Consider the following 72089-nt stretch of genomic DNA (forward strand, 5'->3'; position numbering starts at 1 on the left):
GAAGGCAACCATGATCCCTTCACGCGAGAGATCATGAAGGAGAAGGTGCCGCGAAACTTCAAACCACCCGACATGGATCTCTACGACGGCACCACCGATCCAAGTCACCACCTCAGCAACTTCAGAAGCAGAATGTACCTAGTCGACGCCTCCGACGCGATTCGGTGCAAAGCCTTCCCCACCACTCTCACCAAGTCAGCCATGAAGTGGTTCGACAACCTGCCACCAAGATCAATCACCAGCTTCGAAGACCTAACCAAAAAATTCCTAACAAGGTTCTCTATTCAAAAGGACAAGACAAAACATGCCCCCAGTTTACTCGGGATCAAGCAAGGAAACCAAGAAACTCTCCGAGAATACATGGAGCGATTCAACAAAGCTTGCCTGGACATACAACACTTGCCCACTGAAGCAGCCATCATGGGACTAGCAAACGGCCTAAAAGAGGGACCGTTTAGCCAATCCCTATCCAAACGCTACCCGACCTCCCTATACGAGGTGCAGGAGCGGGCAGAAAAATATATCAACATGGAGGAAACCTCCCAGCTAAGAGACTCTTCTAGGAAGGAATCAACCTACCCACTCCGAGATCGGGATCGGGAACAGAAGAAAAAAGAAGACCCCAACTCGGACAAGCCACGGAAGTACCACAACTACACCCCCCTCCGAGTCTCCCTGGTAGACGTCTACAGAGAGGTATGCCACACCGAAAAGATCCCACCGCCCCGACCACTAAAACACAAGAGAGCGGGAAGAGATCGGTCCGAATACTGTGAATATCACAAGCTCTACGGTCATTCTACTAACGACTGCTACGACCTAAAAAATGTTATAGAAAAGCTGGCCAGAGAAGGAAAACTCGACAGATACATAGCAGAGAAAGGAGAAGAGACCAGTAAGAGAAGGCGGGGAGATAACGAAGGTCGGGCCGAACAAACCCCGCGAACCCCTGAAAGACACGTTCACATGATAAATGGAGGTTTTGCAGGCGGAGGAACATCCAGATCCTCGCGAAAAAGACACCTCAAAGAAGTCTATCATGTCCGAGAAGACAGCCCCCTGCCCGAGTTACCTACTATCTCATTTACCCGAGAAGATGCTCAAGGGATAATTCCCGGGCACGACGATCCAATGGTAGTCACCATTATCCTAGCAAACGCCAACTTACATCGAACCCTGATTGACCAGGGAAGCTCAGCAGATATCCTGTTCAAAAACGGCATTCGACAAGCTCGGACTTGAAGAAAAAGAACTAAAGGCCTATCCCACCGACCTATTTGGGCTAGGGGATACCCCGATCCATCCCTTAGGATACATCCCGCTACACACTACCTATGGAAGAGGCGAGCAATCTAAAACATTAAGCATCGACTACATTATAGTCGACGTCACTTCGGCATACAATGCCCTCATTGGGCGACCAACCCTAAACAGACTGGCAGCTATAGTCTCGACCCCACACCTCTGTATGAAGTTCCCTACCGCAAAAGGAATCGCTACCCTAAAAGGCGACCAAAAACTAGCGCGGCGATGCTACAACGAAAGCCTGAGCCTAAAAGGGAAGGAGGTCAACACGATAGAACTCGGACGAGTGCAGTCCCGAGAAGATCTTCGACCACAACCAGAGGGAGAGACCGAAAAAGTCCAGATTGGGAACACACCTGAAAAAATAACAAACATAGGAGCGAACCTCAAAACGGGCCTAAAAGAGGAACTCATAACCCTCTTAAAGGAGAATTCCGACCTCTTCGCCTGGAAAGCCTCCGACATGCCAGGCATAAGCCCCGACCTGATGTGCCATAAGCTATCAGTTTACCCGGGATCCCGACCTGTCCAACAAAGACGCCGGAAGCTCGGACCCGAGCGCATGCAAGCGATAGAAGAACAAGTACAAGCACTACTAGATGCAGGGTTCATTAGGGAAGTAAAATACCCCCTATGGCTTGCAAACGTGGTCCTGGTAAAAAAGCCCAACGGAAAATGGAGGATGTGCGTCGATTACACAGACCTCAACAAAGCCTGCCCCAAAGACCCATATCCACTACCAAACATCGACGCCTTAGTAGACGCAGCCTCAGGCTACAGATATCTCTCCTTCATGGACGCATACTCGGGATACAATCAAATCCCGATGTACGGACCCGACCAAGAAAAGACCTCGTTCATAACACCAAGGGCAAACTACTGCTACGTAGTAATGCCCTTCGGGCTGAAGAACGCAGGGGCAACCTACCAGAGGCTAATGAACAAAGTGTTCTCAGAGCACATCGGACTACAGCTAGAGGTGTACGTTGACGACATGCTGGTAAAGACACAAGAAGACAGAAACTTGCTGACCGACCTCACCAGCGTCTTCGACACCCTCAGAAAACACAACATGAGACTTAACCCGACAAAGTGCACCTTCGCCGCAGAAGCCGGAAAGTTCTTAGGCTTCATGCTGACTCAAAGGGGCATCGAAGCGAACCCGGACAAATGCCAAGCAATACTCAATATGAAGAGCCCGACGTGTGTCAAAGAGGTACAACAACTGAATGGAAGGCTAGCCGCCCTATCAAGATTCTTGGCAGGATCAGCGATAAAATCACTACCTCTTTACTCGCTCCTAAAGAAAGGGAAACCCTTCTCATGGACCCCGGAGTGCGAAAAAGCCTTCCAAGAATTCAAGGAATTCCTCGGGCAGCCACCAATCCTAACCCGACCTTTAAAAGGAGAAGAACTCGTACTATACCTCTCGGTCGGAAATCGAGCAATCGCCTCAGCGTTAATACGCGAAAATGACCGAGGACAACACCCCATATACTTTGTAAGCAAGGCACTACAAGGGGCCGAATTAAACTATCAGAAGATAGAAAAATTCGCCTACGCCCTAGTGTTCACAGCTCGGAGGCTCCGTCCCTACTTTCAAGCCCACACCATCAAAGTCCGAACAAACCAACCCATGAGACACATCCTCCAAAAAACAGACCTGGCAGGACGAATACTGCAATGGGCGGTGGAACTGTCCGAGTTCGACCTCCACTATGAAACCCGGACTGCCATAAAATCTCAGTATCTAGCCGACTTCATCGCAGAATATACTGAGACCCCTGGAACCCCACTCTCATGGAACCTGTATGTCGACGGGTCCTCAAACAAAACTGGAAGCGGAGCCGGGGTTATACTCGAAAGCGACCAAGGAACGCAGATAGAACTATCCCTAAAATTCGAGTTCCAGGCCTCGAACAACCAAGCCGAATACGAGGCCCTACTAGCAGGTCTAAAGCTAGCCGAAGAGGTCGGAGCCCAGAAAATCACGATCTTCAGCGACTCCTAGGTCATCACATCACAAGTAAATGGAAGCTACCAGGCCAAAGACCCAACTATGAAAAAATACCTGGACCAAACACAGGCACAATTACGCCACTTTCCAGAGATACAGATCCAGCACATACCACGGGAACAAAACGCCCGGGCAGACGCCCTCTCAAAGCTTGCCAGCACCAAGCCCGGAGGCAACAACAGAAGTCTCCTCCAGGAAACCTTACAATCTCCCTCCGTGATAAGAGAGGAAGAAACGCTAAATATATCCGACCAACAGCAAGGATGGATGACCCCCATACTCAGCTACCTGAAGTCGGGTACTCTCCCCGCCGAAAGAAAAGAAGCTAAAAGACTCACGAAAGACGCCCAGAATTATACACTAATTCACGACGTATTATACAGAAGAGGATTCGCAAACCCCCTCCTCAGGTGCATCCCGACCTCAGAAACAAAGAGCGTCCTCGAAGAAGTTCACGGAGGCATGTGTGGGAACCACCTCGGAGCTCGGGCATTATCCAAGAAAGTAGTCCGAGCCGGGTTCTACTGGCCAACTTTGCAAAGAGACGCAACGGACTTTGTGAAAATATGCCCCCCTGCCAAAAACACGCCAATTTCTACAAAGCACCACCCGAAGACCTTATCAGCATCACCGCGCCATGGCCCTTCGCAAAATAGGGACTTGACCTACTCGGCCCGTTCCCCCAAGGACCAGGGCAAGTCAAATACATCATAGTAGGGGTCGACTACTTCACAAAGTGGATCGAAGCCGAACCCTTAAGCCACCATTACGGCTCAGAAAAGCCGCAAATTCCTATACAAAAACATTGTCACAAGGTTCGGAGTCCCCTACTCCATTACAACAGACAATGGAACACAGTTCACGGACACAAGTTTTCAGAACTTGGTGGCCGAACTAAAAATCAAACAGCAATTCACCTCAGTCGAGCACCCACAAGCCAACGGACAAGCAGAGGCCGCAAATAAAGTCATCTTGGCCGGGTTAAAACGAAGACTCCAAGAGGCCAAAGGAGCATGGGCCGAGGAGCTCCCCCAGGTATTATGGGCATATCGGACAACTCCACACTCTACAACGGGAGAATCGCCATTCCGACTAGCTTACGGGATGGAGGCAATGATTCCTATTGAAATAGATGAAGGGTCACCCAGAGTCATCTTCTACAACGAAGAAGGTAACCCGCAGGCACAAAAGGAAGAACTTGACCTCCTCCCCGAGGTCCGAGAAAGAGCCCGGATCCGAGAAGAAGCCTTAAAACGGCGAACGGCCCTCAGATACAATCAGAAAGTAATAAAACGAAGCTTCTCCACTCACGACCTAATTCTAATCCGAAATGACATCGGAACACAAAAGTCGGGAGAAGGAAAGCTAGCTGCAAATTGGAAAGGACCCTACAAAGTAACAGAAGTCTTAGGAACAGGCTATTACAAGATATCCGACCTAGAAGGCAATGAGCTGCCCAGGGCCTGGCACGCCTGTAATCTAAGACGGTACTACAGCTAGAAAAATTTGACCCGAGGTGTACTCTTTTTCCCTACAAGGGTTTTTTAATGAGACATCCGGTCAAGTAAGGCACTCGACCTAGTCAAGGGTAAACACTCTGTAAATATTCTTTCTTTTTTAATACTAATCAAATTTTTCTATTTTCTTTTGTTCTTCCTCATGATGAAACAAATCCTAGAAAGTACCCCACCAAGGCGCATTAATTTATGCTCGACAAAACGCAAAAAATCATTTGCCAAGAGACCACACAAGGTCGGCAAAGATAAAGCGACGAGGTTCAAATTAATGTGAGAAGTTATAAAGCAACTCTGAAAAGGCTCAAAAAAGGCCAAATAAAAAGAGATTACAAAAATAACTTAAAAGGCCGACCAACGACAAAGTCGGACCAACAAAGAGAGGTACTCGAACGCCCGAGGTCCGAGAAAAAGCCCGGATCCGAGAAAGAAGCCTTAAAACGGCGAAAGCCAAGATTTCGAAAACGTTTACTAAAAAGTTGCTATACAAAAACAACTAAAAAGTACAAGCGAAAAAACGAAATCAAAAGAAGGGATAAAACAAAAGTTCCAAGCGCTAGCTAAAAAGTTGTTATCCAAAAACAACTAAAAAGCATAAAAGCGGAACAAAAAGTCAAACAAGGGTAAAACAAAAGTTTCCAGCGCTAGCTAAAAAGTTGTTATCCAAAAACAACTAAAAAGCATAAAGGCGGGACAAAAAGTCAAAGCAAAACACCGCATAATAAGCTAAAAAGTTACTACAAGTAGCTAATAGCAGAAAGGTGTCCAAAGCGTTCACAGAAACCATCCAAAAACAAAAGAGCCCACAGGCCGGGCAAAAAACCAAAAATAAAAGATTACAGAGGATCAAGGTCCTTTTCGGACTCCACACCAACAGAAGGCTGCGGAGGAAACATAGAAATCGGGACTGCATCGACGGCACCGTCATCCCGGTTTAAAACCTCCACACCAGATCCATCCCCGACCAAAGGCGAAGTCGGGTTCGCAACCGGAACATTGGGGTCGGACACCGGAACCTCATCCTCGTTGGGAGCAGGAACAATCTTTCCCTCCACAACAACGTTATCCGTACTAAATAAGCTCAGATCCAGGTCAGGAGCAAGAACCCGGACCTGATTCTTCAAATTTCCAAACATAGCATCCATACCCTTGGCCACATGACCCTCTAGCTCGTAAAAATCATCCCGAGCAGATTGCAACTTCTCCTTTGTCTCCACAAGCTCGGCGTATATCCGATTATAATTCTCCGTCGCCGCCTTCGCCATCTCCTCAGATGCTTTCGCTGCCGCCACAGCCGCGGTAGCTTTAGCTTTCTCTTTCTCCAAAGAGGCCTCCAGCTCAGTAATCCTAGCAGCCTTCAGCTCACTAATCCTCTCGAACTCAGACTGAGCCTTCTCAAGTCGGGAGCCGGTCGCACCAATGGGGGATTTCTTGAACTCCCGGGCGATAGCAGCATGAAGACTGGCCATCCGGACACAGCTCCGCGCCATATACTGAAAATGATGCTCCATAGACACATCATCAGTAGAAATAAAGGTCTGAGGGAGAATATGCTGTTCAATCCAACCAAGAGCATCAAAATCCTTGTCATTAAAACCCGCGAGCTCTTGAAAGGTCTTCTGTTTCTTGGGAGGAGGACCCGAGGTCGAAGGCGGGGAAGAGTGACCGGGTCCAGAGGTCGGAGGATCCTGATTTATAGCTCGGAACTGGGGAGTCGGAATAGTCTTCGACCGAGTAGTAACACCCACAGTAGCCTTCTTCGGAGAAGATCGGGCAGAAGCCTCAGCCTCAATATTCCGAGCAGCCACGGACTTCTTCGTCCGACGAAGGAACTTCATAGAATCCGCCTGAGAAGACATCTCTGCAAAATAAAAAGAAAAACGATCACCACAACAGAAATTCCACCAAAACAAGCAAAACCAAAATACTAAAAAGATGAATCTCGGAGAGGTCGGGAACTACCTAACTCGGAACGGAGAAGGCTTGGATCTCCCAACATTTTCTTCGTGTCCAAGTGAGGTGCCCGACCCCATAAACTGCTCACCACACCCACAAAAGCCTGCTCCACCTCATCTAGACTCTCAAATGTATACTTAGCAGACACTACATTCTCCTGCCAACAAAGAGGAAAAGAAGGCTCCCCACTCTCATCTAGAAAGAAAGGTCGGACGTCTCCAATAGCCCGGACCTTGAAATAAAAATTCTTAAAATCATGAAAGGACTCATCATACAGGGTACAAAACTTCCTTCCCTGGTTAGCCCTAAAAGAGACCCAAGATACCTTCCCTCCACCCGACCCCGGCTTCGTCAACACAAACAAATAGGAAAAAAGAGAAATAGAGGGAGCGACGCCCAAAAACTGACACAAAAGTTGAAACAGCTTTAGAAACGCCCAAGAATTTGGATGGAGCTGCGTAGGGGCAAGGTTACAAGACCATAACACCTCGGACTCCAGGTCGGTAAAGGGAAGTCGGACACTCAGCTTAGAGAAAAAACAATCATAAGCATAAAAGAAGAGCTTCTCGGAACTATCTAGCGGCGGGAAGCACACTCTCTCCTCGGAATCCGGGGCTACTAGTTCATAATCCCTCTCAGACTCTCTATTTTCACATATGCTACAGTGCCTACGGAACCTAGCTAAATACTCAGAATCTACCACAGAAGGGACTTTTAGAGGAAGAGGGTCTACCCAACCAAGACCACTTGGAATCTTGGTCGACATCGCTTGAAGAACCTTTCGAGACATAAAACTCTTACCTACAAAGAAGAAATACAACAGCAAGCAAAAATCACATAAAGCAGACAGCGAAAACCCGTTCAGCCAAGCAAGAAACAAAAACCCAACGAAGAAAATACGGCAACCCGGAACAAAGTACCAGAAAACAAAAAGAGCCCCCCCCCATATACAAACAACAAGCAATGGCGGCGCCTCTTTTCGGGGCAACCCAGGCATAAAGAAAAAGAAACAAACAAAGGCCACACAAAGAACAGAAGCATATGTGCACAAGAAAAGAGAAGCATAGGAACAAACCTGAAAGGAAAAAACGAAGACGACAAGCTCCGAAAAACGAGACGACGGCACACAGAGAGATTCGGGGAAGCAGAGCAAAGAGAAGGAAGAAGCAATGCTCGAAAAAGATAAAGAAAAACGGTGAAAGCAGAAAAAAGGAGGAAAGGGGCAAATAAATAAAGCCTTCACAGAGCCCGAACGGAAATCGAGGAAAAACGGTAAAACGCAATAAATGCAGGAACGGCCACTTTTTGAAATTTTGAAAAACTACTGTGCCCGAGCTCGACCTCCCAAAAAGGACGAACTCGGGCAGGGGCACTGTTCATACCCTGACCGAACTCCTCCAAACTCGGTCAAATCATAAAAGGTCCGACCTCGTCCTAAGGCTCACGCCTAAAAGGTCGGACCTCGGACGAATAAAGCAAGGGAAGGCCCATCAAAAGGAACCCAGCCCAAACCTAAAGGCCGAAAAAGGCCTAGCAAAGGCGGTTCCACAAAGATAGGGATAACACTCCCGAAAGATAAGATAAGATAAGAATATCTTATCCAGGGAAGATCACGGCCAACTACTATAAATACACTGGAGCACCCAGGTATGATATTCATTCCACATCTACACATATCTGCTTGGATGATGCTCCCATGTGCAGGGTACAACCACCAACCACTCAGCATATCAAGCTCGGGTCCCTGAACCCCCACCTCGGGCCTCTCCAGACGACCGAGCTACACGTTTCAGGTAACCCCCGGAACAGGTGCTATAGGCCGAGGAACAGCTGCTCGGGGTGGACTTCATAGCAGGGGACGTGGAAGGAAAGGTGCATTCAATGGATCAAAAACGGGTGTTTCAAGTAAGAGCAGTAACTCAACTCCACTTTGATAGAAACTCATGGGTTTGGAGACTCAATCAACATAGGAATTTCATGGTTTATTAATTTTATGTTTTTGTTTTGTTATAAAGAGTAACTCAAGACTCTTGTATTGTGTAATTATCATGGTCTGGTTTAGGATACGGTAGTTAAACTTGATTTCAGTGTGTTTTTTGTGCAACTAAACATGGTCTGCTTTGGCTTATGTCATGACTCTTATTATTTTGTGAATCAGAATCCACTATTTACAATGGTTATTTTATCAGTCTTTTGACAGCACCTTTTTTTTTATTTTGGATGAATCCTTGGAATAGAAACCGAAAGCATATTCATGCTATGTTTCTTGTTCTACTAATACTTGCTTCTTTAAGAGGAATAGACAGATTCAGGTCAATTTACAATGGCATTGTGTCAACATAAACTTTATGTCAATTTACATGCCTGCATCAACTGCAACTAAACGTAACACTACCAGAGATCGAAATCTTCGTGCCTATGTTAATGCATCAGAATTAATAAATACCAGATCAAAGTTATACAATCACTTAAGCACCATGTCATACCAAAGTTCCCAACTCATACACATCTTACACTTTCATAACCAAATACAACTCAAAAATTAAACAAAAGGCAACCCCCAACGCAATAGTTGAGAGCAACAGTCTCATTCCCCTAAGTTCCCCCCTAACTTCACCCCTAAATTTTTTCAATTTCCTGGACATCATCGATGATGCTGGCTGATTTTCCAGACCAGTCGTTACAGTCACGCCATCCTCATGCCTTGAATAAGACTTATCGGAATTTCTTTTTGCTAAAGCTCTTGCTAGGCCCTCCCATCCTTCTTCAATTTCATCCACCCACACAAAGTATTTGCAATCCCTTGTCTGGAAAAAATAAACTAACCCAAGTGTCAACTACAATGTCAAAAATAGATTTCTAACCTGAACAAGAACACAGCGTGTACATTACCGCCCACCCAAGACATCTGATGAACCATCTATTAGGGTTTGTCATGGTGCCAGACTCTAGCAACACAACATTCTTCCCACACAAGCATTTTCCGTCGAGCATCTTTGCCTTCATCCTCTTCGAACTCGATGAACTGCTGCGAGTTCCATCACTTGCAGGAGAGTTATATCTTCGCAACGACATGCCAGGGCTCACGAGAAAATTCCTTCTCTCCTTATGTGAACTTGAAACTGGATGAGGTTGAAGTCAATTGCATTTACTGGGGTGTGGTTCGAATTGGGGAAGATGACTCCCTAAGGTTTCCACTTCATAGGTTAATCCTTATAATAACGTTCAAATCCACGTAGGGGTTTTGGGGGGGGGGGGGGGTTGGAGTGCCACGTAGGTTCGTATAAGCACGAAGCTGGTGTCAAACTAAGGTAGGGTATTTCTGTCATACGGACCACATCTTCAATGGGTACAAAGTTAGTTTCGGTCTTCTATGGGTACAATTATCAGCGTTTTCATCTTTCATGGGTACATTTGGTCATTTATTCTTGTTTTGTTAAAATGTAGACGACGTCAATATAGAAGAATATCGTTTTTTTTTTTTAGCGTGATAAGTAATTAATGTATCAAATTTAGTACGATATTAACGAAAATAAACTCACGAGACGAATTGTCGTTGTAAATTTAGAAATTTAATTTAGGTTCATTAAAATTTTTGGGTCAATCCTCAAATTTTAGGGCCATAACTAATGTCCATTACCTTTGATCAATGAAATGGAATTCGATGATGCCTTTGGCATATGTGATATGTGGGATTGACGTTAGTATGTAGTTTGGTTACTGAATTATTCTCCCTTGTATTATCTTGTAATATATAGTTTATTATATAATATATAATTATTCATTGACCTTCGATCACATATAAACCCAAATAATTTATAGAAATATACCTGAACTAAATAATTACTTTCATATATTATATTGAATTCTCGCTCTTCAATGGACGAAAAACAATTAACACGGAGTTCCAGCTACAGTTTTAAATTTCTATCTCAACTAAATTGAGCATTCATAAAGCACATTTTCATAAAGCACATTCATAAAGCTTTATTTATCAAATTCGTAAGAACTATATATAAATTTATATAAGAGGTTAATTTGCCAGTTATAATTTCTTACATTCTCAAAAATTAAGACATTACACTATTATATGATTCATTTATTCAGAAGTTAACTATACAACTTAATCTTTGACTCTCTAATGCTATGTTTGGTTGAAAGAAAAGAAATAGAGAAAAAAAAATAAAAAAAAAAGAAAAAAAAAATTGAATAAATTATTATTTTTTTTAGATGTGTTTAAATAAAAAAAAAATAAAAAAATATTATAAAAAGATAATCTTACTCTTATATTATAAAATATATTAAAAAAATAAAAAAATAATAATAGAAGTATAGAGTAAAAATAATTTTTTTAATATTAAAAAAAATTGACAAATCCCACTAATTTTTTTCTATTTTTTTCTTTAATTATTTTTTAACTAAACAATAAAAAATAATCATTTTATTTTATTTTCTATTTCTTTTCTTTTCTTTTCTTTCCTTCTATTTTCCTTTTAAACAAACATAACATGAAAGTAAGTCCAAGTCAAATCATACATAACTAAAAGCTTTATATGAAGGCGTTGACATGCTAATTACAATTAATTAAGCTTATGGTGTAACGGAAATGCATATAATTAAAGCTGATATATTATATTATGAATTTACACAAATTGAGTAGAATTAGTCAAAAATAATTCCATTGCCAAACATGGAAAATAGTTTTTTTACACTTGATTTATCATCTTATTTTAGGTTAAATTACATTTTTTGTTAATATTTATAATTTTTTTTAAAATATTTTAACATTTAATTTTATTTAACTTTATTACTTACGTTTTTAATTTATTTAATTTTATTTTTAATATTCTTTATTTGTATCAAAATTATTTCTAGACGCTTTTAATTTTGTCTCTAATATATTAAATAGAATTAACATCAAAAAATACTTTTGACATAAATAAAAAATATTAAAAATAAACTAAAAAGTCACAAATAACATGATAAAAAAAATATACTTTACTCTTTATTTTAATATATTTTCATTATTCAATGGTAGGTGATTATTAGGTACTTATTATCCTAAGGCAACTAGCCACAATACATGCATGCAACGATTTAAACTACAGATTAAGATATAGTATATAGAATAATGCTGATCTGGTATTGCATTTCAAAGTTGACATGAGATGCCTATAAAAAGGAGCAACTACATTGTAGTTCAACATTCCATTCTTCAGTTACAAATAATATAGTACTATATTGCACATAGAAGCTAAGGTGAAATAATCAAGAGCATAATCATGAAGACAACGTCTTTCCTCGTAGCTTGTGTGTTACTGTCTTGTTTCCTTGGGGCTTGCCACGCAGGCAACCTTAGGAAAAATTTCTATAGAAATTCCTGTCCTCAAGCTGAAGCTATTGTTAAGACCAAAATCCAACAACACGTTGCTGCAAGGCCTGAATTGCCAGCCAAATTGATTAGGATGCATTTTCATGACTGTTTCGTCAGGGTAATTAAACATCTTATTTCCATTTTATACTAACATTGATCTTGAATTTTAAAAAATTTAATTTAGACATACTGTTACTATAATTGTCACATTCAAAACTATTGTTTCAGGGTTGTGACGGATCGGTTTTGTTAGACTCAACTGCCACAAACAAAGCGGAGAAGGATTCTATTCCTAATTTATCATTGGCTGGCTATGATGTCATTGATGATATAAAAGCAGCAATTGAAGCAAAGTGTTCCGGAATTGTATCTTGTGCTGACATTCTGGCATTGGCAACTAGAGACGCTTTTTCTGTCCGAGTAAATTAAATCCAACTAATTCACATATATATATATAGTCTTAGTATGTAGTAATTAATATATAAATATTCAATAAAATTTGCAGTTTAATAATGTGCCTCTGTGGGAAGTGCTTACTGGTAGAAGAGATGGGAGAGTGTCCATAGCAAGTGAAGCCTTGGCCAATCTTCCACCACCTTTCTTCAACTTCACCCAGCTCAAACAAAGCTTCGAAAGTAAAAAACTCACCGTGCATGACCTCGTTGTATTATCAGGTTCAGTTTTGTTCCATAGTAATTAATGTATGACATTTGGTATTATAATTGTATGAGAAATTATTGGAAGGCAACTATTTTTAATATTTTTTGTCATTATTTGACCAACATAAATATTAAATTATCTTAACAAATAAATTTTACTAAAAAAAAAATTTAGAGAATCATCTACAATATAAGTCAACTAAACTAATTTTTTTATTTTGAATTTTAAAATTTAAAACTTAAAATAATAAAAATTTATTTTTTTTTATAATAGACTTATTTTCAACTAATTGAGTGAAATTGGTTTCACTTCTAGTCAGTTTCTTAATCAAACCTTTTACTAATTTATGTGTGCAAACTGTAAAATAGATAAGTGCAAACCTTTTACTAAAATTTTGATAAATATAAATATAAATTGTATGTTTCTTGTATATAAAATCCCTGTAAATATAAGTGTAACAAAAATATTTTTGGTTATATAACATTGTTCTATGTATATGTATACCAATATACGGACATACGGTATTATTGATCTATACGATAATATTTATAAATATAATTTATTTTCGTCAAATTTATTATTAAGATTGATTCTCGATAGAAAATAGCATCCAAATTTGTTCCAAGGCTAACTGCATTGGCTATATGAATATATGTAGGTGCACACACAATTGGAGTAGGGCATTGCAATCTCTTCAGCAATAGGCTTTTCAATTTCACTGGAAAAGGTGATCAAGATCCTTCACTAAACCCCACATATGCTGACTTCTTGAAGACAAAATGCCACGGACTAAGTGACACAACCACAACGGTGGAGTTGGATCCTAATGGCTCTACCAAATTTGACAATGACTATTATAACATCCTTGTACAGAACAAGGGTCTGTTCCAATCAGATGCTGCGCTTCTAACAACAAAGACATCAAGGAACATTGTCAATGAATTGCGTAACCAAAACAAGTTCTACACGGAGTTTGGCCAATCAATGCAGAGAATGGGAGCCATTGAAGTCCTCACTGGCTCTGCTGGGGAAATTAGGCATAAGTGTTCTGTTGTCAACTCCAATTAATTAATCATTTAAAAAAAAAACTAAATTTGTTTCTTTGGTTTTGATTTCATTTCATTATTTGATTAATGTTGCCTGTGTTGTGAAATTGTTCTCTTGGAATTTGGCTTCCTTTTTTGCTTTCTTTTGAAATGTGCATGGTTTCTGGAGTTTGATAATGTAACATTGTAACATGTAATCTGTGTAACTCTGTATGTTTACAAAAAAAAAAAAAAAAATAAATTCCATTATTTTTCAATTCTAAGTTGCTTCGCTTTATAGTTTATATATCCAATCATATCCATGTGTCTCATTGTCGAAGTTATTACTATTTTTTTAACCTTGTCTTCATTATTTTTTCCTAAGAATTTTATAAACCAAAATCGTGCCTCCAGTTCAACTTGGTTTTAAAATTATCCGAAAGACAATTATACCCTCACCCCACCTATCACAATTTTCTCATCTCCTCTCTTGCTCTGCTTCTTCATCTTCTTCATCCTCTTCATCCCTGCTCAGTGATTTCCATCAACTTGTTTCTCTCAAAGAAGGATTTCAATTCCCAAACCCAGCTCTCAACAAATTCCAACCTCAACCTCAACATCTCTAGCAACCAGTTCAGTGGTCACCTCCATTGGAACTGCTCTCCAACAATGGAAGTTTCAAAACAGAACCCGCAAACAAGGAAACAGCGAACAACAATGGAAGTTTTAAATCAACAAGCAGAAATAAACAACAAAATTTGCATTTCAAAACAGAACAACAAAATTTGCATTTCAAAGAGCAACAAAATTCACAAATCAACAAGCAGAAATGAAAAAAATTTGCAGTTCACAGTATCAACAAGAAGTAGAAATCAGTACCAAAGAATCAATAAATTACATTTCAAACATCAAAGAATCAACAAAAATTAAAAATAAAATAGAATTGGAACCCTAATTCAGAAGTGAGGAGAAGCAGAGACGAGTGGCGAGCGACGAGTGACGAAGAGCAGAGGCAAAACTGCAAAACGACAGTGGCGAGTGGCGTGAAGAAGCGGCGAGGACGCGGGGAGCAGCGACGAGGAGAGCGGCGAGTGGGGAGGAAGAGCGGCGGGCGGTAAGAGGCGAAGAGCGGCGATCGGGAGAGAGCCAGCGCCGAGCTTCCCTTCCCCTTTCTTCTTCCCTTTCCTTTCCCCTTCTTCTTCTTCCCTTTCTTCTTCTTTCCTTCCCCGTTCTTTCTCCTTCTCGTCCTTTTTCTTTGTTTTTTTATTTATTTTATAATTTTTTTAATTAAAAATAATTTAATAATAAAATTTAAAATTTTGATAAAAAAAAAACAATTTTAAAACCAGATTATATTTTAGAAATAATTTTGTATACAAATAAAGATTAAAAACAAAAAAAAAATTTACTTTATACTTTAGAAACCAATGTTGTAATTAATCCTATTTTTAACAAAAAAAAAATTTTTTAATATATTTAATTTTAAATTAAGTTCAATTTATTTCTTTTTATTTATGTAAATACTAAACAATAATACATAACAAAAAAAATTCACAAAATAACTATATTATTAAATGAAAAATCATAATAAGCAATAAATTAATGCCTTAATTTCTATAAAAAAAATATGCATACATATTTTTTTGTCTCCAATATTAATTATTGCACATTTATAAGTTGTATCTTTATTTTTATATCAAATAAAATTTAAATATTATATGTATAACATTTTCTATTCAACTACAAAAAAAAAAAACAATTAACACCAAAAAAATACCAATAGATTAAATAATACCTAATCACTTCAATTTATCGAAAACTTCTCTATACACAACATTAATCATGTAATTCTCAGAGATCTCCTCATAATTTTGAATTAAAACATTTATCCCTTACTTATTTTTAACTCTTAAAAGTGTCATATATAAGTGTCCGTACATAAAAATTAATTTCAGTAAGTACAAACTCATATTTTCAATGTCTATTATTGAGTCTTGTTAATTGTCATTATTACTTGATTGGAATGCAGTCATTAGTTAGAACTATATTAATTTTTGGGATTAATGCAATTTCTCCTATTTTAGTCTTTATTAGTATTTTATATTTAACTAAATAATTTTCAAATCTCCTAACATGTAGTCGTGTACCATAGGCCATTTGACTAGTCCATTTTCTTAAGTAACATCACAGGAACACCAACAAAAATTATAAAATAATATATTATTTGGAATTTATAGTTATGTATGTATGACTAAAAATTATAAAAAAAAAGACATTTATGGTAAAATCTCCTAAACTTTTCAAATTACAATATAATGATATATTGTTCATTTTAGTGATTTTACATGTACTTAATAAACTGCTGTAAAAATTTTTCTCAATGTGCATCTCAATTTAAGTCCATAATTTTTTTTTAACGTGCATTTCAATTTAAGTCCATCTGTATATCATGTGAAGACAAAATAGTTAAAAATATAATACTTCTAGAAATTAAAAAAATAAAACTAACAAAACTATCATAATTTATCTGATTTCATCAAATTCTAGCATAATAAAAGAAACATAACTTATAAATTTATTACAGACTTTTAATTTTTTTTTAGTTTAAAGACTTATTAATATGAAATTTTAAAAATACAAAGTGTTATTAACTTAAAAAATTATCAAAATAAATTAATACCAACAATTTTAATATAAAGTATACAACTTTTACTTATTAGGTGCAAATCTTCTCTTTTTTTTGGAGTATTTATTCTTACCGTTCAAAGTAAAATAAATTTAATCAGATAAAAAAGTTTTCAACCAAATACAAAATGATATCCTTTCAAAAGTAAATCCTATATTCATGTCTAGTTGGCTTGAATATAATATTATTTTAACCAATGATAAGATTGGTCATAATATAAACACTTTTTTTAGATATTATTTTTATAAATAGAAATATTTTTAGACTTTTTATTGTGAATTGTATACGAAAACTCTTGTAAAATAATATCACAATAAAAAATAATATACAATTCTATATTACCTCATCATCAAATAGAACTATTTTGATTGTAGCTTTTTGTGTACGTGTTTCAAATGTTTTGAAATTCGATATTGAATTATTCTAATATTAATTTTTCAAACTTTATACTCAGATGTTTGCCTTAAAATTATTAATAAGATCATACCTATAAAAAAATTAAAATAAAATAAAAAGATAAAAGAATGTAAGTAAAAAATTGATGAAAATATTATATTTAATATTATTTTAAACTTAAGATTAGAACATAACATAGTAGTTATGACAATTATAAAAAAAAATATAAGTCTCAAATATAAAAGTTTACAATCACATAATACATTAAAGGAATATATATATATATAGCGTAGGATTAATCTATTCTAAATTAAAAATAAAAATATTTAATTAAATGCTGATTTTTATATATAATTATAAATAAAATACTTTTTAAATATAAGTTGAGAAGAGAGAGGTATGCATATTGGTATCAGAATATGCTACGTCAATAATTTTTGCACAAAAATGCTATCTGTTGTAGAATAATATAATGATTATAGTACATTAAATATTGTACAAGATTGAAAAAAAATTCTTAGGAAAAGAAAAGTGTTCAAGACCTGACTTGATTTGATTTGATTTCAGCACAGGTATTACATATTTATATTACTTCCTGTCCAACCTCACTTGATGTTGCTGATGTCTTGTTGCCGTAGTCTTATCAGCAGCTTCTCGTTTCAATGTTCTCTTTGTCCGTCTCCCTCAACTTTTTCAGTTGCCTCTTTCTTCTGGCGAGATAATGAGCTTGCACCTTCTAGATCCTTAAAGTTTGATCGAGAGACTGAGTACTAATTTTGCTTTGAGTCGACCAGATCTAACAACATATTTTGACTTTCAAAGTTAGGCTCATGAACCACAAAATAAACACTATATATCGCCTTTAATAACACAAAATTGATTATTGATATCAATATCAAATTGTTACTAATTAATACACATGTGTATTATATAGCATTTTACTAAAGCTATTTATATGAGTGTTATATTTATGTTAATTTGAATCATAAATCTAATTTTTTTTAATTATTAATGTCAATATCAATTTGTCACCGATTATATTTGATTAAAAATTATATTATAATGATTGAAAATATTAATAATTGAAAATTAGTCTAATTATGTATTAAATGCTCATGTTCATATATAATTATAAGAGTAAACTATTATTTCTACCTGCGAAAGTTAAAAATGGTGACATATCTACCCATAGAAAAAAAAATACCATTTGTACCCATGAAATATGAATTCCGCACAACAAAATTATCCAAACACTAAAAAATTACCTAAAATCCCTAAATTACCTTTATCTTTACAACCACTTTTCTAATCTCAAATCCCACCACCACCCCCTTCACCCAGCCACCCTAAATGAAAGAGTTTATAACCCTAACCTTATTCACCCAATCACCTCCTTTGTCCCTCTAAAATTCATACACGGAGACATTACACACACACCTCCACCTGAGGAAGAAGAAAAGAAGAGGAGGGGGAGGGAGACCGCACTGGCAATGTGGGGACTTGTCGCTGCTATCGCATCATTGTCGCTGTTATTGAGGGAGCCTGAAGAGGATATGCGAGCTAGAACTGAGGAAGGGAGAGCTGTCGCCACCGTCGCGCCTAGCTACTGCCAGCTCCGTCGCTTCTGTCGCCGCAGAAGAAGATAAGAGGAGGAGAAGGGGGACTACACTGGCAACGTGGGAACTCGCCGCCACTATCGCATCATCGTCGCTATTGTTGAGGGAGCCCGAAAAGGAGATGCGAGCCAGAACCGAAGAAGGAAAACTGTCGCTGTCGTCGCGCCTTGCTGCTGCTGGCTCCGTCGCGTTTGTCGCCCCCATTAATTGAGTCCATCGCTGTTGTTGTCGCTGGTTTAGAAGGAAGAGAGTGCGCAAAAGATCAGAGAAGGAGGAGAGGGCGACGGCGCCGGTGGGTGTCATTGCCACCATCGTCGTCGATGCTGTTCAGCAATGGAGGAAGAACCGTGACGAGGAAAGAGAGTAGGAGTCCATCACTATCACTGCCGAGCGAAGGTTTGGTTGGTACGGGTGGCGGAGAAGTGTGATGCATATTCGAAGTTATTGGGTTTGTTCCCAAATGTAGAAACGGATTGGGACCTGTATCCTATGACCGTCACATCTGCTACTCCTTCAATGGAGTTACAACAAGACATGGTTGAAGTTTATACTTGTCCTATGTTTGTACTTGAGTGATGGTGGTAGTTAGGGTTTAGGGTGGTGGTGAGGAAGATTTTCGATGGTGGTAGGGTTTGGGATTAGAAAAGTGGTGGTGTGGAGTAAGAGGAGAGGGTAATTTGAGAATTTCAAATAATTTGTTTGGATTTGGATAGTTTTGTTAGTAAAAGTTTATGTTTTATGGGTACAAATGGTAATTTCTTTTTTTTAATGGGTAGATATGTTAACATTTTCAACTTTCGTGGATAGAAATGGTAGTTTATTCTAATTATAAAGAGGATACTTTCTTAAAATAAGTTGAGAAGAAAGAGGTATGCATGTTGGCACCAGAATACGCCACGTCAATATTTTTAACACCAAAATACTATCCGTTATATAATAATAATATAATAATAATTATTATGGATTTATGGCACATTAGTCCAATGAGTAAACATTATACAAGATTGAAAAAAAATTAAATAAAAAAATATTTTTTCTTAAGAAAAAGGGAGTGTTCAGACCTATCTTGATTTGATTTGACTTCAATACAGGTATTGTATCATTTTCTGTCCAACCTCACCAGATACTACTGATGCTTTGCTACCGCAGTCTTATCAGTAGCCTCCCGCTTCATTGTTTCTCTTTTTGATATTTTCAATTGCAAATTTTAATTCAAACAATTATAGTTTATGTATTAATCTATTTTTTATTCTTTTCATAAATTTATATATTTTATTTTATTCTCAATTTAGTGATCCTTATTATTTATTTGTTTATCTTTCGTTCTATTCTATTATATGTAATTAGATTGCATATAAATTTTTAAAGTGAATTGATTAATTTACTAATTTAGAATATATATTTTTATTTTTAGAAATAGTAATGGAAAAATATTTCAAAAGAAAGTTACCACTAGAATCTGAAGTCACTCCATTAGTCTCTTCTAATAAAAAGAAGTTCTTAGAATTCAATGTGGAAAGTCTGGTAGCTGATCCTGGACAATGACCCAAAATTTCAAATTATGATCCAAATGTCAGAGATGAAGTTAGACGAGTTTATTTGAAAAAAGGTCCTTGTCAACCAAGAGAACATGATTTTTCACAAACATATTTTGGAACTTCTCTTCGTAGATTTAATGCTGATTGGTTTGATGAATTTGGCAATTGGTTGGAATATAGTATTTCAAAAGATGCTGTATTTTGTCTCTGTTGCTATCTTATGAAACCTGATGGTGCGAGTGGTGATGCTTTTGTAAAAGATGGCTTTTCAAATTGGAAAAAGAAGGAGCGATTACAAACACATGTTGGAAATCATGATAGTGCTCATAATCAAGCTCGAAGAAAATGCGAAGCACTCATGAAGCAAAAACAACATATTGAAGTTGTTTTTCAAAAGCATTCAGGCCAAGCTAAAAGAGATTACCGAACTCACTTAACAGCAACAATTGAGTGCATTAGGTTCTTATTGCGACAAGGATTGGCCTTTCGTGGTGATGATGAATCGCACAATTCAAATAATCAAGGTAATTTTTTGGAGTTTCTTGACTTTCTTGCTCAACATAATACATAGATTGATCGTGTTTTTAAAAATGCTCGTGGAAACCTTAAGCTAGTAGCACCTAAAATTCAAAAAGATATTGTTAGAGCTGCTGCAAGTGAAACTACTAAAGTTATTATTGATGATCTTGGAGATGATTTATTTGCTGTTTTAGTTGATGAAGCTCGAGACATTTCTGTTAAAGAGCAAATGGCTGTTTGTTTGCGGTATGTGAACAAAGAAGGGATTGTAATGGAGCAATTTCTTGGCCTTGTCCATGTTTCTAGCACAAATGCGTTGTCGTTAAAAGTAGCTTTGGAATCTTTATTAACAAAGCATAATTTAAGTTTAGCAAGAATACGTGGACAAGGTTACGATGGAGCTACTAATATGCAGGGAGAATTTAATGGTTTAAAAAGTATGATCTTGAAAGAAAATGCTTGTGCTTTTTATGTTCATTGTTTTGCTCACCAACTTCAATTAGCACTTGTGGTTGTTGCAAAGAAACAGGTCGAAATTGCACTACTTTTTAATTTGCTTGCTAGTTTGTGCAATATTGTTGGAGCTTCTTGTAAAGGTAAAGACATGCTTCGTGAAAGTCAAATGCAAAAGACAATTGTTGCATTACAAAATGGAGATGTTTCTAGTGGGCGTGGCTTAAATCAAGAAACAACATTGAAAAGGGCAGGTGATATTCAATGGGGCTCACATTATGGTACAATACTTAGCTTGATTTCTATTTTTTTCTTCCGTGGTAGAAGTTCTTGAAAACTCCGCCTATGTTACACTTGCGGTACATAGCCGGTCCCAAGCCCGGATAAAGGAGGAGGGTTGTGTTAGGTCTTCGGCAACCAACATAAAAATATAGCCGAACCCCCATGACATGAATCAAAGACATTATTGCGTTAAAGCTAGGTCGTTGCCTGGAAGCAACGCGTCGTATGGCTCGAGTACGGTGTCAAAGCAAGAGCCGCTACATCGGTGCCCGGATGTAGTGTTAAATGAGCAAGGATTCTCGCATTTTCGTGAACGGACGAGGGTAAATAAGCTAGTTCACAAAGTAAAAGGTAAAGGTCGAAGCGACAGAAGGTTGAGATTTGGGACATGGAACATAGGCACTCTAACAGGAAAGTCCATGGAGGTGGTGGACACCATGACAAGGAGGAAGATTAACATTATGTGCCTACAAGAAACGAAATGGGTTGGTGCAAAGGCTAGGAAGTTGGATACTTCTAGTTTCAAACTTTGGTATACAGGAAAGGTGAAGAATAGGAATGGGGTTGGAATAATTGTGGATAAGCAGTGGAAGAGGGACGTAGTGGATGTCAAGAGGGTGGGAGATCGGATCATCTCTATCAAACTTGTGGTGGAGGGAGGTGCTTTCCATGTGATTAGCGCCTATACACCGCAAGTGGGTTCGGACGAACAACACAAGATAAGGTTTTGGGAGGATCTAGAGAGTTTGGTTCAAGTCATACCTTTGGGAGATAAGAATTTCTTAGGAGGAGATTTAAATGGCCATGTTGGGAGAGAAGTGACTGGATATGAGAGTATTCACGGAGGCCATGGTTTCGGGGTGATCAATGCCGAGGGTAAAACTATTTTGGACTTTTCTTCAACCTTTGATCTTCTCATCGCAAATACATGTTTTTAAAAGAGAGACGAACATCTTATAACCTATAAGAGTGGCATGACAAGCTCTCAAATTGACTTCTTCTTGTTGAGGAGAGTCGACCGGAAATTTTGCATTAACTGTAAAATTATTCCGGGAGAGAGTTTGACAACACAACATAGGGTGCTCGTCATGGATTTTCGCGTTGAGCAAAAGTTGAGAAAAAGACATTATACGAAGAACCCAAGGACGAGGTGGTGGCGAATGAAAGGTGAGGAACAAAGAAACTTCCTAAGACGGGTAGGAGAAGAGGCAAAGTGGGATGGGAATGGAAGCGCGGAAGAGATGTGGAGGGAGATGGCAGAAGTTATCAGAAGAACAGCAAAAGAAAGTTTTGGTGAATCTAAAGGAATAGGACCAAGAGACAAGGAGTCCTGGTGGTGGAATGCGAGTATACAAGAAAAGATAAAGATAAAAAGGGAATGCTTTAAAGAATGGTCTTTATGCCGCAATACAGATAATTGGGAAAAATATAAGGCGGCTAAGAAAGAGACAAAAGTGGCTGTAAGTGAAGCAAAAACAAGAGCATATGAGGGTCTCTACCAGTCTTTGGGCACAAAAGAAAGAGAAAAAGGTATATATAGAATCGCAAAGAGTCGGGAAAGAAGAACGAGAGATTTGGATCAGGTTAAGTGCATAAAGGATAAAGATGGAGATGTGTTGGCTCAAGAGGAGAAGATTAATGAAAGGTGGAAGAGTTACTTCTACGAGTTATTTAATGAGGGACAGAAGACTCTTCCGAGCCTTGGTCGATTATGCACACAGGAAGAAGATCAAAACTTTGACTACTATCGAAGGATTCGAGACTTCGAGGTAAAAGAGGCTTTAAAGCAGATGAAAAATGGCAGGACAATAGGACCTGATAATATCCCGATTGAGGTTTGGAAAGGTCTTGGAGAAAAAGGCATCAACTGGTTAACCAAGCTTTTTAATGAGATTTTAAGGTCAAAGAAGATGCCTGATGAGTGGAGAAAGAGCACATTGGTACCTTATCTACAAGAATAAAGGGGATATACAAAGTTGCGGAAACTATAGAGGGATTAAGCTTATGAGTCATACTATGAAGTTATGGGAAAGGGTGATAGAACGGAGGTTGAGAAAAGAGACACAAGTAACAGAGAATCAATTTGGATTTATGCCAGGAAGATCTACCACTGAAGCGATATGCCTATTAAGAAGGATGATGGAGAGGTATCGTAGTAGTAAAAGGGACCTACATATGGTGTTTATTGATTTGGAAAAAGCGTATGATAGGGTACCAAGGGAGGTCTTATGGAAGGTTTTAGAAAAGAGGAGAGTAAGAATCACATATATTCGGGCAATTAAAAACATGTATGATGGGGCTACAACTAGTGTGAAGACTCAAGGTGGTGTGACGGAAGAATTCCCTATTGGTATAGGATTACACCAGGGATCATCCTTAAACCCATACCTTTTCACATTAGTCTTGGAAGTACTCACAGAGCACATCCAAGAGCCTGTGCCATGGTGCATGCTTTTTGCCGATGATATCGTCCTTATGGGAGAGTCAAGGGAAGACCTAAATAAGAAGTTGGAGTTATGGAGAGAAGCTTTAGAAGTGTATGGTCTGCGCATAAGCCGTAGCAAGACAGAATATATGAAATGTAAGTTCAGTCTGAGAAGGGAAAACCCCAAATAGAGGTGAAGATTGGAGAAAATATCCTAGAAAAAGTTAAAAGTTTTAAGTATCTTGGGTGCATCATACAGGATAATGGAGAGATTGAACAGGATGTAAATCATAGGATCCAAGTAGGTTGGTCAAAATGGCGGAGTGCATCTGGTTTTATATGCGACAAAAAAGTGCCTTTAAAACTTAAAGGTAAATTCTATCGCACCGCTATAAGACCGGCTATGCTGTATGGTACGGAGTGTTGGGCGGCTAAAGGAGAGCACGAACATAAGCTGAATGTGGCAGAGATGAAGATGTTGAGATGGATGAGTGGTCATATGCGATTGGATAAAATAAGGAATGAAGATATAGGGGAGATAGTTGGAGTAGTACCCATTGTGGAAAAGATGGTTGAATCGCGTCTCAGGTGGTTTGGACATATGAGAAGAAGACCGATAGAACATCCAGTCAGGAGGGTGGATGAGATGGAAGATGGACAAAGGGCGAAAGGCAGAGGAAGACCTAAGAAGACTATCCATGAGGTGGTCAAACGAGATCTACATGTAAACGGTCTCTCTGTAGACATGATACATGACAGAGCACAATGGCGTCGTTTGATTCATGTAGCCGACCCCACTTAGTGGGACAAGACTTTGTTGTTGTTTGTTGTTTGGTAGAAGTTCTTGAAGTTATTGAGGAAGATGGAAATAATCTTGAACAAAGAGCTCAAGCATGCTAATTATTGAATCATATTCAATCTTTTGAATTTGTATTCGATTTACATTTGATAAAAAGTATATTAGGAGTTACTAATGAGTTGTCTCAAGCTCTACAAAGAAGTGATCAAGACATTATAAATGCTATGACATTGGTTAAAGTGTCCAAGCAACGATTGCAAAGTATAAGAGACGATGGTTGGTCCTCTTTGCTCAACGAAGTTTTACTATTTTGTGATAGTCACAATATTCTTGCTCCAAATATGAATGATATATTTGTAACACAAGGAAGATCAAGGCGCAAAATTCAAAAGGTCTCAAACTTGCATCATTTTCAAGTTGAATTATTTTATCAAGTGATTGATAGACAACTTCAAGAGCTTAACAATCGTTTTACAGAGGTAAATACCGAGCTACTTCTTTGTATAGCTTGTTTGAATCCAAGTGACTCATTTTTTGCATTTGATAAGGAGAAGTTGCTTCGTTTAGCTGAATTTTATCCACATGAATTCTCTTTTACTCAACTTTTGGCACTTGATAGTCAACTTGAGAATTTTATATTGGATATGCGTCTTGATGATCAATTCTCAAATATAAATGGAATCAGTGGACTATCTCAAAAGTTAGTTGAGACAAAAAAGCATATTGTTTATCCATTGATATTTCTTCTGTTGAAATTAGCTTTGATTCTACCTGTGGCAACAGCATCAGTTGAGAGAACATTTTCTGCTATGAATATCATAAAGAGTCGACTTCGTAATCGAATGGGAGATGAGTGGTTGAATGATTGTTTGGTTACATATATAGAAAGAGAGACATTCAATCAAGTTGATAATGAAACAATTATTCAACATTTTCAAAATATGAAAACAAGAAGAGAAGTACCTTCAAGATTTGAAGCGAAGAAAGTTAGCAGCTAATGTAATTTTTGGTTTTTTTTTTGTATTCAAATAATTAACGTGCACTTTTATATTTTTAAATTTAAATTAATATATATTTTGAAAATAATGTGTATTATTTTTGCCCCCCACTATAAATTTTCTGGGTCCGTCACTATATATATATATATATATATATATCAAAATACATTATATTAATATTTTTGGTATGAGAATGTTATTTGTTGTAAAATAATATATAATGATGACAATTCCTTGAATAGATAAACTATAAATATCACTCACGTGCTTATTAAATTTAGTTGCATATCTTAGTCTTAGCAGGCTAACACTTAATAGTAACAGGTGTGGAATTTACAAAATCCTTTATGTGAGAAATCACTTTTCATATTAAACATACTATATTTTAAAAATCAATTAAAAGTATATGTATTAAAAAATAATCCTAATTTTTTTCCAAAACTTAATTTTCTCATGTGATTCAAGTAATTAAATTAAAATTTAATCATTAAACAAAACATATTTTAAAATTTAGTTACTTGATATTCTATCAATATAAAATTTTCATTTTATTACAATATCAATTTATTTATAATTAAATTGTTAATTTTTTTTTTGGACAGGAATTAAATTCTTAAATTAAACTCATCCATAATGTATATCGATAAGAAAGCCGTTCCTTTTTTTTTTTTTTTGGTGACTATAAGAAAGCCGTTCTTATTTCTTAATCACTTTTATCTGAAGTCTTTTGAAGATAACAACGAAGGCCGGGCCCAATCGTCCAAAAAAGGATCCAATCATCTAGCGATCTCCATAAACCAAATAAAGACACAAACGCGGTCCATTATCATTCCCAATCACATCGACGGGAGTGCATTGACTGTATTCCCAATCACCCATAAACCCTCCCGCACCCTAACACTCCCCTCCACTCTCGCCGTCGACACTGTAGTTCTTTTCTTTTCCGCTACAGCAAGCCACCCCAGACCCCCAATCCTTCTATTTCACTCAACCCATACCCATAACCATAACCCCAATTACTCAACAATACAAAACCCTAACTTGAAATTCTTTCAATCCAAACAAAACCTCACAGATTCCGTCGTCGTTTTCCACAATGATGCTCAGAATCAGAAGCCGCGACGGCCTCGAGCGAGTAGCAGTGGAAAACCCGCACGCCACAGTTTCTCAACTTAAATCGATTATTCAAACACAACTTGGAATTCCGGTGGAGAATCAAACGCTCTCTACCAATCAGAACCTTCTTCTTTCCAAGTCTCTAGAAGATCTCGTTCGATTCACCGACATGACTAACCCCGACGCTACTCTCTCCTCCCTCGGCCTCTCCCACGGCTCAATCCTATTCCTCTCCTACGCCGGCGACCGCCGCGGCGTCCCCGGCCCTCCCGCCGCCTTCAGCCCCGCCGGCTCCTTTGGCCGCAAGATGACTATGGATGACCTAATCGCCAAGCAGATGCGCGTCACGCGCCAGGAGCAACCGCACTGCGAGCTCGTCTCGTTCGATCGTGATTGCGCCAACGCGTTCCAGAATTACGTCAACGAAACTCTAGCTTTTGCCGTTAAGCGCGGCGGGTTCATGTACGGCACCGTTTCGGAGGAAGGCAAAGTCGAGGTAGACTTCATCTACGAGCCGCCTCAGCAGGGTACGGAGGAGAATTTGGTAATTTTCAGGGACCCTGAGGAGGAGAAGCTTGTGGATGCTATTGCTGTGGGATTGGGGATGAGAAAGGTAGGGTTTATATTCACGCAGACGATAAGCCAGGACAAGAAGGATTATACTTTATCGAATAGGGAGGTTCTTCAGGCTGCAGAGTTTCATGCGGAGAGTGGGTTGAAGGAGTGGGTCACTGCGGTTGTGAAGTTGGAGGTGAATGAGGATAGTATGGGCGCTGATGTGCACTTTGAGGCGTTTCAGATGAGCGACATGTGTGTTAGGTTGTTTAAGGAAGGGTGGTTTGAGACGGAGATCAAGGACGACGATGATCCTAAGTTGTCTAAGATGAAGAAAGAAGTGGTTGTTGGTGTTAAGGATACTAAAGAAGTTGACAATGATTTCTTCCTTGTGGTTGTTAAAATCTTTGATCATCAGGTATGTCTCTGTATCTGCGTTGTGTGTTTGTTATCTTCTTTCTTTTGTTCCGTGTGAAGTTGATTATATATTGTCAATTGCCATGTTAGATAAACAATTTCTACCTAATGATTTACACAAAATCAGGAATCCTAGTGCAAGCGTACTATTTTGGGTTGAACTTAGGAGTTTGTTTTGATTAGGGGTGGTGACGGGTTTGCAGGTTTTTTTTTTGTTTTTTGTTTTTTTGTTGGGGGGGGGGGGGGGGGTAGGGGATTGAGAATCTTTCATGTTGGTTGGTTTGTACCCATGAGGAAAAAATGTGAAGGGTACTTCACCGCCACGTTTATGGAGTCTGATCGGTCAGCCGGATGATAGGCTAAATGGCTTTAGCCTCTTATGCTTGCTATATAGGTGCTTTATAGGAGTTTTGATGTAATGACCTGACAATTAGGTTACCCATTAATCATCTGAGCTGACTAGCTCTCTTTGAGTGCATCCTTTGTTGATCCAATGGTGGCCCATCATGTAATGATGAAAAAATCTGATTAGTTTAATGGGCTGGATTGGGTCACCAGTTGCCTTCGAATGTGACAATTGAGACGTTGATTTCTAGAGTGTTATGCTGAGATTATTGTTTGGTTCTTGGAAGTGGCATAGCTAATATGTATTGAGCAAGGTTTTTTATGGAGAGTCACAGAACAATGAACATTGAGGATGGGGATCATTCATAATATTTGGTTTCAATGGATGGTTGTAAAATCAATAACATTGAAATCAAAGTGATTTTCTTCCATATATGGAGTTTTATAATTTGGATGGGAGCATTGGAACAATGGATGAGTTGTTTGTGTGTGACCTCAAGGTCACGGGTTCAAACTGTAGAATCAACAGAGGCAATTATGGGGTTAGGCAACCTATATTGCACCTCTGACTGCGGCCTCTTCCAGGATCTCGTATAACATGGTGGCCTGCCCTTTACATGGGGTTCTACAATTTAATTGAGCAGATTCTCAACTTTGCACACTGATTAGTATGAGCAAATTGATGGGTGGCAAGCTCCTTTTCTTCCATAATGCCCAAGAATGTTACTGAATCCTTCAAATCTCTAAGAAGTCTTTTAAAGTATATCATTCTTCTGTAAACCAGTTAAATTTTCCAAACAGGCATTGCACATGGGCTACAAGTTTTGATTAAGGAGTCTCCTGCCAATTATCATCCTTTAAGGTGGTCTTGCTAGAAAGCTAGGATTTTGAATGTGAAAGAAGCAAAGTTATTTGTCCCCAAAGCCTCCGAAATTATGCCTGCCATGTTGAGGGGAAGGAAATTCCTATGTGCCTGATTTGTTTGCAGAACTGAAAACTGCAGTTAGAAGCTTGAGTTTCATGAATTTGGTGTGAAATGGACTCAATAGTATTTTTTTAGTAACTACAGCTTGTTTTATTCACCATGGCTTCATTTTTCTTAGCACTTTCAATGGGTACACAAATTCTGATAGGTTTTTCAATAGTATCATTCTTGGGGTATAAACTACATGTTTAACTAAAACATATTGCTGTCATGTGATTCCTTATTCTGCTTACTGTATCAATTACCGTGCAAGCCTGAGCTACAAGTTTCTTTATCTTAGAGTTTGCAAAATATAATTGTTGTGACTTATGAATGCATATGTTCACAATGCAGGGTCCTCTTACATCAACATTTCCCATTGAGAACCGAAATAATCTGGTGACAATGAAGGCGCTGAAGAGTCATCTTGATCGGTCAAAAAACCTTCCTTTTGTGAAGCGAATTTCGGATTTTCATCTCCTTCTTGTATTGGCAAGGGTTTTGGACCTGGCCGCCGATGTTCCCGCACTGACAGAATGTGTGCAGACCCAGACTTCGGTACCGGAAGGCTACCAGATCCTTATTGAGTCCATGGCGAGTGCTGCTTGATTCTGTATGCAGGTTCTCTGTTCTTATTTATCAATGTTCAGGTTCGCGCTGCGGGAATATGGTGCATATTGCCCTTTATCATCATCGATCTAGAATGAATGAATGGTTGAATGTTGGTAACTTGTACATTGCTTCTTATAGCTTTCTGCCCATTGGATCTTTCCTTTTACCTGAAAAATGAGCTGATGTTTGATTCAAATGTTTTAACGTTTAAATCAATCCTAGATGGCTCGTACATATCGAGTGTTTACTATATTTAAGGACGGTAATGCTCCAAAATTGTGGCTTATGCTAGCAAACCATGCTGTGGGGCTTGTACCATTTGGCTGTTCACGGTTCTACCAACTGCTTAATTATGCCATGTTCATCTTGCTTTATACAAATTAATCGTCTAGTGGAAAATCTTATTTTTGTTGTTGTCGTGGTCATGCAAAACTAACTATAAATTAAAAACATACGATAATGTTTACATTTGTTAAATTAATTGATAAGGTGCTTTTGTTAATAGCTTTTAGCCTTTTACAAGAAAAAAGGGTGCATCTATGAGGTTTTTTGTGCAATGAACAAGCTTTTACAAGAAAAAGAGTGCATCTATGAGGTTTTTAAAATTGATTTATGCTTTCTCAAAATTGCTATCGCTTTTTGTACAATGCATACGCTGTGGTTTGAACTTTGGAGGAACAATCAATTCACTCTCATGGTTCGCGAAAATTATCACTTAGCAGTTAGCACAAGAGGAGTCAACGAGAAATAGACTAGGTTGTGACTTACTGACTCTGCGAAAAGACTGCTTCGCAATAATTAACTCCATTCAAACCATATCCATAGTAGTAAGCGGTGGCAACGGGACGGGTAGGGGTGGGTTTTTGTTCTATTCGATCCGCCTTGTTCAACAAAAACTCGTATCGAACCCGCTCTGCTTCTATCCGCGAGTAGTAAAATGTTAAATTCTAACCCGTCCCTGCGGGTACCCGTCCCGCCCATACTCGACCCAACAATTATTAAATCCAAAAAATAAAATAAAATTTTAAAAATTATATAACCATTATTTACATTCATAACATAAATTAAAGTAAAAATTTAAATATGATATAATATTATTAATCATTTTACTAATTATTTTATATATATTACATATATTATATATTAAAAATATATATATTTATATATCTATTATATATATCGGGCGGGTAGGGGCGGAGTGGATACCCGGTGCGGGTGCGGGTAATTATTCGCCCCGAATAGATAGGGGCGGAGTGGGTATCCACGGATTTGGATATTGTTACTACCTATAAATAAGCCAAAATTAAAGAGAGTTTAATCATATCTAACATAAATCCTTTTATTACTTCCTTAATGGAGCCGGAGGATATGTTCGACTGTTCGTACTAGTCCTAAGTAACAAAATGGAATGCGATGAAATAATATTATGCGGAAAAGAAATGAGTGTAACAAGATATTATTTAACTATTATTTAGATATTTGAATTATATAATTGAAGAATTTCCATGAATAAATTAGAATATTCGTTTCATCCTATTTCTTCTAATTTGGGATTAAAAAAAAAGGGGAAAAAACAGTGGTATTAGAATGAATTATGCCATCTATCTTCCTTAATTTTTCTTCAATCGTAATAATAACGAAATTATAAAAGATTATTTCCCTCCATTTTTATCCACCAGTTAAAAAAAAAATAGGGAAAAGGGGAGAAAATGAATCATTAGGTCGTAATTCGTAAATACGTCTCATTTGGCGGGAGATTTCTTAATCCCCATTTTGGAGGGCAGTGTGTGAAACTGAAAACCCCTCTCTCTGTCTCTCTCCTTCAAGCGTGAACCAGATCACAGTGTTGCAGTTGCAGAAGCATTAGGTCATGGAAGATCCAGCTCCAACCTCCGAAGCTTCCATTCGCCGTTCCGTAAGCATCCACCTCTCCAACTTCTTCACACTCATATCTTAGTTCATGCCTAATCCTTCTTCCAATCGACCTAATTTTTTATTTTTATGTTTTCTCTTCTTTTTTGATCCCCCCAAATTGAGCAGAAGAGAAACAGAGCTCCGACTCGAAAACAAGTAGCTCGGGAAGCCGAGGCCGAGAACCGCGAGAAGGCCGGCGAGGCCAGCGACCATGCCGAACGAGAGAGCTCGCCTGATGAATTTGACGAAGCGCGCCCAAAATCCAAGCGGGCTCGTGCCTCCGAAGGAACTTCCAGCGTCGCCCACAAAGCTGCTGATCTGAGATTGATTGGTAAACTAAAACACACTGATTTCTTTACTGCTCCAATTTCTAGGGTTTCGAATGGGTGAAATGAAATTCCAGTTCCGACTCCTTTTGAGTTGCTTCTGCGTCGCAGATTCGCCTGCTGAATTGCTTTGAACTATTTTCGCCACCTTTTTTTTTGGTTTACATCATTATTTGTTGTACTGTTATTGTTTCTTTGATGTTAATATTTTTCTCCCGCCTTCATTCGTATTTAATTGATTATTTTAAAACTTAGATTATTTTTGTTTCCATTTCAAAACTATGATTGATTGGTGTTGTAGATTTTGTTATTATTCTTATGAAGTAACTGAACTGACGCCAAATAAATTTTTTGGTTTGGTTTCTGTAGAGGTAGTGAAAGGCAATGGCAAACTCATTCCTCATGCGGTCAAGCTCTGGGTCGAGCGCTATGAGAAGGATTCAAAGCCTGCGATGGTTGAGCTCTTGACAATGCTGTTTGAGGTATTATGAAAATTCTCAAGCATTTCATGTTATAAAGAGTCCTAGAGAGCAGAGACATACATTTTCAAAGTGGATCCAGTATATTCTTGGAAACTTTATTATTTTCTTAGATTTTCAAGTTATTCGGGGAGCAAAATACTTACAAATTTGAGAACTATAACTGGTACTGATGAAATGAAATTTTAAATGGTCAGGCATGTGGAGCCAAGTATTATGACAAAGGTGATCTCGTGGATGAGACTGATGTTGATGATGTTGTTGTTGCTCTTGTCAGTTGTGCGAAGAAGGTATACAATTTTCACCTGTCTTGTTTTCAAAAGTGAATTTCATTAGTGATAGTACAGGTGTGAAGGCTGAACCTCATCTTTTTGATGTAATGATCATTATTTTTAATTATTTGTAGACATTAATTCTCCAACCCCCTTTTCCTTTTCTTTTAATATCTGAATCTGAAATTCTAGGGCGAAGCAGAAGATTATCAAAATTCCAAAAAGAGGGAGTTCAAAAACTTCAAAGGGAATCTAGAATCATTCTGGGAAAATTTGGTTCGTGATTGTCAGCATGGCCCATTATTTGATAAGGTTTTATTTGACAAGTGCATGGACTATATCATTGCACTTTCATGGTTAGTAATAATATGATTGCATAGAGCTTTTGAGTTTGCCAAAATTTATGTATAATTGTCTTATCTATTGCGCTGCCTATGTAGCACCCCTCCAAGAGTTTATCGTCAAGTTGCCTCATTGATGGGTCTTCGGCTTGTCACATCATACATTAGTATTGCTAATATGCTTCGTTCACAAAGAGAGACTACTCGTAGACAACTGGATGCTGAAAAAAAGAAAAAAACTGAGGGACCTCGGGTGGAATCACTAAATAATAGGTTTTCTGATACTCATGAAAAAATAACATTGTTGGAGGAGATGATGCGCAAGATATTTACTGGGTAGGTGTTCCCTGAAGTAACTATTTAAAGGAAAGAATCTAATGTTCTTTCATGAGTATTACAATTTGTGGTTGTGTTTCTAACATTTCTGCATAATGCTTTTATGGAGGTTATTTGTGCATCGCTATAGAGACATTGACCCAAATATCAGGATGTCATGCATTGAGTCACTGGGTGAATGGATCCTGTCATATCCATCACTTTTCTTGCAGGATTTGTACCTAAAATATCTTGGCTGGACACTGAATGACAAAGTAATGAACACGTTTTACATTTTTTATGATACATTTTTTTTAATTGCATATGTATCATACAACTTACTTTTTTCTACTCTTTTCTTTTACCTGTTCCCCACGCCCTAACTTGTAGAATGCCGGGGTAAGAAAGGCTTCCATAAATGCACTTCAGAATCTTTATGAAGTGGATGACAATGTACCAACCCTAGGTTTATTTACTGAAAGATTTTCTGGCCGGATGATTGAGCTTGCTGAGGACATTGATGTTTCTGTAGCTGTTTGTGCCATTGGTCTTGTCAAGCAACTACTTAGGTCAGAATGTCAAACCTTTTCCAATAATATATTACCTGTTTGGTGGGAAGTTTTATGGCATAGATTGTCATTTGAGAATTGGTTTTTGTTTGCTGCAGACATCAACTTATTCCTGAAGATGACTTGGGTTCTTTGTACGATTTGTTGATTGTTGACACCCCAGAAATCAGGCATGCCATTGGTGCATTAGTGTATGATCACTTGATTGCTCAAAAATTTAGTACATCCCAATCAGGATCAAGAGGTCTTAAATCTATTCCTGATTATTTTCATTTTAAAATTGATACCATGCATTATTCTGTATGTGGCAGACATTTGACAAAGGCATTTTCTTTCTAGGTGAAACTGGCAATTCTTCTGAGGTCCACCTTAAGAGAATGCTGCGAATCCTGGAGGAGTTCCCACAAGATCCAATTTTGAGTATTTATGTGATAGATGATGTTTGGGAATACATGAAAGCTATGAAGGTATAGCTATATGACACTGTCCTTGCCTTTTTACATGTATATAAAAAAATGCTCAGGGGAAGGCATGAATGAGGGAGAACTGGAGCAGGTTCTCCTAGGCCCTATCTAACTTTGCTGAGCTGGAGGAGAGACAATAGAGGGATGGAAGAGGACCTAAAGTTACTCAAGTTAGGCCTGTTGTAACAATTTACTGAATAATATTCACTAGTTTCATATGTTTTGCTTGCAGGATTGGAAGTGCATCGTATCCATGCTTCTCGATGAAAATCCATTGGCTGAGCTCTCTGATAATGATGCAACAAACTTGGTGCGACTCTTGTGTGCATCTGTGAAGAAGGCTGTTGGAGAGCGGATTGTACCTGCTACTGACAACAGAAAGCAATACCACACCAAAGCCCAAAAAGTATGCGAGCTTGGTTTCTAACTCTTGTATTGCAATTTCCTGGGCTCTCTCTCTCTCTCTCTCTCTTCTGTTGATAGAGTAGTTTGCTTCTGAGACTGTATTTTCAAAGTGTAATTATGATTATGTCATATTATTTAGTTATTTTGGGCTACAGAAAAAATTCGATCACTTGGAACTTGGCTATTAGCAATGAGTACTCTGTAGTTTTGTATAATGCTCATGCTGGTGGTTGATTGATGTTGTTGTGATACAAGTGTCTGTTCTGTGTTCATGACAGACTCTAATCTCTTTTGATCCAATAAATGGCAGGAAGTATTTGAAAATAATAAACAGGACATATCTGTTGCTATGATGAAGAGTTACCCGTTACTCTTGCGGAAGTTTATTTCAGATAAAGCAAAAGTGTCATCTCTGGTTGAGATTGTTTTGTACATGAACCTTGAGCTTTATTCCTTGAAGAGGCAGGAGCAGGTTAGTGAATTATTCTTGCAGATTGTTCCAAACTGTTCACATTCTTTCTGGAAAATTAACGAGTGCTTCCTTTTCAGAATTTCAAAAATATGCTCCAGCTTATGAAAGAAGTGTTTTTTAAGCATGGTGACAAGGAACCTCTGAGAGCTTGTGTAAAGGCAATTAATTTTTGTTGCATAGAAAGTCAAGGGGAATTGCAAGATTTTGCGCGTAATAAGTTAAAGGAACTTGAGGATGAACTTATCTCTAAGCTGAAATCTGCAATTAAAGAAGTAGTGGTATGTTCCACTTAATTGTGTTGTATTCTGTTATTTCTTGGATCTAGTGGAAGAAATTAACCTACAGTGTGATGAGAATGCAGGATGGTGGTGATGAATATTCTCTTCTTGTAAACTCTAAGAGGTTGTATGAACTCCAGTTGTCAAAATCAGTGCCTATCCATAGCATATATGGAGACATTGTAGCGGTGTTACGTGATTTTAGAAATATGGAGGATGAGGTGTGTAAATGCTTTCTCAACGCTGACATCATGTTTTACATGTCATTCTTATTTGTTTGATTATTAATATTAATTTTCTGCATTTTACCATTCAGGTTGTTTGTTTCCTGCTTCTGAACATGTATATGCATCTAGCTTGGGCTCTACATTTTATCGAAAATGAAGAATGTGTTTCTGAAGCATCTTTAGTTTCTGTTATTTCTAAGCGCGATACCTTGTTACAAGAACTTGAATACTATCTTAACATGGCTACTGACAGCAAGGAAGGGGGTAGACTCGGAAGTGAGCTAGGTTGCAGAGTAAGAACTTGCTTTCCTTTCTATTTTCGTAGTATAAATAAGTTGAAGTCTTGCGTTCTTAGGACTAGTCTGATAAAAATGTTTTATTGGCAAAGGTGTGCACTATACTCGTAGAAACATGGTTCTTATTTAGAAGCACACTTTTCTCCAAGACAAAGCTGGAAAAATTAGGATATGCGCCAAATGCAGACATGCTTCAAAAGTTTTGGGAACTTTGTCAACAACAACTTAATGTATCAGGTGACCCCAGACATTTATGTTAAAGTTGATGGACTTGTGTGAAGATTCATCCTAAGTTTTTTATTAAATTTTTTAAAAAACATAATATGTTAATATTCTTATTGTATACTCTTGAACTTGACATTTGATGTTTACTTTGCTTATTAACTTTGGTGTTAATGCTGCTAAATCTTCCTCATTGATGTATCCTCATTTTTTGTTGTATGTGTGTGTGCGCGCACATACTGTGTATTCATTTTGTTTTTAATTTTAGAAGACTGTTTAACTTGCTTATCGTTTTTCAGACGAGATGGAAGAGGAAGATGTCAACAGAGAGTATGCCGAGGAGTTAAATAGAGATGCTGTTATGCTTGCTGCTGGAAAACTGATTGCTAATGATGTTGTTTCAAAGGTAAATTGTTTTGTTTAAGAACTATTGGCGTTCTTTTTCTTATTCTTTTTTGGCTGGTAAATCTATTTTGATAGTAAAAATTTGGCTATTCTTGTTACAGGAATATCTTGCTTCTGAGATCATTTCTCACTATGTAATGCATGGGGCAAGTGTTGCTGAGATTGTAAAGAATCTGATCACAGTTCTGAAGAAAAAAGAAGATGATTTAGCCACCATTTTTTTTGAAGCACTTAAAAAGGTAAGAGCTTTGAAGTAGGTGTTTCAACTATGCTATGATATTTTTATGACAAATAAATCTGGATCAACCTTTCCACCACGTTTCTGCCTCTGGAAGATCTGTATATATATTTCACCCTCTTCTTCCCTCTTCTGTCCCAACTTCCTCACCTATTTATGCTGGTACCAGGCATACCGTCAACATATTGTGGATATCTCTGACAGCGAAAATGACCCTTCAGAAAGCAACTCCTTCTCAGGGTGTAAAGATCTGGCTGCTCGGCTCTCTGGAACATTTGTTGGTGCTGCCAGGGTCAAGCACAGGTTAGACATTTTAAAAATTGTCAGGGATGGCATTGAATATGCTTTTGTTGAAGCTCCGAAACACTTGTCATTTCTGGAAGCAGCAGTGCTCCAGTTTGTGTCAAAACTCCCTGCAGCAGATGTGTTGGAAATGTAAGAGTTTCTTCTCATTTTATTAATGCTATTCAAACCTGTTATCAGCTGTACACAGTTTAATGCTGCTGCTTTTTATGGATAGTATGAAGGTTGTTCAAAGTCGAACAGCAAATGTCAATACTGATGAAAATCCAAGTGGTTGGCGTCCCTATTACACATTTATTGACATCCTACGTGAAAAATATGCAAAGAATGAAGGGTTTCAAGGTAATCTTTTGCATTTTTTTCCCATCTGTATTTATTGTCCCATATAGGTAAACAATATTGCAAACATCCTGTTAGATCTTCACTTAAAATACTCATTATTACATGGTGCTATTAAAATTTGTTGTTGATGATTTGTTAGATTTCCACTGAAACAATATATAAAATAGTAATTATTAAAAAATGGCGCTTTTACAATGTGTTGTCGTATTTGTTACATGGAGAGCATATTAGTTTATTTATGAGTTAATCTCCACTGAAACAATATATAAAATAGTTTATTAAATAATGGTGCTATTACAATGTGTTATTGCGTATTTGTTACATGGAGAGCATATTAGTTTATTAATGAGTTTATATATTTATCCTTCTATTATTTTAAAACCACTGGGTTGTTATTTTAGTTTGGTTTGGGTTTGCTGAGTATGCAACATATTTCAAAGCTTTTTGCCGTTGGAAATCTCAGTTTTTATCAATTCTGTCTCTGGTCTTGCATTTGTTTCTCATTTGTTCCCATGAATTTGAAGTTCTCTTCAAGATGATGCTGGAAGTTGATTAATTCTCACGACATAAGATATGCACCTTGATAATACCCTATGAGTATAGCTTAGTACTCTCCAGTTTATCAAACAAATCTAGTACTTGGTTGGTAGTAAGTGCCTTTTGTTGGTCATCAATTGAGCTCTAGGGAACATGTGATCTCAACGGTTTCATTTAGCCACATCTTGCGATGATTTATATGTTTTGCAATATTATAAGTGATAGCTAAATGACACCATAAATTGCCTCTCCTTTTTCTTAGCATGCTACATTATGTAATTTATGTCTGAGAATGAATATATTTAATGGACGAGCTAACTAATAATTGTTTCCAGATGAGAGGGAAGGGGTTGCTGTACGGCGCAGGGGTCGTCCTCCTAAGAGGCAGAACATACCAGGAAAGAAACTTTTTGATGAGCAAAGTTCAAGTGAGGACGAGGACTCCATTAGTGCATCTGAACAAGATGGACAAGATGAAGGTGGAAAGGAAGATGAGGATGACGAAGACGCTCCTTTGATACATTCAATCAGACCATCATCTAAGTTAAGATCGCTGGGAAAGGCAGGGAATTCTGCAAGAGCTGCAGATAATTTATCTGCTTCTAGAACATCAGGCATGTCTTGTCTTGGCAATTGATGATTTGCATATCAATCTTATAACTAAAGGCTAAGTTAACACATTAAAGTTAAAATAAAATTTGATTGTTTTGACTTCAGAAAACATTTTTGTTTTACTTTTACCATGCAAGATAATCAGATATTATCTAATATCACTGAAGGGCACGCCTCAGTAGTTTACCTAATTTAGTCTGTAAGCTACTAACTACTGTGTCGATTTTGCAGCTGCATCAAACTAGTTCTCCAAGGTTGAAAGCTACGTGTATAGTTTGCAAATGCTTCGGTTGCATATCCGATTTGCTCTAATTCTCCTTTCCCTCTACTGGACGGCAGCTTCTTAATAGGAAAAAGACCTGCTGCTGTTGATTGCCAGTTTAGATTATGAATACTTGTCTGTAATTTAATTTCGACGTGTCGATTGTATATGATAGTAATACTGTAATCGTTGTGTTAGTCAAGATGGTTAGCCTTTCTGCTGAATATAATTCTGCAAAATGCTCTTTCTTGGAGCCTAATTATTGAACTGGAAAGTTGGCATTACCTTGTCACTTAAAAACTATCGGCTTTGTGGCCAAAATTTCCTGGCTTTCTGCTGAAAATTGAGATGCGCTTAATGCACTTTGGTTGACCGCTGTTTTTGGTCATTCTTAACAGTTAACACGAAATAAATCAGCCGAATTTTTTTTTTTAACTTCTTAAGCTTATTTTTCTCCTTGGTAAAATGGCCTCTGCAAGTTTCAATGCGAAATCATATTTTTAAGTAAGAGGAGAAAGAGGAAAGAAGAACGTGAAATAATAAATGGTAATTAGATGTGGTGGAAGAAAGAAATTGATTTATATTAAGGGCTTAACTATCATGAATTTTAACTTTTAAGGATACATATTAAGGGGGGATGGATTACTAATAAAAATTATTAAATTTTTAATTTAATAAATATATTAAAAAACAAATTTGATATATTTTATATAAAATTTTAATTTGTGTCTTTATAACACATGTTAATTAAAACTTTACATGAAATAGTAAATAAGACCTTTTCTTATTTTTAAGAAGAAAATTGTCAATCTAAAACTCTTTTTACATGTGGATAGAAATTCAGGTTCTAAACTAAACAGAGTTAATTTTGATATTTTTCAATAGCATATATAAATATAAATGAAAATCTAATACATTGCCCTTCGAAATTGAAAACTCAAATAATAATAATAATAATAATAATAATAATAATAATAATAATAATAATAATAATAATAATAATAATAATAATAATAAGGCAGGTAGCTCATGTTAAAAAAAAAAGAGAATAAGGTCATATTCCAGCCCATAAAATTGGGAGCTTAAGAAAAGCCCATGGCCCGAAAAGAAATCAGGGAAAACCCTAAGGGGCAGATACCACCTATAAAATCAATTGCAAACACAAGAGTGAAGCTGTTACCTCTTCCAGCAGACAAAAACCCTAGTTTGTGTGCGTTAGCGGAGGTAAGGTAAGGTAAAGATGCCGGCTGGTCATGGTTTGAGGTCACGCACTAGAGACTCGTTCTCTCGTCCATTCAGGAAGAAGGGTACCATCGCCCTCACCACCTACCTCAGGACCTACCACATCGGCGACTACGTCGACATCAAGGTCAATGGTGCTGTCCACAAGGGTATGCCTCACAAGTTCTACCATGGCCGCACCGGTCGTGTCTGGAACGTCACCAAGCGCGCCATTGGTGTTGAGGTCAATAAGCAGGTACTGTTTTTAGATCTGATTTGTTGTTTATTTCACTGTAATTTGTATCTTCGTTTTGGACATTAGGGTTCATTATCTAATAATCATAATTCAATAACTTTTTTTAGCGATTAATTCGATGTTGACACAGATCAGGTTATACATGCTTTTAGTATTTTTCAATGTATTTTGATGATTGTTGCTAATTAGTACATCTTCTAAATGTGAGTTAGCGTGCTTACTTGTTCTAGTAGTGTGTTCTGTAGAAAAAATTTGGTTTTTACGGTTTCTGAGTTATGAATTATTAGTGTGTTCCTCAGTTTCCTGCCTGGTGGAAATACAACGATTAAAGAGAATATAAAAAAAGTTGGTGTGTGGTTTGTCAAACTCGAGCAAATGAATTGTTGTATTTCAGTCATTCTTTCAGTTTGTGGGACTCTTTATATTGTAATAACTTTTTTTTTTGTTAAATGTTGCTATTATACAATTATAAAAGCTTATTAATAGTCGTGTTTTTGTGTGACCCAGGTGGGGAATAGAATAATCAGGAAGAGAATTCATGTGCGTGTAGAGCACGTTATGCCTTCAAGGTGCACTGAGGAGTTCCGCCTCAGGAAGATCAACAATGACAAACTTAAGGCTGAGGCAAAGGCTAATGGACAAAAGATCAGTACCAAGAGACAGCCCGAGGGACCTAAACCTGGATTCATGGTTGAAGGTGCCACATTAGAGACTGTGACTCCCATTCCATATGATGTTGTCAATGATCTTAAAGGAGGGTATTAGGTTGTTGTTTCTTGTTTTTTTGGAATTTACTTAGTTTTGTTTGGATATTGAGTCCTCTTTCCTTTTTGCATTGGAAAGCCATATATTTTTATGAACAATCAAACTCGAGTTTTGTCTTGTTTATTTAACTCTAAATGCAAGGTTATGTGTTGTTATTCCCTTTAATATGTGCTTTGTTTTCAATTATTTCATATGCTGAGTGCCAAGTGGAGAACCTGTTCTTGATAGTCAAAAGTAATATAACTTAAATTACTATTATGAAATTGAATAGATAAATTCATAAATAGAGCGTCACAATTGTTGATAATAAAACCTATAAGTTTCTTATGCCAAATTCGTCAATCGTCAAGCATGGCAATCTTCTATATGAACTTGAAGTGGACTTCCGAGCTTGGTTTTAAGCTGTTGTTACAACATGATACTGATGTTTTAAATTACTAGCAAAATCAAGTAATCAACACAGTTGTTAATTTCTAGTTTTCGTATTTGTAATGCTTTAATTTAACGCGACATAAAAGCATAACGTAATAATTTTGGAACGTGACTATGTTTTCTGGTCATTCCAGGTGCCTAGAGTATCCAATATCTTTCTAAAGATAAACATGTAGGTAGCCAGTTAGGTATCACTTTTTTATTGTGACATCACTATAAGTAATTCATTGGAGAATTACGCAAATTAATGATCTTGATGAATCAAGGGCCACTATTGTATTGAATGTATTTGATACGAAATTCTGCTTTGTAAAAGCTTCAATTTGTAATGTTTCCACATGTCATGGAAATTCCTTTTCCCATAGGTAACAAATTTACCACTATTAGTATTATCAGAACTTATCTCCATTAGTAGTTAGGGGACACAGCTTATGAACCTAACAAAGCTTTTGGATGAATCAAAATCACCTTCGAATATCATATAATAGTAAGTGACGAGTGGTACAGAAAGCAATATTGGTGTTATTAGAAACTTTGATCTTTTCATACTCCTTTTTAAGTAAAGTTGTTCTGTTTTACTCAGATTTGGCCAAACATGAGGTAGCTATCATGGTAATGTTCTACCTTGTTCATGACTCCATTTCAATTCTAGACAACACCTGTCAATTCTCAAATAATTAGTCTATGCTTTTTGGATTTTGTTGATTGAACTAAAAACTGCACCAATTACTTTCTATATTATCCATTCCTTTGACATAATTGGAGTACTTAGTTGTGGATGTTACAAGATGAAATCACCTTACATACTCCCCCCATCTCCTCCTCATGCTTATCTTCTCATGTATTAATCATCTTCCATAATCCTTTAGCTTATTTCTTTCACTATATGCATGCACTGTTATCTACTAACTCTCATAGTTTCTCACTCTTGTTGAATTGCATGTGTTAGAATATATTAAGATCAATTAGTTTTCCCTAGAATTATTTAGCATATCTGAATATTTATTATAGGATATTATGTCTTTATTATTTCAATTCTTTAAGCAGCTATAAAAATTCTTCGATATTGTATCATTCAAAATAACTTGAATACAGGCAAATCTTTTCTTTATTGCTCTTTCTTACCTTTCTATCAATATCAATTTATGTTAACTACTCAAGGTGTAATTTGTTTTTTTTTTCAAGGGTTCTCGAAGATTTAGACTTTATATGATAAACAACACTTTTATGCAGTAACTTGCCATTCTTAATACTTAGATAAAGAAGACTATTTAGATAATTTATGTAAAGAATAGCTAAATTTCAGTAGATAACTTAAAATGTTAGACTATATTACTTAACAAAATTCATGTTATTATCTTAACTATCATCTTCTCACGAAGACATAGTAGATACCTAGATAATATTATACATAACAGAACCAATTAGCCAAAGTTCATTAATGAGGATTGGTACATTTTTTGTTTTGGGCAGGTTTAGCATGTGATTATGTAGTAAAAGGAGGAGCTAGAGTCAATGGCGCAAGGATCCCAGAACACTGGTGCCACAAGATGATTCGTTTAAACAAATGTGAATCACAGAAATGTTATGAAGAGTGCTCTAAAGAACAATATGGCAGTGGAGATTGCAAGGGTGCCACTTGCTTATGCAAATACTATTGTAAAGATCCTCCACTCTACTAACGGAAATATTTGATAACAAACAACTATTAGCCAAAGTCAAAACTTGTTTTATTTAGTATTTATTAATTCTAACAACAATTAATAAATATTAAATAAGATAAATTTTGACTGTTTTTTTTTTTGTAATTTAGTACCAATCCTTCTTTCTCTTATGTAGTTATGCTTTTCCCCCCTACTATGTAACGTTTTTACTACTACATGGTTTACCAACTTTCTGCCCTATGAGCAATGCAAATTAAACAAAAAATAATTATGAGCAATAGCAATGCTATATATATTGCTAGGATTTAATTTCTAAGTTTTTTTTATTATACTATTATTATATCAATAAAGATGGTTAATTTTCACATTTTTTTACTATTTTAATTGTTATGTAAATGAACAAATTGAACTCGTATTCCTATTAGGCCAAATTTGCTTCCTCACCAAATAATTTGCCGGCTTTCAAATTGACGGAAAAAAAAGGTGGAACAAAGTAACTATAAGTTGTCATGAGTCATTACCAAACTAAATTTAATTAGTGTTTAATTATTTTAGAAATTATTTTAATTGATCTTATTTTATTTTATTTTTGGGAATTCTAATGCTAAGTGGCTACCATATACTCAATGGAAGTGTATTTGAACATTTGTAACCCTAACTCAGACAAGAAGGACAAAAATAAATGAACAAGAGAAAGTAAATATATGTTTGGTTTGTATTTTTATTTTTAATATTTATGTTATTATCCTTTTTCATAAAATTCTAAAAATATATAACAGTAAAAATAAAAATATAAAATAAATATACAAACCAAAGTATCATAAATTTAGCCATATCAAGTATGCATTATCTTATAGGTGGATTCTATGGTGTAGAAAGGAAATTGTTTCTACATGTGTAGAAGGATAGGTGTCAATGCATTAGTAGTTTATGTTGATGGTTCTTGGATGGGGAAGAATTAATTAGAGTACACAATTGTTGATTCATTGGACCAAAAAAAAAAAGAGTGTATGACATTATATCTATATCATAGAGACAACTTATTAGGTTTTTTATTTTAATAAATTAAATAAATGTTTTATTTATTAAAATAAATAATTTAAAAAATTATTACCATGTAGACGGGATATATGTATTTATAAATATAAAAATATATTTTATAAAATAATAAAAATATTAATAATTTAAATTAGACCAAACTCTTAAAAATAGAACATTTCAATTAATATGGAAGGTGGACGATCTTAACCGTACTACTTCTATCCACCGGCGTTTTTTATTAGAATTTACACTAAATCAATTCAAATAATAATAAGGCGGGATTCGAATCCCCAACACTTGCTTAAGCAAACTAGTGAGCTAACCACTAGACCAAGTTCATTAATTAGTTAGTTAAAACCGCCTATTTTTTCTATTATTTTAAAACTGTTCATCTTTTCTATTATTTGAAACTGCTTATCTTTCTTATTATTTGAAATATTCTATTTTTAAGAGTTTGATTTAATTTAAATTATTAATATTTTTTATTATTTTCAAAAATTATATTTTTATATTTACAAATACACATATCTCGTTTACAGTAAAGAGATATATGAAAATTAAAAAATACACATATCTTGATAAGGATAAAATTATCTCGTTTACAGTATAAATAAGATAAGAAATGCTGATATATTTTTTTAATAATTTTTAAAATTATTTATTTCAGAAAATAAAATATTTATTTAATTTATTAAAATAAAAAATTCTCACATATTATTTGGTTTATTGTTAATAAATATGTGTATCACTAATCATATTAGAATTAAGTCCATTAGATGAAAAAAAATTTGAAAAAAATAATATTTTTTAATATTAACCAAAATATTTTTCATAGAATTTTAAAAAGAAAAAGATCTGGAGACTAACTTACTTTCACTCTTAAAATTATTACTATTAAAAACGAAAGAATGTATAATTTAAGTAATAGGTAATTACTATTCATTTACTGTGGTTAACAAATTTAATTTGTTTTTATAATTATATGTCCTAAATATATTACTAATTATTTTTATATTTTTAATATTTTACATGTTTTAATTTATAAATTGAATTGATTATTTACTATAATTAAAGGTATCCCAATTTTTTAGAAGAAAATATTTAACTTTGAACAAAAGACTAAATTAGAACGATATAAAATGTTTTAGACAAAAATAAAATATTTTTTCAATTGTAATTGAATGAATCGAAAGCATTAAGGACATTAAGGACATTAAGGACAAAAGTATATTTTACCCTATTATTAAATATTTGAAAATATTTTATTTTTATCTAAAACATTTTATATCGTTCTAATTTAGTCTTTTGTTCAAAGTTAAATATTTTCTTCTAAAAAAATGGGATACCTTTAATAATAGTAAATTATCAATTCAATTTATAAATTAAAACATGTAAAATATTAAAAATATAAAAATAATTAGTAATATATTTAGGACATATAATTATAAAAACAAATTAAATTTGTTAACCACAGTAAATGAATAGTAATTACCTATTACTTAAATTATACATTCTTTCGTTTATAATAGTAATAATTTTAAGAGTGAAAGTAAGTTAGTCTCCGAATCTTTTTCTTTTTTAAATTCTATGAAAAATATTTTGGTTAATATTAAAAAAATATTTTTTTTTTCAAAATTTTTTTCATCTAATGGACTTAATTCTAATTTGATTAGTGATATACATATTTATTAACAATAAATCAAATAATATATGGGAATTTTTTATTTTAATAAATTAAATAAATATTTTATTTTTTGAAATAAATAATTTTAAAAATTATTAGGAAAATACATCAGCATCTCTTATCTTGTTTATACTGTAAACGAGATAAATTTATCTGTATCGAGATATGTGTATTTTTTCAATTTTCATATATCTCCTTACTGTAAACGAGATATATGTATTTGTAAATATAAAAATATAATTTTTGAAAATAATAAAAAATATTAATAATTTAAATTAAATCAAACTCTTAAAAATAGAATATTTCAAATAATAAGAAAGATAAGTAGTTTCAAATAATAGAAAAGATGAGCAGTTTCAAAATAATAGAAGAAATAGGCGATTTTAACTAACTAATTAATAAACTTGGTCTAGTGGTTAGCTCATTAGTTTGCTTAAGCAAGTGTTGGGGATTCGAATCCCACCTTGTTATTATTTGAATTAATTTAGTGTAAATTCTAATAAAAAACGCCGGTGGATAGAAGTAGTACGGTTAAGATCGTTCACCTTTCATAGTAATTAAAATGTTCTATTTTTAAGAGTTTGGTCTAATTTAAATTATTAATATTTTATTATTTTTATAAAATATATTTTTATATTTATAAATACATATATCCGTCTACATGGTAATAATTTTTTAAATTATTTATTTTAATAAATAAAATATTTATTTAATTTATTAAAATAAAAAACCTAATAAGTTGTCTCTATGACATAGATATAATGTCACACACTTTTTTTTTGTGGGTCCAATGAATCAACAATTGTGTACTCTAATTAATTCTTTTCCATCTAAGAACCATCAACATAAACTACTAATGCATTGACACCTATCTTTCTACACATGTAGAAACAATTTCCTTTCTACACCATAGAATCCACCTATCTTATAAGATGAAATGGTGAATGGAAAAGCCGAAAGTGCATTGTTGGCCATGTGCAAAAATCCATAAAGAAATTACAAATTAAAAGTGTTAAAGACTCAATCCGAATTGACACAAATTTTAAGTATATTTTATTAGGTTTGGATTTATTTTTTGATTTGTTTTCTTTTTTTTTGAATTTGTTCTGATTCAAAACGTATCTATCTATTCTATTATATAAAAATCGGATTTCTGCATTTAATGATGGAACTGACGTGGCATGTTTTTGAGAGTATTTTCCAATTTATTTCTTTTAATTCATTAAATATAAGTTATTACGATAAACTAACTATATCAACTTAATTTGGTAGTATTTCTTAATTTATTTATTTTAATATTCTATTAATATTTTTAATTTATTTCTTTTAATTTATTAAATCAAATTTATTGTGTGTACTAATTAATTAATTTGATTAATTTATTAGTCATTAAAATAATAAATCTATGAATAAAATAGACAACTGAGATATTTTTAACTAATAATCAAATCAAATCATATATATTGAACTAAATTCAAATAATTTGAATTAAGGATTAATTTAAAATAAGATAATTTCTTATTTATTCAAGTTGAGTGCAATAAATACAAATTAATTTTGTTAGATAATCATAGTTGTATGGTTTACTATATATAGATGGACACACAAAATTATAAAAGTCGTGATTTGTATAGTTCTTGCTATTTCAACTTTTCTTTTCTTCTTCTTCTTTTTTTCTTTATGTATAATTTCTTTTATATATAAATGTACCAAAAATAAAAAAGTATGGATGTGTGTTTTATTGATTGTTTATTTGATGAATATATCTCAATTTAGGCATTCTATTAGATAGAAGAATATTTTTTTTTATAGTATTAGATAGAAGAATATTTGTTAAAATGAATATTTCCATTGTAATATTTTTTTTTCAATTATCATATTTTTATGTCAGTCGTGTAAATTTTTTGAAGGCACAAGATAATAAAATAGGTTGGCGTTAATATCATTAGAAACTAAATTTAATGGTTCAAATAAGCACCACTAATTATGTTAAAAAAGTAATTTTGTAATAATAATATGATTTACATATTAATTTCGAAATTAAACTTAATTATGCTAAAATTTTAAAGGTAATATAGAATTTGATAATAAAATTAATATTTATTAAGAAAATAAATTTATTTATGGCTATTTCCTAATTATAAATATTAAGATTTATGAAAAAATATTAATGTCATCATTCTTATTAATTAAATCATAATATTAGGTAGTTGATAGTTTTATAGGCGAAAATTATATATTAAAAATTACGTAAAAATTAGCAACGAACAAGCAATAAGAATTTAGAAAAAATCTATTATTAAATACCAATTTCATAATTAAAATATATCACATATCATATTCTCATATATTCTATTTATTATCTATTCTATTATATAAAAATCAGGTTTCTTCACTTAATGATAGAGTTGACGTGATATATTTATAAGAATGTTTAGCGATTTGTTTCTTTTAACTCATTAAATACAACTTATTATGATAAATTAACTATATCAACTAATTGATTTGATTAGATATTTAAATATCACATAATTTATTATAATTTATATCAATTTAATTTGGGAGTATTTTTTAATTTATTTCTTTTAATGTTCTCTTAGTATTTTTAATTTATTTTTTTAATTTATTAAACTAAATTAATTATAATAATTATCTGTATTAATTAATTAATTAATTAGATTAATTAATCATTAAAATAATAAATATATGAATAAAATAGCTTCTCGAGATATTTTTTACTAATAATTAAATCAAATCAAATAATATATATTGAGCTAAATTTAAATCATATGAATTAAGGACTAAACTAAAATAAGATAATTTTTACTTATTCTAATTGAATGCAATAAATATAATTAATTTTGGTAGATAATCATAGTCTTCTGGTCTTCTTTATATAGATAGCTACACAAAATTATAAAAATTATCATTTTTATCACTTTTACTATTTTAACTCTTTTTTTTATAAATTTACTCAAAATGAGAAGGTTTGGATGAGTGTTTCATTAATTATTTGTTTGATAAATATTATAGTCTGAAAATAACTCAATTTAGGCATTCTACCACTGTCGATGTAAGTTGAACCTGTAATAATTCAAGGTGACCACGAATATATTATGTTTCATTAATTTTCTTTGCCAATCTGTTATCTTTTACCTAACAAACAATATATTATTTTCATCAGAAGTCATACATAATTGATTGATAATTCTATATATAAAAATATTCATGTGATAATTAAATACCATATTGTTATCTGCTAAAGTTAATTATCCTATGATTATGCGAATGTATAGCACTATTAGATAAAAATTGATTGGACTACATTTATTTTCAATGAGGTAGGTGATCTTTTAGACCTAATCACGATTAGAGTTGAGGAAGGTTTGAAAAATGCTAACAATATAAATACTTTTTATTTTTAATATACAATAATAATAAATATATATTAAAACTAATATTGTTTTGCACAAAATCATAAAATGTATAACATAGTCAAAACATATCTAATTCGTATTAACTGTCATTGTTTATCAGTTACGTTGTGATAAATTTGGTTATTAAAAAAGATTAAAATTAACTTAAATATACACAATATTATTTCATATTTTTTATTTTTATTTTATTATTTTAAAAAGTTATACATATTATAAGAGAACCTCATCTTTTTACCACCGGTTCTTCTACTTAATGGTTTCTATAAAGAAAAAAGGCATAATAATATTGTGTTTGACAAGAATATATAGGATTTTGAAAGGTTGAAGCATAAATTTAGTTCTTAACATATTCGTAGATGAAGTATAGAGTAGATAAAAAAATAGCTAATAAAAGAATAAAAGGTTACAACTTCCTCAATACTAACCGTCGATGATAGGTGTTCTATAAGTTTTTTGGATTTAATTGTTTCTTTATTATTATATGTTGTTCTGTTTAATTTATGCTAAAAAGACTTATGATAATTATTTTATCGTGGTAGTGTAAAAGTTGTAGGTATTATATTTATTTTGTATGTTCTTCAATCTCATGTCCTTGATAGATATTTATGACTGGGTCATTATTCAAAGAAATTGGTTTAATATCTATTTTATATTTTATTTAAATTATAATAGTGAGTAAATTATTTTTTTTAAAATAAATAATACAATTTTTTCATAAAAACAACATTTAAATCATTGTGAAATTAGATTATACCACACATGATGATAAATATTTTGGTATTAGATTTGCTATAAAATAAATTTTTAGAAATATTATGTTGTATTATATAATTTAGTTATATTTTTTTATCTTCAATCTATATTATTTAGATGGGCATATTTCTAAAAAAGGTTATTCAATTTTTTTTAAAATATTAAATCAAATCAATTACAAAATAATTAATTAGGTCGATTAAATATCTAGATATCTTATAATTTAATATAATTTAATTTATATAGATATATGACTTTTATAATTTTATTATTTATTGTAATAAATTCTAGATATAATTTTTGCAAGTTATAATTTATTTTTTTATTTGCATATTCAACTTTTAAGAATAATTTTTTTAATTTTTTATTTATAAATAAATTATTTTCTAATTTAATATGTGATTTTTTTATGAATTTTTTTATTGTGCAATTCACTTTAACAAAAATAAATTAGTTTATGAAAATTTAAATTTGAGCGCTTGCTATGGTTAAACTCAAACTTTAATTTATTTTGTCATATTATTATATAAATATTAAATTATTTGATTAAACACTTATTTGATTATGAAATAATATTATATGTTACTTTTATATTGGTAATTAAATTTCAATTACTGCACAAATATTATATTTTAGGTAATTGTACATTTTTTGTTTTTTTAAAAGTTATTATATAATTTTTAGATTATTTAATTATGTTTATTTTTTAAAAACATTGTCATTATTGGAGAGTAACTAATGTTTGTGATAGTCTAAAATTAAAAAATAAAAATATAAAATATTAATATACTGAATTTTTGAAGTATAAATCTTAAAGTAAATATATATGATTATAATTAATGATCATAATTAAAAGTCTTTAATTTATTTTATTTACTAACATTTTAATTTTTTTATAATATTTTCATAAAACTTGATTAATAGATTCTTTTTCACAATATTTTTCTTGAATTTTTTAACAAAAATTTTTCACAATGTTGATAAGAAATTTTTGATAAGACATTGAATTTTTTAACAAAAATCACTTCTCAAAATATTATGATTTCACAGTATTATGATTTCACAAGTTATAATATGTGGGGTAAATCACTTTTATAAACCATTTGCAAATCAATTTTACGTATATCCTCCAAAGTAAAAAAGGCTATGTGCATGTCTCAATTTATATATCTATGTAAATCAAATTTATGGAGTTCGAATTATGAGTTTTCGTAGTAAATCAAATCCATAAGATTCGAATTACTTAGATGCTTTCTATGCTACTAAATCGAATGGAGTAGATTCGATTTACAATGAGCTGGATTGCTACTAAGTGAGTATAAATCAAATCTTATTGCTTCGATTTAGCATGGACCATATAAATCGAAATTTACAGATTCAATTTAGTAAGGAATGACATAATTCAAATTCTTTGAATTCAATTTACTTTCGAATCACAATGTCAAGTAATTCGAATCTTATAGATTCGATTTACTACTTATTACCCTAATTCAAATTCATTAAATTCGATTTATATAGAAATGTAAATAGAGACAACTAGGTAATATTTTTGGATTTGGGGGATTTAGGTAATTTTAGGGTGGCTTTGATTTATCAACGTAAATTAACCTAATATGTGATATTAGTTACTGTTATATATATAAAAAATGTGACTTATTTATGCATTATTTGGATTAGAAGAATTTGTAGAGAAATAAAATATTGGAGAAGAAAATGGATGAAAAAAAAATCAATTTTTCATTGTTTGAATCAACACAGAAATTGAATGAAAAATATAAAAATGTATGTGGAACTCACGTAAATTTTTTCTCTTTAAAGTTGCGAAGAAAATTGATGTAGAAGTGCAAATATGGGTAAAAATACAGAGTTACCATTTGAAATATAATTTATATATAATATATAAAAATATTAATATAATTTTACTCTAATATAATTTTTTCTCTTCTTACTTTTCCTTCCATCCAAGCAAAAGAAAATTCTTATTCTATTTTCTTTTTATTCATTTTTTCTTCATCTAAACAACACAAAAAAAATACTTTTCTTTCTATTTTCTTTCCTCTTATTTTCCATCTTATATCCAAACAATAGTTTAGTATTTATCTATTTATCTTCTATTAATATTATTATAATAAGGATACATGTGACTTTATAAATATGATATAACATAAACTTTAATTATCTGAGAATTTATTGAGTAACTAAAATAACTCCACGTCACAACCAATGAATGCTAGCAATAGGGATGATCACAAAAACAGCCGAAATGGGTATTTGAAGGGATTACTCGCGTTTTGAGGCTAGATGGGAACTCGTGAAATTCTCACGACCTACCACGCGAAAATGGATGGGGACTAGGGGTGGCAAACGGGTCGAAACCCATCGGAATGACCCGCATAACCTGCCAAAAAAGACGGCTTTGGTTGAAAATTTGAGACCGCCAAACTTAAAAAGTCCACCTACCCTGCATAATCTAATCCATGGGCTTTAGCGGGGCTTTGATGGGGTGGGACAGGCTTCCCTGCTGGGCCAAGCTTTTATTTTGTCAGTGCCATTTTTTTATAAATTTTTATGATGTTATTGATCTACAAGAGGATGAAGATGATAATTGAAGATGTTCTAAGTTATATTTTGGATTATGTTTTATGTTTGATTGATTATAAACTTGAAGATGTTTAATTATATATTTTGAATAATATTTGTTTTGCTTTGGACAATATTGATTTATTATTTTATTTCAAAAAATTTGGTTTATAATTATGTTTATTACATATTTATAATTATAAAGACTTTAATGTGTGTGAATTTAAAAATTATAATTTTTTTATATTTTTAGAAATTATAAATTTATTACAATTGTTGTAAAATTATATATATTATTTAATATTGAATGGTTTATAAAAAAAATATTTCATAAAATATGAAGTTTTAACAAGTAACAATATTGATCATATTGTTTTAGACTTCAAGAATGAATATGATACCAACAGATAAAATTGTCTCAAGTAAATTTTAACAATGACAAAAGTCCATAAGTATTGCTATTAATAAAAAATTAATCTATTTTAAAGAGAAATACAATTTTTTTCTACGGATTTCCTAACTCGACAAATCGAGGATTAATCCACCACATATTGATGCTCTATTTATTAAGGGTCTATCATTAACTAATGAATTGTTATACACACAAGACGAGATTCGAACTCTAAATACTTGCTTAAGCAGACAAATGAAATGACCATTCAACTAATTCAAATTGATTAAAATAAATATTAATTATTTTTAATATATTATATATATTTTCATTTAAATTTTAAAAAAAAATTTATATAATTTTATATATTATCCCGTGTAGAACACGAGAACATACACTAGTTTTATAATTAATATAATATACATTAGGATGAAATTAATAATAAAATATTATAATTTTATACATTAATTAATGTCTTTATATTATATGTTATTATTTTAATTTAAAATAGTTTGTTTTGAAATAAATGTAATATAATATTTATTAAATTTAATTTTTAAAATTTATTATATAAAATTTATAAAATTATATCCACTACTTTATTTTAAATTAATCTGGTTTATCCAGCTAGTTTTCAAGTAGATTTAGGATTGAATTAAATTCGTTGAGATAGATCCGATACATACTAAACATTCACAACAAATACAATTTTATTCTTTTGGTAAATGATTTTACATACCGCTAGCATGGTTGTTATAAAAATTCGCAAACTTCGAAAGCATCAACTTCACTTACTTCAATCACTGGGTGGTTGTCTTCTCCCAACAATCATTGTTACGTGAGTGATGGTTAAAATGATCAAATTTTTCTTCTAATGCTTCTTTCCATATTAGGTGAGGTAAGTCATTTTTGTTCTTCCACAGAGTAACATAAAACAACATCGTAAATTTCTTATTAATTATTTTGTGCTTAACGTCAAGAAATTCTAAATACGTAGTCTTGTTTTGTCAGCTTTCCAGTCGATATAATTATCGACATTTTTATTAAACTTTTTATGAAATTTATTCTGATTTGTAGATGTGTTTGCAAGCATTAGAATCCAAACTTTGCCAATTTACTCTTTGCTTATATGAAGATCTGTCACATGTTCACATTTTTTTATGGTTAAGTGGAGATCACAAAATAACAATGACAATTTAAATTGACCGATTAATATCGTTAGAGTTATTCGATCCTATTTGGTATCTAAAATTCTTTAGAGTTGTGTCTACATATAGATTCATGGACCATATGATAGAAATTTCTCAAGATCTCCCTGCATGAAAGATAGGTACTGCAGTAAATATTATCCTAAAATATTCAGTAGCACCATAGTTATCGATGATAGTGGATACTCATCATATAGAAGATGAGATATAGGAGTAATTACTGAGAAGAAGGGAGTCCATATGAGTAATATGAGTAATAGGAATGTGGTTCCATACAATACATATCTGTTGATGTCTTATCACCCGCACGTTAATATAGAGTACTGCAACAAGTAAAATGCTATCAAATATTTGTTCAAGTACGTGAATAAAGAATTAGAGTTTTAAAGAAAGCTTCTAATGTTAAATCTGTGCGATGCACGGGCCTAATTTGACGTGAAAAATCAAAAATAATTTATAATTATAAATTTCTCGAGTTTAGTATAATACTATTGCCATTATATAATAAATATACTGATGAATATATTATTTTATATTTATTCAAAGTAAAATAAAAATTGAACAGATTGAAATCTATAATATTTTTGAACCATAACAAAAGAAACCTGAAAAAAATAAAAACATATATAACTGTATTAGTAGTATGTTCATTTTATATTAAACTTTATATCAAAAGATTAATGAAAATTTATCAACTATCTAATATTTTACTAACCTCATTAGAAAAGTGATTTTCATATGATATTGTGCTCTCTTTTACACATTTCATTTCAAGTCTAAAATTAGAGTTATAGATAAATTATTTATATCTACAATAAATACCTGTACAAAAGTGTAAATCATAATATGTTATTAAAATGAAAATACTATTTTTTTACCTAAATATTATCAAAAACTTCTTTGAACACGACATTTGTTGTTGATGACTTTGAATTGCTGTCTTCGTCTAGAATTAGAACCTTCAAGGCATTATAACTTTTAACTCTTGACAAAGCAACATAAAGTTATCCATAGGTGAATACTAATTTTATCAAGTAAGGCCCTATATGTGATAATAATTACTCTTGTTGATGGTCATTGCCAAGCACACTGTTAATAGAAATTGTCTCTGTTGAAACTTAAATAGTAACCCTGAATTTGAAGGGATCAAATTCATTCTTGAATATTTGATATTATTTAGGAACTTTGGCATGAACTACTTTTATTGTACATCTTCATTCTCATCGTCAGCCTGACATGTGTTAGAATTTAGATACTCATTTTTTATCTCTAGAAAGACTGTCAATACGAAATCGTTTATCTTTTCGACACTCTCAAGTGTGGGTGCTAGAATTATCCTACTTTAAAAATACATATAATTTGACCTGTTTTACAACAAATTTAACTATGTAAAGTATATCAAATGAGAGAAAAAGTCATCAGTAGTTGTAATAAGCAAATTGTTAATTTTAAAACTTTACTACAATCATAATAAGAATAAAAATTAATTACAATTTAAAAATTTATTTTTTGAATAATTAATATTTGCACCTTTTATTTTCTCTTCTCAATGACTAAAGATATCTTTGAGGTTAAAAGCAAACCACTAGTATAGTCAACATCCGAAAATTGTAGTTAATTCTTTTATATAAATTAAATATTTCCAATGATGAAGGAATAAAAAATTTAATTCATTTCTAATAGAAATTATAATTGTAATTGCACCCACAATTTGAATAAAGTGAGCCTTTTTTGAGGTTCACATCATCGATCATCTTCTTAACTTTATAAGAAGGTAAAAAATATGGATTATAAAAAATTTGGACTTTAATGATAAAAAAGAAGGTCTTATCAATTAGATTGAACAAAAATTTAGGTGTATCTCATAAATCTCCTTTTTATAGGATATCATTTAACATATTAATAATAAAAAAATACTATCCTTAAAAATATCTCCACTAATGTGTTTAGAAATAAATATTTGGCTGGAACCTACCAATAACAGTGGATCAAGTATTTTTATAGAATGAACTACCAACCCGGTCTCCGTCCATTTCTCAGAATGACAACGCGACCCCTCAAGATAAAAACGATCCAATTCGGTCTCTATCCTCTACTTCTATGACACAACGTGGTCCCTGTGGGTGTTTTTCCATCAATCCTGAACGAAAAATGTTGACATGTTAATTTTAAAAATAGACAATAACTTAATTCTCTCTAAATTTAAATTGGTTAGGAGTTCATCTGTCCTTATTCTTTAAATAATATATTTTTAAATTATTTTTTATTTATTATATTAATATTTGTCAATAATTATTAAATATATGATATAATAAGTACAAACTAATTAATAAATTTTAAATTTAAAAATATTATTTATTATGAAACTAAATAAATAATTTTCAAATATAATTTTTAAATATATAAATAATAAGCATTAAAATATGGTTAATACAATAATAATAATAATAATAATAATAATAATAATAATAATAATAATAATAATAATAATAATAATAATAATAATCCTATGACATACTATTATTATTATTATTATTAAGATAATTTTATATATGTACACACGTAAAATTTTAATTAATTTACATTATTCTTATTGTACTATACCCTAAGATTTCGGATAAAACCGAGTCATACCTCGGCATAACGGCTCCATCCCAACAGAATATTCCCACAATCTCGGATGGAGATCAATCACCACAATCTTGGAAGGAGATCAGTCACTAAAACATCAAAAGAAACTAACTATTGAGCTACAAACTGATCTATAAAACGAGCTGAGCCATCAATGAAAGAACACACAAGAGAAAAATACTTCGTCCCAAAAACAACATTCTTCGAAACTATATCCACAATCATATATGCCCTTTATTTAGTTTATTTTTCTACTGACTTGGGCGTCAGAGTCCTTTTTACAAGTACCACACTCAGATCCAGGTTCACGAGGATATTATCGATTCGGCCAAAGCTACCAGGCATAGCAAGGTCAATGGAGAGCCGACGTATAGATCGGACAGAGTATCCTTGCAAGAACACTTATATTGATAAATTTTTATCGATCTTTAACTTTATGACAATATGTATTATTAATAGATTAATAATATTATTGATGCTTTGAGTTTGTTGAGTTTATAAATGGTTTTCATAATATATATATATATATATATATATATTAATTTAGTAGTCTACTCATTGTGTATTTTTACTATTTTAACGCAAAGATATCAAATAGAATTATTAATTTAGTTTAAAGAGATCTCGATCTCCATTTCGATCCTCAAAAGATAAAATTAATCGAAATCGTCCCCGAAAGGATACACGACTTGGTCACGTTAGTCCTTCTGTCAGTTGGATGATGATGTGTCACGTTAAGTACCACATGGCACATGATGACGTGGTGGGTTAATGGCACGTGTCAGATCAGTGACATGTGTCATGCCACGTGTGACTTGACATGTAAAAAAGTTATTTATAATCAAAATAGTTCTTGAAAGTTCAGACGTAAGTCATTTTCATCCCTAAAGTTTTTTACAACGCCACGTGTCACTGATCTGACACGTCAACCAATCATCTTGTGACACGTGGTATTAACCCACCATGTCATCATATGCCACGTGGCACTTAACATGATACGTCATCATCCAACTGACGGAAGGACTAACGTGACCAAGTCGTGTATCTTTCGGGGACGATTTCGATTAATTTTATCTTTCGAGGACCAAAATGGAGATCGGGATATCTTTCAGGGACGATTTTGACTATTAACTCATATATATAATGTAAAACATTATTTTTATTCTTCAATAATAATATTGTATTTACTTTTATACTTGAATTTTGATACATTAATATTGTGAAACATTTTACACAATTATTTGATTATATATATATTTTTTAAATAATCATTCATGTAATTAATATATAAGATAATTATTTTTACTAACGTAGCATTATTACTATATTTGTGAAGATATGCATTTTAAGTTTTAACTTTTGATTTCAATTTATTTTTATAACTAATATTTTTATCTGTAATTATATTACGGGAATATAAATCTTTTAAAATTATGACGGTTTGTACCTGACATTATAGATTATAGCACAAAAGATTTATAGAATCAAACTACTTTTACAAAAAAAATTCTAGGAGACAAAAGTCCCCGTCGGCTAAGAAGACCAGAGTCTCCGTAGAAAAAAAAATCAAGGTTTAATTACTCTGTTGGTCCCTATAGTTTTGCGAAATTTTCAATTAAGTCCCTATACTTTTTTTCCTTTTAATTGGGTCTCTGCACCAATTTTTTTTCAATTAGGTCCCTCTTGGCAGTAATTGGCTTAATTTTATAGGGAACCAACTAAAAAAAATAGTATAGGGACCCAAATAAAAGAAAAAAAAAGTGTAAGGACCCAATTAAAAAAAAATTGGTGCAAGGACTCAATTAAAAGGAAAAAAAGTACAGGGACCTAATTAAAAATTTTGCAAAATAATAGGGACCAACAGAGTAATTAAACCAAAAATCAAATAATAAGATTTTTAATTATTATTTTCATGTGAAAGAACTTGATTTATTACTAATAATTAATTTTAATATTTGTTATCTAAAATTTGAAACGATTTAACTTATATACTTTTGATTAGGTGTTAAGTTTGTTGCATAAATAGAAATAAGGGCAATTTTCCTAAATAAATAAAATGCCCCTCAAATTTACCTGATTACACAATTTCACAAATGTAGACGCAATTGCATTTTTTTGACGAATCTATAGAAACCGCTACTGCCAGCAGCAGATAAGGGTATAATGTAAACCGCTACTGGCAGCCGTAGTTTACGAGCAAAGGCGTTTAAACAGAAACCGCTATAGGCAGTAACGATTTCTATGCAAGAGGATTTGGCCATAAACCGCTACAGGTAGTAGCGATTTATGCATTGGAAGCAAGCAACGTAAACCGCTAGAGGCAGTAGCGGTTTACGTGGAGTGTGCGTCTATATACTCCGTGGCTTGCAGTCGCGGATTTCATTTGTGCTTTTGTGGGGTTGCCTAGAGAGAGAAAACTTGTAGAGAGAAGGAGGAGCACTTGGAGGAGGGTTTTAGAAATTTTTCGAGCGCTGACTTGAGGTAGAGAGCATGGCAGACGAACAAAGCTTATACCGACTGAACGGTGTTGCCCACGTTGCCGATGTCATTGCCGACGAGGTTAGCTTTATTTTATTTATCTCAGCATTAACATCTGTTAAATAGTTTATGGAATGTAGGGTGTAGATGATAGAATATTAATCAATGTTCTGAAAGGTGGATCGGACCGGTCAGTTCAACCGGGTTAACCGAAAATTGGTCATCTGGCCATGAAATTTAGTTTAGTTAGTGGGTAGGTTATGAAATTTTAAATTTTATTTATATATGAATGATTGAATTTAAATGTTAAAAGATTTATGTTATAATTTTAATAATTTTATTTTATATTTAACGAAATCGGTTCGACCACGGTTCAACCATAATTGGACTATTGTCCATTAAACTATTGAACCAGTAAGTTGACCGGTACAATGACCGGTTCGATTCTCGCAACCTTGATATGAATCTAAACCTTATAATTGTTAGATCTTACTTAGGGTGTGGAATGTAGTGACACTATATGCTAGGTTAGACGACACTGGAATAATAGGTGATGATTAGTCTGTGGTCTTTGTTTTTTGTTAAGCATTTATTTTACTCGTATGTTATGTTTATGCACTTATATGTTTATGAACCTCGTAGCTTATGTTTATGCACTTATATGTTTATTTTCATCGTATGTTATGTTTATGAACAAGTAGGTATTACCCTTTTATGTTTATGTTTTTATTCTGTTCTTAGCACACGTATGTCGGAAGAAAATAAAATAAATACAACGTTACATAATTACCACACAAGTTTGAAGACAAGAAAAACATCGTCACATAGTTAGAACACATCTTAAAAAACAAAGTCTATACATAATTAGAAAGCACTAATGCATTTTCATTGACGACTACATAGGTGTATAGAGAGCTAACTAAACATCTAGTACTACTACCCAACTGTCGATCCTCGTTGGGGGCAACTCCTACGAGTGTAACCAGGCTGTCTGCAAAGGCCACATCGTTTCGGCCTGTTGGGGTAAACTTCATCCATGCTGTTGCGGATCCGTGTGGACTGTGGTCAACCCTCTCTAGTGCGTCGCATGTTAGGGTCAGGGATGACAGTCGGTCCGTCATATGGTGGCCAAAGACCCTCTGGAATACATGGTACAAAGGCCATCTGATACACCTTGAAAACCTTAGCCATGCTGTAAATTTTCATCAGCGAAATTGGCCCAATCCAACCGTGACTGAGCACAGCATGCGATTGCATGGCAACATGGGTAGTGCAGGGCCTGAAAATTGCCACAGTCACACGTACGATCTCTAAGCGAAACTCGGTAAGTTCCCAATGAAAACTTACCCGTAGGTGTAGTCTCCGTGACAGTATACTCGGACTGATGCCTATCAAACAGTGTCACTGTAAAACACCTTGAATCCTTCAAGTTCCGCTCAATGGCTTTATGGTGCACGAAATTGTAATCACACTTTTGCAACTCTGCACAACTAACCAGCAAGTGCACTGGGTCGTCCAAGTAATACCTTACATGAGTAAGGGTCGATCCCACGGAGATTGTCGGCTTGAAGCAAGCTATGGTTATCTTGTAACTCTTAGTCAGGATATCAATAATTATCAGGTTTAATTGTGAAAAGTAAAAGAACATGAAATAAGTACTTGTTTTGCAGTAATGGAGAACAGGTTGAGGTTTTGGAGATGCTCTATCTTCTGAATCTCTGCTTTCCTACTGTCTTCTTCTTCATGCACGCAAGACTCCTTCCATGGCAAGCTGTATGTAGGGTTTCACCGTTGTCAATGGCTACCTCCCATCCTCTCAGTGAAAATGTTCAACGCGCTCTGTCACAGCACGGCTAATCATCTGTCGGTTCTCAATCAGGTTGGAATAGAATCCAGTGATTCTTTTGCGTCTGTCACTAACGCCCAGCCTTCAGGAGTTTGAAGCTCGTCACAGTCATTCAATCCTTGAATCCTACTCAGAATACCACAGACAAGGTTTAGACCTTCCGGATTCTCTTGAATGCCGCCATCAATTCTAGCTTATACCACGAAGATTCTAATTAAGGAATCCAAGAGATATCTACTCAATCTAAGGTAGAACGGAGGTGGTTGTCAGGCACACGTTCATAGGTGAGAATGATGATGAGTGTCATGGATCATCACATTCATCAAGTTTAGGAACAAGTGATATCTTAGAATAGAAGCAAGCGTGATTGAATGAAAAACGGTAGTAATTGCATTAATCCATCAAGACACAGCAGAGCTCCTCACCCCCAACCATGGGGTTTAGAGACTCATGCCGTAGAAGATACAATGAGAAACGAGTAAAGTGTCATGATGTCCAGATACAATAGTAAAAGGTCCTATTAATAGTGAACTAGTAACCTAGGGTATACAGAAATGAGTAAATGACGTAAAAATCCACTTCCGGGGTCCACTTGGTGTGTGCTTAGGCTGAGCATTGAAGCTTTCGTGTGTAGAAACTTTTTCTGGAGTTAAACGCCAGCTTTTGTGCCAGTTTGGGCGTTTAACTCCAATTTTTGTGCCAGTTCCGGCGTTAAACGCCGGGAATTCTGAAGCTGATTTGCAACGCCGATTTGGGCCATCAAATCTCAGGAAAAGTATGAACTATTATACATTTCTGGAAAGCCCAGGATGTCTACTTTCCAACTCAATTGAGAGCGCGCCAATTTAGCTTCTGTAGCTCCAGAAAATCCACTTCGAGTGCAGGGAGGTCAGAATCCAACAGCATCTGCAGTCCTTTTTCAGCATCTGACTCAGATTTTTACTCAGGTCCCTCAATTTCAGCTAGAAAATACCTGAAATCACAGAAAAACACACAAACTCATAGTAAAGCCCAGAAAAGTGAAATTTAAATAAAAACTAATAAAAACATACTAAAAACTAACTAAAATGTACTAAAAACATACTAAAAACAATGCCAAAAAGCGTATAAATTATCCGCTCATCACAACACCAAACTTAAATTGTTGCTTGTCCCCAAGTAATTGAAAATCAAATAGAATAAAAAGAAGAGAATATACTATAGACTCCAAAATATCAAAGAAACTTAGCTTCAATTAGATGAGCGGGACTAGTAGCTTTTTGCTTCTGAACAGTTTTGGCATCTCACTTTATCCTTTGAAGTTTAGAATGATTGGCATCTATAGGAACTCAGAATTCAGATAGATTTATTGATTCTCCTAGTTAAGTATGATGATTCTTGAATATAGTTATTTTATGAGTCTTGGCTGTGGCCCAAAGCACTCTGTCTTCCAGTATTACCACCGGATACATACATGCCACAGACACATAACTGGGTGAACCTTTTCAGATTGTAACTCAGCTTTGCTAGAGTCCCCAATCAGAGGTGTCCAGGGTTCTTAAGCACACTCTTTTTGCCTTGGATCACTTAAAAGAATTTTTTTTGCTTCAAGAATCAATTTAATGATTTTTCAGATCCTCAATAACATTTCTCCTTTTCCATCATTCTTTCAAGAGCCAACAAGTTTAACATTCTATAATCAATAAATTCAAAAGATATATGCACTGTTCAAGCATTCATTCAGAAAACAAAAATTATTGTCACCACATCAAACTAATTCAACTAGTTTCAGAGATGAATTCAAAATCCTGTACTTCTTGTTCTTTTGTGATTAAAGCATTTTTCATTTAAGAGAGGTGATGGATTCATAGGACATTTATAGCTTTAAGATATGAACCTTAAATTTTATTAATCATGAATAAGAACAAGACTCAAAAATAGATATAAGATAAGACTAATAGTAATAGAAAACAAAATTTTAAATAACTCTAAAATAGACTCCTAATGATAGAGATTATCACAGAGTTAGGACTCAACAACCTTGATCTTGAGAAGTGGATGCTCCCTCAACTTGTGGGGTATTTGACCCTTCAAGGGAGAGCTTTTGGCACTTCAGCTCTTGTAGCTCACGCCCCTGCTTCTCTTGTTCCTTCAGCAATTTGCAGAGCATGCAGTTTTGATTCTGCTATTCTTCCTTAATTTGTTCCATAGCTTCTTGTAGCTTGGCGACAGATGCTTCTAGGCGAGTCCAATAGTCAATTTCAGGAAGTTCAGGGAGGAACTCTTGCACCCTCTTTTTGATAGAGTTATCTTGCATTTGTCCTTCCATTGACTTCTTGGTGATTGGGTGCTCAATTGGGATGAATTCATCTACTCCCATCCTCACCCCATCTTACATAGCAAGGAGATTAAGCTTGGGTAAGCCAGTTTGGCTTCAGTGGAGTTCTTGTTTGCAATTGTGTAAATCTCACAAGCAATCAGATGACGAATCTCCACTTCTTTTTCCAGCATAATGCAATGAATCATCACTGCTCTCTTGATAGTAACCTCAGACGGTTACTAGTGGGCAAGATAGAACGCCCTATGAAGTCCAACCAGCCTTGCAACTGGTTTGAGATCTCCCCTCTTGAGTTGGTTTGGGACACCTTTTGAATTGGTCATCCACTTGGTTCCAGGGAGGCATATGTCCTCTAGAACTTGATCCAACCCCTTATCTACTCTCACCATTCTCCTATTAAAGGATTCAGGATCATCTTGTAGTTGAGGCAATTTGAAAACCTCTCTTATTTTGTCCAGATGGAAGTAAATAATTCTCCCTCTGACCATGGTTCTGTAGGTATGAAAAGCGGTTCCAGTCATTCTCTGCTTATCTGTCAGCCACAGATTTGAGTAGAATTCTTGAACCATATTTCTTCCAACCTTTGTCTCAGGGTTGGTTAGAACTTCCCATCCTCTGTTTCGAATTTGCTCTTGGATCTCCGGATATTCATCTTCTTTCAGATCAAATTTAACTTCTGGGATCACTGACCTTAGACCCATTATTTTGTGGTAATGGTCTGCATGTTCTTTGGTTAAGAACCTCTCTTGACTCCAAAGGTCTTTTGGAGCATTCTCTTTCTTGCCTCTTGAAGTGGTTTGTTTTCCTTTGGGAGCCATGATCTTGATGAGCCTTAGCTTAGTGATCACGGAAAAACACACCAAACTTAGAGGTTTGCTTGTCCTTAAGCAAAAGAAAAGAAAGAGGAGAGAGAGGAGGAGAGCAAATTCGAATGGTGTGGAATGGGGGGTGGCCAAACTTATATATATAAGGGAGGGGGAGAGATTTCAAAAATTTTGAAGGAGATTTGAGAAGATATGGAAAGAATTTGAGAAGATATTTGAGTTTTTGAAGGAGATTTGGAAAGGATTTGAAAGAGATTTGAAGAATGATTTTAATTTGTTTTTTTTTTGAAACTTAAAGGTGAATGATGAAAATTTGAAATGTGTTTATGCAGAAAATTATGGATCAAAACAAGAAAGATTGAAGAAAATTGAAGTGGAAAGCAAAATCTCTGTCCCCCACCTATCTGGTGTTAAACGCCCAGAATGGCATCCTTTCTGGCATTTAACGCCCAAATATTGGCCATTGTGGGTGTTTAACGCCCAGCCAGGTACCCTGGCTGGCGTTAAACGCCAGAAACCCCTTCATTACTGGGCGTTTTGCTAAACGCCCAGGATGCTGCACACCTGGCGTTAAACGCCCAGAATGGTGCCCATTCTGGCGTTTAATGCCCAGAATGGTACCTTTACTGGCGTTAAACGCCCAAAATGGTGCCCATTCTGGCGTTTAACGCCCAGAGTACCCCTTACTGGCATTTTTTCGTCAGTAAGCTCTTTTTCTTTGCTTTTTGCACTGAATCCTTCTGTAACTCTGTGAATTCCTTCAATTTTGGGGATCGCCCTTTTGAGAACATGTATCAAACTTTTATTAAACAAAACAGATAACCTGCTAATGACTGGGTTGCCTCCCAGCAAGCGCTTCTTTATTGTCTTTAGCTGGACCTTCACTGAGAATCATTCAAGCCTCAGTTTTGAGCATTCTTGCTCAAAATTGCTTTCAAGATAATGTTTGATCCTCTGTCCATTAACAATGAACTTTTTGTCAGAATCAATATCCTGAAGCTCAACATATACATATGGTGACACTCTTGTAATCACATACGGACCCCTCCACCGGGATTTAAGTTTTCCTGGGAATAGTCTAAGCCTAGAGTTGAAGAGCAGAACTTTTGTCCTGGCTCAAGACTCTGGATGACAATTTCTTGTCATGCCACTTCTTTGCCTTTGCTTATAATTTTTGCATTTTCAAAGGCACTGAGTCTAAATTCATCTAGCTCATTTAGCTGGAGTAATCTTTTTTCACCAGCTAACTTAGCATCCAGGATTAGGAATCTGGTTGCCCAGTAGGCTTTATGTTCCAGTTCCATGGGCAGATGACAGGCCTTGCCATACACAAGTTGGTATGGAGAGGTTCCTATAGGAGTCTTGAATGCTGTTCTGTATGCCCACAGAGCATCATCCAAGCTCTTTGCCCAATCCTTTCTACGGGCAATTACAGTCCGTTCTAGGATTCTTTTTAGCTCTCTGTTAGAGACTTCAGCTTGCCCATTTGTTTGTGGATGATACGGAGTTGCTACTTTGTGGCTAATTCCATATCGAACCATAGCAGAGTACAGCTGTTTATTGCAGAAATGAGTGCCCCCATCACTGATTAGTACTCTGGGAACACCAAACCTGCTGAAGATGTGTTTCTGGAGGAATTTCAGCACGGTCTTAGTATCATTAGTGGGTGTAGCAATTGCTTCTACCCATTTAGATACATAGTCCACTGCCACCAGAATGTAAGTGTTTGAGTATGATGGTGGGAACGGACCCATAAAGTCAATACCCCATACATCAAACAATTCAATCTCTAGGATCCCTTGTTGAGGCATGGCATAACCATGAGGCAAGTTACCAGCTCTTTGGCAACTGTCACAGTTACGCACAAACTCTCGGGCATCTCTATAGAGAGTAGGCCAGTAGAAGCCACATTGGAGGACTTTAGTGGCTGTTCGCTCACTTCCGAAATGTCCCCCATACTGTGATCCATGGCAATGCCACAAGATCCTTTGTGCTTCCTCTCTAGGTACACATCTGCGGATCATTCCGTCTGCACATCTCTTAAAGAGATATGGCTCATCCCATAGGTAGTACTTGGCATCTGAAATTAATTTCTTTCTTTGCACCCTGCTGTACTCCTGGGGTATGAACCTCACAGCTTTATAGTTTGCAATATCTACAAACCATGGAGCTTCCTGAATGGCAAAGAGTTGCTCATCTGGGAAGGTCTCAGAGATCTCAGTAGAAGGGAGGGATGCCCCAACTACTAGTTCTATTCGGGACAGATGATCAGCTACTTGGTTCTCTATCCCTTTTCTGTCTCTTATTTCTATATCAAACTCTTGCAGAAGCAACACCCATCTTATGAGCCTGGGTTTTGAATCCTGCTTTGTGAGTAAGTACTTAAGAGCAGCATGGTCAATGTACACAATCACTTTTGATCCTACTAAGTAGGATCTAAACTTGTCAATGGCATATACCACTGCAAGTAACTCTTTTTCTGTGGTTGTGTAATTCTTCTGTGCGTTATTTAGAACACGGCTGGCATAATAAATGACGTGCAGAAGCTTGTTATGCCTCTATCCCAACACTGCACCAATGGCATGGTCACTGGCATCACACATTAGTTCGAATGGTAATGTTCAGTCTGGTGCAGAGATGACTGGTGCTGTGACCAGCTTGGCTTTCAGGGTCTCAAACGCCTGCAGACACTGTGTGTCAAACACAAATGGTGTGTCAGCAGCTAGCAGGTTGCTTAGAGGTTTTGCAATTTTTGAAAAATCCTTTATAAACCTCCTGTAGAATCCTGCATGCCCCAGAAAGCTTCTGATTGCCTTAACATTGGCAGGTGGTGGTAATTTTTCAGTTACCTCTACCTTTGCTTTATCCACCTCTATTCCCTTGCTTGAAATTTTGTGCCCAAGGACAATTCCTTCAGTCACCATAAAGTGACATTTCTCCCAGTTTAAGACCAGGTTAGTCTCTTGGCACCTTTTCAGGACAAGTGCTAGATGGTTAAGACAGGAGCTGAATGAGTCTCCATATACTGAGAAGTCATCCATGAAGACTTCCAGAAATTTCTCCACCATATTAGAGAAGATGAATAGCATGCATCTCTGAAAAGTTACAGGAGCATTACACAGACCAAAAGGCATTCTTCTGTAGGCAAACACGCCAGAAGGGCAAGTGAATGTTGTTTTCTCTTGGTCCTGAGGATCTACTGCAATTTGGTTGTAACCTGAATAGCCATCCAAAAAGCAGTAATAATCATGACCATCTAGTCTTTCTAGCATTTGGTCTATGAATGGTAAAGGAAAATGATCCTTTCTGGTGGCTGTATTGAGCCTTCTGTAGTCAATACACATACGCCACCCTGTAACTGTTCTTGTAGGAACTAGTTCATTCTTTTCATTATGAACCACTGTCATGCCTCCCTTCTTGGGGACAACTTGGACAGGGCTTACCCATGGGCTATCAGAAATAGGATAAATAATCCCAACCTCTAGTAATTTAGTGACCTCTTTCTGCACCACATCCTTCATAGCTGGATTTAGCCTCCTTTGTGGTTGAACCACTGGTTTGGCATCATCCTCCAATAGGATCTTGTGCATGCATCTTGCTGAGCTAATGCCCTTAAGATCACTTATGGACCACCCAAGAGCTGTCTTGTGTATCCTTAGCACTTGAATTAGTGCTTCCTCTTCCTGTGAATTTAAAGCAGAGCTTATGATCACTAGAAAAGTGTCACCCTCTCCCAGAAATGCATATTTCAGGGATGGTGGTAGTTGTTTGAGCTCAGGTTTGGGAGGCTTATCCTCTTCCTGAGGAATTTTCAAAAATTCTTTTATTTCTTCTGGTTCCTCCTGATCAGGCTGAACATCCTTGAAGATGTCCTCTAGCTCTGATTCTAGACTTTCAGTCATATTGATTTTTTCCACCAAAGAGTCAATAATATCAGTGCTCATGCAGTCATTTGATGTGTCTGGATGCTGCATAGCTTTGACAGCATTCAACTTGAACTCATCCTCATTGACTCTCAGGGTTACTTCCCCTTTTTGTACATCAATAAGAGTTTGTCCAATTGCTAGGAAAGGTCTTCCTAGAATGAGAGTTGCACTCTTGTGCTCCTCCATTTCCAGCACTACAAAGTCAGTTGGAAAGACCTTGACAATCATGTCCTCAATTATGCCTAATGGATATTTAATGGAGCCATCAACAAGTTGGAGACATATCCGGGTTGGTTTGACCTCTTCAGTCAACCCAAGCTTTCTGATAGTGGATGCAGGTATTAGATTGATACTTGCTCCAAGGTCACATAGGGCTGTCTTGGTGCAAGCACCTTCTAATGTGCATGGTATCATAAAGCTTCCTGGATCTTGAAGCTTTTCTGGTAAGCTTTTCAGAATGACTGCACTGCATTCTTCAGTGAGAAACACTTTTTCAGTTTCTCTCCAATCCTTCTTATGACTTAAGATCTCTTTCATGAACTTAGCATAAGAGGGTATTTGCTCAAGTGCCTCTACAAACGGAATCTTTATTTCAAGAGTCCTTAGATAGTCTGCAAAGCGAGAAAATTGCTTATCCTGATCCGCTTGGCGGAGTTTCTGAGGATAAGGCATCTTGGCTTTATATTCTTCAACCTTAGTTGCTGCAGGTTTATTCCTTACAGAGGTGGTTGGAGAAGCCTTTTTAGAGGGGTTACTATCAGCACTCTCAGGTGTCTGATTCCTCATTGCTCGTTTGAACGCCAGGATTGGGTGAGGAATGGGCGTTTAATGCCAACTTTCCCCCTTTTCTGGCGTTTGAACGCCAGAACTGGGCAAGGAATGGGCGTTTAACGCCAGTTTTTCCCCCCTTTCTGGCGTTTGAACGCCAGGAATATTCCTCTCTGGGCTCTTACTGTCCTCAGAGGGATTTTGGGCAGTGGTTTGGTTATCCTCTGTCAACTGTTCCTTTCTTGGCTTTTTGCTACTTTGAGCAGTGTTATTCAATGTCTTCCCACTCCTCAGTTGAACTGCTTGGCATTCTTCTGTTATCTGTTTAGATAACTGCTGTTTTGTCTGATTCAACTGTGATTCTATGTTCTTGTTGGCAATTTTAGTTTCTTGGAGCATCTCTTTAAATTCTGCCAACTGCTTTGTCATCAGGAGTAATTGCTGATTAAGCTCAACAATCTGTTCTTGAGGATTAGGATCAGTAGCTACTGCATAGCTTCTTCTTTTGTAGAGGGCTCACTGCTAGAGTACAAATGTGATTTCTAGCAAACAGTATCTATGAGCTCTTGAGCCTCTTCAATCGTCTTCCTCATATGTATAGATCCACCAGCTGAGTGGTCAAGAGACATCTGAGCTTTTTCTGTAAGCCCATAGTAGAAGATGTCTAACTGTACCCACTCTAAAAACATTTCAGAGGGGCATTTTCTTAGCCAACCTCTACCTCTCCCAGGCATTATAAAGGGATTCATTATCCTCTTGTTTAAAGCCTTGGATGCTTAGCCTTAGCTGTGTCATCCTTTTTGGAGGGTAAAATTGATTCAGGAATTTGTCTGATAACTGTCTCCATGTTTTTATGCTTGCTGTGGGTTGGTTATTCAACCACCTCTTAGCTTGATCTTTTACAACAAATAGAAACAGTAATAATCTGTAGACATCCTGATCCACCTCTTTATCACATACCGTGTCAGCAATTTGTAAGAATTGTGCCAGAAACTCAGTAGGTTCTTCCTATGGAAGACCGGAATACTGGCAATTTTGCTGCACCATGATAATGAGTTGAGGATTTAGCTCAAAGCTGCTTGCCTTAATGGGAGGTACAGATGCTACTCCCCTATGCAGCTGTAATGGGGTTAGCATATGACCCCAGAGTCCTTCTGGACTGCTCAATTCCACTTAGGTCCTGATGGAGAAAGGGAATATGATATGGATTCACAAGTAAAGTAATTTTTAAAAAAAATAGCCGAAAATAGCAAAATAAATAAATGGAAAATAAATAAAGATTCAAAAACCAAAAGAGAATAAAATCAAAGAAAATTGAAAACTAAATTGATCAATCAATCAAAAAGATTTTGAATAAGCAATTAAAAGATTGATTGAAAATTATTTTGAAAAAGATTTGATTTTTTCGAAATGAGGAAAGAAAAACACAAATAACATCAAACTTAAAATTTTTAGAAAATTAAACACAAATTTTCGAAAATTTTAAAGGAAAACACAAAGAAGACACCAAACTTAGAATTTGAAACTAAACTCAAATAAAAGACTCTAAACCAACAAAAATAAAACAGTCCTAATCTAAGCAACAAGATAGACTGTCAGTTATCCAAACTCGAACAATCCCCGCAACGGCGCCAAAAACTGGTGCACAAAATTGCAATCACACTTTTGCAACTCCGCACAACTAACCAGCAAGTGCACTGGGTCGTCCAAGTAATACCTTACGTGAGTAAGGGTCGATCCCACGGAGATTGTCGGCTTGAAAGCTATGGTTATCTTGTAACTCTTAGTCAGGATATCAATAATTATCAGGTTTAATTGTGAAAGTAAGAACATGAAATAAGTACTTATTTTGCAGTAATGGAGAACAGGTTGAGGTTTTGGAGATGCTCTATCTTCTGAATCTCTGCTTTCCTACTGTCTTCTTCTTCATGCCGCAAGAGTCCTTCCATGGCAAGCTGTATGTAGGGTTTCACCCTTGTCAATGGCTACCTCCCATCCTCGTAGTGAAAATGTTCAACGCGCTCTGTCACAGCACGACTAATCATCTGTCGGTTCTCAATCAGGTTGGAATAGAATCTAATGATTCTTTTGGCGTCTGTCACTAACGCCCAGACTTCAGGAGTTTGAAGCTCGTCACAGTCATTCAATCCTTGATCCTACTCAGAATACCACAACAAGGTTTAGACCTTCCGGATTTCTTGAATGCCGCCATCAATTCTAGCTTATACCACGAAGATTTTGATTAAGGAATCCAAGAGATATCTACTCAATCTAAGGTAGAACGAGGTGTTATCAGGCACGCGTTCATAGGTGAGAATGATGATGAGTGTCACGGATCATCACATTCATCAAGTTTAGGAACAAGTGATATCTTAGAATAGAAGCAAGCGTGATTGAATGAAAAACGGTAGTAATTGAACAAGGTTTAGACCTTCCGGATTTTCTTGAATGCCGCCATCAATTCTAGCTTATACCACGAAGATTTTGATTAAGGAATCCAAGAGATATCTACTCAATCTAAGGTAGAACGGAGGTGGTATCAGGCACGCGTTCATAGGTGAGATGATGATGAGTGTCACGGATCATCACATTCATCAAGTTTAGGAACAAGTGATATCTTAGAATAGAAGCAAGCGTGATTGAATGAAAAACGGTAGTAATTGCATTAATCCATCAAGACACAGCAGAGCTCCTCCCCCACCATGGGGTTTAGAGACTCATGCCGTAGAAGATACAATGAGAAACGAGTAAAGTGTCATGATGTCCAGATACAATAGTAAAAGGTCCTATTAATAGTGAACTAGTAACCTAGGGTATACAGAAATGAGTAAATGACGTAAAAACCCACTTCCGGGGTCCACTTGGTGTGTGCTTAGGCTGAGCATTGAAGCTTTCGTGTGTAGAAACTTTTTCTGGAGTTAAACGCCAGCTTTTGTGCCAATTTGGGCGTTTAACTCCAATTTTTGTGCCAGTTCCGGCGTTAAACGCCGGGAATTCTGAAGCTGATTTGCAACGC

The 72089-nt window shown here is 34.8% G+C and overlaps 5 protein-coding genes across 5 annotated transcripts; all 5 read left to right on the top strand.

Moving 5' to 3' along the window:
- Positions 1–12018: 12018 nt before the first annotated feature.
- LOC130936154 (peroxidase 3-like) lies at positions 12019–14068 on the top strand. The gene is made up of 4 exons (XM_057866165.1): positions 12019–12284; positions 12395–12586; positions 12672–12840; positions 13485–14068. The coding sequence occupies exons 1-4, from the start codon at positions 12075–12077 to the stop codon at positions 13892–13894; spliced, it is 981 nt and encodes a 326-aa protein (XP_057722148.1). The 5' UTR covers positions 12019–12074; the 3' UTR covers positions 13895–14068.
- A 4970-nt stretch (positions 14069–19038) lies between these two features.
- LOC130933681 (uncharacterized) lies at positions 19039–25563 on the top strand. Its single transcript, XM_057863304.1, has 4 exons — positions 19039–19109; positions 20220–20611; positions 20723–21313; positions 24731–25563. The coding sequence occupies exons 1-4, from the start codon at positions 19039–19041 to the stop codon at positions 25561–25563; spliced, it is 1887 nt and encodes a 628-aa protein (XP_057719287.1).
- Positions 25564–26437: 874 nt separating this feature from the next.
- Positions 26438–29976, top strand: LOC130935508 (NPL4-like protein 2). The gene is made up of 2 exons (XM_057865277.1): positions 26438–27652; positions 29315–29976. Exons 1-2 carry the CDS (start codon positions 26660–26662, stop codon positions 29567–29569), a joined length of 1248 nt encoding a protein of 415 aa, XP_057721260.1. The 5' UTR covers positions 26438–26659; the 3' UTR covers positions 29570–29976.
- Positions 29977–31307: 1331 nt separating this feature from the next.
- Positions 31308–39243, top strand: LOC130935833 (sister-chromatid cohesion protein 3). Its single transcript, XM_057865738.1, has 22 exons — positions 31308–31487; positions 31613–31817; positions 32182–32294; positions 32489–32581; positions 32756–32919; positions 33004–33240; positions 33350–33494; positions 33610–33788; positions 33887–34032; positions 34128–34255; positions 34485–34658; positions 34968–35129; positions 35207–35407; positions 35491–35628; positions 35724–35927; positions 36023–36167; positions 36452–36558; positions 36659–36796; positions 36965–37230; positions 37316–37440; positions 38313–38591; positions 38821–39243. The coding sequence occupies exons 1-22, from the start codon at positions 31443–31445 to the stop codon at positions 38832–38834; spliced, it is 3408 nt and encodes a 1135-aa protein (XP_057721721.1). The 5' UTR covers positions 31308–31442; the 3' UTR covers positions 38835–39243.
- A 771-nt stretch (positions 39244–40014) lies between these two features.
- Positions 40015–41258, top strand: LOC130932614 (60S ribosomal protein L21-1). Its single transcript, XM_057861972.1, has 2 exons — positions 40015–40328; positions 40836–41258. Exons 1-2 carry the CDS (start codon positions 40092–40094, stop codon positions 41091–41093), a joined length of 495 nt encoding a protein of 164 aa, XP_057717955.1. The 5' UTR covers positions 40015–40091; the 3' UTR covers positions 41094–41258.
- The last annotated feature ends 30831 nt before the right edge of the window (positions 41259–72089 follow it).

The sequence above is a fragment of the Arachis stenosperma genome, chromosome 6 (genome assembly GCF_014773155.1).
Source record: "Arachis stenosperma cultivar V10309 chromosome 6, arast.V10309.gnm1.PFL2, whole genome shotgun sequence".
Lineage (NCBI taxonomy): Eukaryota > Viridiplantae > Streptophyta > Magnoliopsida > Fabales > Fabaceae > Arachis > Arachis stenosperma.

Coding starts and splice junctions, on each gene's coding strand:
- LOC130936154 (XM_057866165.1), top strand. CDS start 12,075: ATGAAGACAACGTCTTTCCTCGTAGCTTGTGTGTTACTGTCTTGTTTC. Junction 12,285..12,394: donor TTCATGACTGTTTCGTCAGG/GTAATTAAACAT, acceptor CTATTGTTTCAG/GGTTGTGACGGATCGGTTTT. Junction 12,587..12,671: donor GAGACGCTTTTTCTGTCCGA/GTAAATTAAATC, acceptor TAAAATTTGCAG/TTTAATAATGTGCCTCTGTG.
- LOC130933681 (XM_057863304.1), top strand. CDS start 19,039: ATGACCGTCACATCTGCTACTCCTTCAATGGAGTTACAACAAGACATG. Junction 20,612..20,722: donor GCACAATTCAAATAATCAAG/GTAATTTTTTGG, acceptor AAATTCAAAAAG/ATATTGTTAGAGCTGCTGCA. Junction 21,314..24,730: donor AACAACATTGAAAAGGGCAG/GTGATATTCAAT, acceptor AAAGTATATTAG/GAGTTACTAATGAGTTGTCT.
- LOC130935508 (XM_057865277.1), top strand. CDS start 26,660: ATGATGCTCAGAATCAGAAGCCGCGACGGCCTCGAGCGAGTAGCAGTG. Junction 27,653..29,314: donor TTAAAATCTTTGATCATCAG/GTATGTCTCTGT, acceptor TTCACAATGCAG/GGTCCTCTTACATCAACATT.
- LOC130935833 (XM_057865738.1), top strand. CDS start 31,443: ATGGAAGATCCAGCTCCAACCTCCGAAGCTTCCATTCGCCGTTCC. Junction 33,495..33,609: donor GCTGGACACTGAATGACAAA/GTAATGAACACG, acceptor CCTAACTTGTAG/AATGCCGGGGTAAGAAAGGC. Junction 35,629..35,723: donor TTAGAAATATGGAGGATGAG/GTGTGTAAATGC, acceptor TTTACCATTCAG/GTTGTTTGTTTCCTGCTTCT.
- LOC130932614 (XM_057861972.1), top strand. CDS start 40,092: ATGCCGGCTGGTCATGGTTTGAGGTCACGCACTAGAGACTCGTTCTCT. Junction 40,329..40,835: donor GTGTTGAGGTCAATAAGCAG/GTACTGTTTTTA, acceptor TGTGTGACCCAG/GTGGGGAATAGAATAATCAG.